Source organism: Pempheris klunzingeri, chromosome 11 (assembly GCF_042242105.1).
Source record: "Pempheris klunzingeri isolate RE-2024b chromosome 11, fPemKlu1.hap1, whole genome shotgun sequence".
NCBI classification, from domain to species: domain Eukaryota; kingdom Metazoa; phylum Chordata; class Actinopteri; order Acropomatiformes; family Pempheridae; genus Pempheris; species Pempheris klunzingeri.
Window position 1 is genome coordinate 9,394,700 of NC_092022.1, and position 72,089 is coordinate 9,466,788.

The 72,089-nt window shown below is 39.7% G+C and overlaps 1 protein-coding gene across 4 annotated transcripts; it reads right to left on the reverse strand.

The window, feature by feature from the left end:
* Positions 1 to 11,984: 11,984 nt before the first annotated feature.
* On the reverse strand, positions 11,985 to 47,662 carry chl1a (cell adhesion molecule L1-like a). Of its 4 annotated transcripts, none has more exons than XM_070839901.1 (27): positions 47,557 to 47,662; positions 45,115 to 45,287; positions 42,749 to 42,857; positions 42,379 to 42,566; positions 42,136 to 42,258; positions 40,375 to 40,545; positions 39,976 to 40,014; positions 39,665 to 39,776; positions 39,370 to 39,551; positions 39,112 to 39,246; positions 38,430 to 38,570; positions 37,003 to 37,114; positions 35,979 to 36,145; positions 34,994 to 35,159; positions 34,488 to 34,612; positions 34,195 to 34,299; positions 31,685 to 31,882; positions 31,278 to 31,348; positions 30,952 to 31,174; positions 29,892 to 30,007; positions 27,888 to 28,092; positions 26,869 to 26,991; positions 25,016 to 25,198; positions 18,619 to 18,780; positions 18,105 to 18,236; positions 16,788 to 16,860; positions 11,985 to 12,555 (listed from the first exon to the last, which is right to left on the reverse strand). In XM_070839901.1, the coding sequence occupies exons 2-27, from the start codon at positions 45,257 to 45,259 to the stop codon at positions 12,342 to 12,344; spliced, it is 3,720 nt and encodes a 1,239-aa protein (XP_070696002.1). In that variant the 5' UTR covers positions 45,260 to 45,287; positions 47,557 to 47,662; the 3' UTR covers positions 11,985 to 12,341. The 4 variants fall into 4 exon arrangements, with proteins under 4 accessions (XP_070696002.1, XP_070696000.1, XP_070696004.1 ...); XM_070839899.1 differs by having other exon boundaries at positions 18,057 to 18,236; XM_070839903.1 differs by lacking the exon at positions 18,619 to 18,780.
* Positions 47,663 to 72,089: the final 24,427 nt, after the last annotated feature.

Consider the following 72,089-nt stretch of genomic DNA (forward strand, 5'->3'; position numbering starts at 1 on the left):
CTTGAAATTACAGTTGCTCTGATAGCTGCCTCTGTTGTATCAGGGCATCCTCTCTCTTTCTCTCTCTCTCTCTTTCTCTCTCCGACTGATCACAGCCCATAATTCTCTCTGTCTAAAAAGTGGGATGTCACAGAGAGGACTCTGATAAGAGAATCTGCTTTGTCACCCTTTGAAAAAGGTCCCTCTATCTGTGGTCGCACTGCAAGCGGAAATTGCACACTCCACCAATCCAAGAGTGTGAGGTTTAGAAATAATGCCTTTGGAAAAGCCTGCAATAACCACTCAGAATACATACATACTGTTTCTGCAGGGAATTTCCTCTCTATTTAAACAACCTGCTTGCGTTGTTCACCATAGACTGATCAACCAGGTTTCTCTCCAGGTAATTCCACAACAACAATAGCCTACAGTAAATAACCCCAAACCCTAAAAATGAGGGCAGCTCAGTTTTAATGAGTTAGCAGCAAATAATTCTCTGTTAGCAGAATTAATATAAAAGCTAACCTGTACATAGCATTGACTCTTCAGCTGTAGCTATTTTATTTTAATTTCACTTTAATTTATTCTTCAAAAGTGAAAAAAATACACAATTAGTTTGGCTGATAGTATTTTACTATAATCAACAATAAGATTTCTCCAAATATTACATTTATAATTAATTGCTTTCCCAGCAGCCATGCTTGGAAAGCTACTCCCTTTGATATTATGAAACAGGACAAAAATATTTCTAACTAATTTTATTTGCATTATTATCTTCCATCTCAAAACTAGAAAGCACTTTTATATTTTTAGCAGCACAATTACGTAAGTCTGGCCTGTCTGTTTACAGAAGCAGGACAAACATAAACCTGCAAAGTTATAATCCTTAGGATCTGTTATGGATTTTTTTCATCAATGGCTATTCAATGTATTTACATCTTGTAATTTATTCCCTGTGTTTTAGTTAGTTAGTGACAAAGTCCTTCATTCCTTCCCTGGCTTCAAAATGTGTAGCGACTCATGAGGGATTTGGGAAACAACAGTTCCTACTGCCGCGCACGATGGCTTCTATTGTGAAGCACTCAGAGGACGAGCAATGTATTTATCACAGAGGTTAGCGCTGACAGCGACCGTTCATCAAATTCGCGTCCACAATACAAGACAATGGTCATATTTGGCAAATTCTTGACCACGGATCAGTTTTAAATATTGCAGGGAGTAATGACACAAGAAGAAACAGAAACACCTCCAACTCCTCGGCTAGGTAATCAACTCCTGTCACTGCTCTGCTGTTGTGTGAAAAACTACTCGTGCTATGTGCAAATTATTCAGTGTGTAGTTTTGAAACAGTTTTCGTTGGACAATTCACGTATGTTATTCTGAATACACAACTGTGATGCACTGCATAATGCCCCTGTGACAAAAGTAGTGATGAAGATTTATAATTGTGTTGAACGCCCTGGAAAGTTTTTCCTCTACTCGCAGCAGAGCACCACAGTGCACACAAAACATTTTTCTGTGATAGCACTGTGGTTTTTATGACCTGCTGTGTTGTTTTCTGATTATACTCCACTCAGTGGCATGGACACTTTCCAAAACTGTATATACCGCTGAGCTACCTACTGTCTGGAGAGAGAGAAACACATGGTCCCTCAATAAAAGATAATAGAAATGACAATAAGATTCACCATCTTCATTCATCTTCTTCATTACAATCTTCAAGATACTGGGAATAAGCCAACCCACAGGCCTCACTTGCCCACCAGGTCTACTAAAATACTGGTTATGTAAGGCAGCTGGTAATTCATTACATTTAACAGGATGCTACACTGCAGCTGTGCTTCAGGGCTACTATTTATTCAGTCTTTGATAAGAGTTATAAAATCTACTCTTTATGAGTTTCTCTGTGGAAAAAGTCTTATACAGCAAAATATCTGAAGAAGAAGCGCCTGTATAAGAAATATACCTGTTGTACAATAAATCCGATATATTGCATGCTTACACAATAAAACAAAAAAGAGTCACTTCCATATATTTTGAAAAGTGAGCTAATTTTTCTGTCTCGGTGTATGGTGCCAGAGAGCAATGCCACCACACTCCTTCTTGTTTCACACAGCACTCAGCAGCAGGCAGGAGAAAATTGGTCTCTGAGGATAAAAGCAGCATTAATGTACTGTAACCACAAAGAGGTGAAGAGTGCATCGAAGTTCTTCTCCGAAGACATGACCCTGTTGAGGTACTTTTCTCCTGGAGCTTTGTATGGTGTCTGAACATGCTCCCTCTTTCCAGAAATCATCACAAATTAATGATTACACCAGTTAGGTGTGAGAGTAGAGCTCTTAAATGGAGCAAGAAGAGCCCAGGGGGCAAGAGGTTAATAATACTGTATAAATGCCTCATTGGAGATTATTTTTCCTTCATTTTGATGCTGCAGTGTTTTATCAAGATCTGTTGGCTTAGCATTGGGGTTTATATGTGTCGTAACCAATTCAGAGCCACTGCCATTTTCATTAAATGTTTATACACACTCATCATTGTACTTTCAGTGCCCTTTTTTTCTATGGGCCTATGAATAAAGAGGGGGAAAAATTACTGAAAATTGCAGACACACAAACACATACATCCACATGCAGCAAATGACATAAAGAAATGACAGAATTTCACACTCCGCCTTCTATAGAGCAGAATTAGGCTCCATCACAGCTGAATAAGTATGATGGGAAAGGACAGTGAGAGGCTTTTTAGTAATCGCGCATGTCAGGGGAGATTTCTCTCTGGCAGAAAATATGGAGTTAAGAAGAAGAGTGAAGTGAAAAAAAAAAAACGATGTAGGCAGGACTTGATGGATTCCAGAGGAGGATGACTGACCACTAATTGAGGAAGAGGCACCCCTGTTGTGTCTCACTGCATGTTACTGAGACATTGGAGGGCAAATTGGGCTTTTTGAAGTCATACAGGAGATATATGGTGTGATGGAGTATAATAGAAGCAAATGAAATGAGGTGATTTAGACTGAAAGATACAGAGGACACAACTCCTTAGGGGAGCTTGCAACCACTGGAGTGTGAAAAGTTATAAGAACTTAGGTATTATGAGCTCAGACAAGTCAAACTCTGTGTCCCTAACTTCTTATCATCAACAGTAGAGATGTCAAATCCAACATTACAGGTAATGTTTGACATGGAACCCAGGTCCATCCAGTTCACGCAGTGTGAACAGAGGAGGGTGAGCCATGAATATGTCATTGAATGTGTTAGTGTGTGTGTGTGTGTGTTTGCATGCCTGTGCAGCGCATGTTAAAGTCAAGTCAAGTTCATTTCTATCGCCCCAAAACGACTCAGTGGGCTTTACAAGTTCAGACAGTAACAAATCCGGAGCCACATAAGAAAACTCAACAAACAATACAGAAAAAAAACTACACATGATGGGAAAAAAATTAGGAAACTTTGGAAAATGAAATTCAAAGACAGAAACTCCTTAAGAGCATTAGGTGGGAAAATGGCAATTATGCAAAATGAAGAGATAGTTGCATCAATTAGGTGAAATACAAAGAATAATGCTGTGATAATCACAGCAGGATTATAATAGTTCAAATGCCAATGTAGTAAAACTAATAAAAGTGTTATAGAGTGTGCAGCTTGGTGGAGAAGTGGACAGAGGGACATGAAAGACATCAGTCAAATTTGAATTCAAATTTAGTACATAGTTTTCAACCAAATATTAATAAAATCATCAAAAAAAAAAAAAGCAAATGCAAATCAAAGCACATTTCCAGCCATTACTGCAATGTGAATATTAGGAGTTGGGCTCATTGGGATAATGCTTTTTTGCTAATTCTCCAGTCGGGTGACATTGCAGCATTCAAAGAGGGTGTGACGAGACGACAGAATCAAAAGAGCAGCAGTAAAACTTCAAAAGAACCAAGAAGGTGTGACAGACAAGATTGAAACATGACTTTTATCTCTCATTCACGTATTTTTTTTGACAAAATTTGCCATTGTTTCATTGATCCGGACAAATCAGATGTTTTTGTCTACCGTTTTCATCTTTCCAGTGGAGCTGATGGTTAAGTGTACATTAAGACACATGCTTCATGAGAGTCATGATTTATTCGCTTAGTCTGTTTCTATTGCACTTTTTGTGATATTCCAGTCTTTTTTCTTCGTATACCTGGCATTTCCAGTTTTTTTATGTGCAAATGGAAAATGCTCAGAAAAGTAGGTGGTATAGATGTATAGATTTTCAACCACAGAGAAGAGCAGCAGAGACTCCTGGGAATAAAGAAAACACAACCGGTCTGAGGAGCGCCTACATATGCTGTAAATGTACTAATTGCAAGTGCTCACTTAAACACAACATGCTAATTTGAATTAAATAGATGATCAAAAATTGTAACAGAGCATTTTGACATTTTGACAACTTGGATCCCATATATCCCAAAGTACTTTGCTGAACAATAAACCCTTGATGAATCATTACAGACATCAGATGGTGTTTGCGCTCTAACTCCCTGTCAACTGTTGCTAGCCACTGCCATTTAGCTTGAGAGTTTAGTTAATTAAGCTTTTCTGTCAAAACATTGCAAATTATTTTTCACAAGTAGCAGCAGTGCAGCAGCATTTTACAGAGAAATCAACCAAAGACACACGTTTGCCTGAGCAATAACATCCATGCTGTAGTGCTGCAACATAACATTGTTCACTGCTACCATTATCAGCCTGAGCTTTTAACAGATACAACTAATTGAACTGTGCCTTGAGGGGGTGTCACATGAATATAATAAAGACTGCAATAAAGAAAGACACTGAGAGATAGAAAATCCCACTAAAAACATAATACCCATCTGTGCTTATTGCTCCAGTGAGTGAATGTGCTTGTGGGTGTGTGTGTGTGTGTGTGTGTGTGGGTGTGGGTGTGTGTGTGTGGGTGTGTGTGTGTGTGGGTGTGTGATTGTGTGTCAGTAGTAATAGTACATAGCATACAAAAGGATCAAGTATTTTCGTGGTTTAGCACAGGACAAAGCCATTACAACAATCTGTGTTGAGTGGAAATGAAAGAACCAAATATGCAGGCTTTCACGTTAGTGTTCCACCAGGATTTAAGAGTCGATTGTGTGATTATGTCTGGCCAAATTATGCCTTATGTACCAGTTTTACCCACCACTTTCATCCATTATGCTCTCTCTCCTTTTCACAACAAATTGCGATATAAAAAGAAAAACTAAATTATGGGGAAAGAAAAAAATCAAAACCTCACATTTGTGCTTTGGTTACTACCCCTAGCTAACCCCTAAAAGCCTAAGATCGACAGCTCAAGAGGGAATCATCAGTAAAGAAAATCCACTGGAAGGGACTGAGTAAGAAAGGCTTGAATATGGTCACGCAGCAGGTGAAAGTGGCCCAAGTCAGTCTCTTTAAAATTCAAATCTCAGTGTGATCAGAAAAGCATATTAACCTTAACATTTACAGCTCAGATTTGGTAAAGGTTTGGTCGGTCCATGTTTGGCTATGAGACCTCAGCCTTTTCAGAATTCATTTAACATTAAGCTTTTTGTCCTGTTTCTTGAAGACACATAACGAACAACTGTTGCGGAGGGGTTTAGCACAAGGACAGCGAGGTGTTGGACCGTCTCTGTGAGTGTGTGTGTGTGTAAGAAGAGATAACTGGGGCAACAGGTGAATTCATTGTGATATCAAAGGTAAAGGTCTTTGTTTAAGCTTTTTCATTATAAAATGTTATCTTGAAACTTATTTTACTTTTTTCGTTGTAGTTGACTATCAAATTATTTAGTTTGACCTTGCGACAACAAAATAGCTTCTTGTGATGGTGGACAGTTGCCTCGCATCCCCAGCCATAGTACTTCACAGTAAATGATGCATTCATTTTTAGCCATGTTAGAGACTGGCTCGAGGGTTGGCAATGTTGATTGGTTATTTTGGTCCAGACCGCAATACTCAACGACTATGGCCACAACAGACGTTGATTGCCTGACTTTTCCTCTGGCACCATGAGGTTCGCATTTGTGGTTTAAAGTCAAGTCAACACCTAGTGGATGGATGCCATAAATTTCAGTGCAGACATTTATGACTCCCTCAGGATTATTTAGAATATCTTTGCGGTTGCTTTAACTTTTTCTCAAGCACCATCATCAGGTCAACATTGCCATGCAGTCAAACCACATCAAGCCACCGTCTGACTGGAACTATTTAACAGATCTGGTTTCCTAATATCAGACAGTATTAAACCCTTGGAGATGTTTGAGTGCATAACGTATTAATTTGTGCTGTTAATCTGTTATCTGTTTATTTCACTATTTCACATTACTGTAACATCAAACGTGTTCTTGGCACAACGCTATCATGTTCTTATACGCCGATATGGACTTGCTACTTTTACGCTGCTAAGCATATCTCTCGCAAACAGGCATGAAGTTACACAGCCACCAGCAGCATTTACCTACTGAGAGAGGACATGAACCAATGAACCTGAACTAATGGATAAATGGCAGGTGGATTCAGTGCTGCATACTGTACAGACTGTTAGACACATGAAGATGAAAAATAGCCCTGCCTCAGAATATGGCCTTTTGTTTGTTTGTTTGTGTGTGTGTGAGTGTGTGTATAGCAGCTGCCAAGTGAATTCACACTTGACATGTCCCCAGTTGGAGCAACCAGTATTAATGAACTTCAGCTCTGACTGTGTTTTGGACACAAAGGCCTGTGGTTACACCTGTCTTTGCGATGCAGCTTTTATCATTCAATCTGTGCTCATTAGCAGGATTGCCGCAACCAGGGAGAAACAACCAGGGGAGCATTTCAGATATGAGGCATGTGCACAGTGTGTGAGGGGTTAGATTGTTGTAAGATTGTAAACTGGTGTGATTGAAATGAAAATATAACAAAATGTGTTCTGTCATTATAGACACATCTGGAAAACCACATTTGACGAACAGTTGTCTTTGCCTCCATCAAAATAGTCATTACAATAAACCACAACCCTGAAGCTTCTCCAGTGAAAACGAATATCCTCCAGAATCGTGACTCCTTTATCATTCTTTATTTACTTCTTCAAGTCGGTTACTGCTCTAAAGGGGTCCACTCTGACCCACTTACATCTCTGCATGATAATTTCTCATTTCAAAATTTAAGCCGAGCAAGGTTTATTATCAGTTTACTTTGAGACGTTCTTCCATGTTGCTGGGCTTTTTTGGCGGTCCAGTTCTGTGTTAAATTATTTGACATGTACACCAGGATCAAAAGCCCTAATGCATCTTATGCGGCCCTGTGTGTTATGCAAATGGAGGTGTTTTAATGAAGGCTGCATGAATAATTCAGGAGTGGTGTTCCAAGGGAAACACACCGCAGGAACAAATTCATAGAAAAAGAATTGCCTTGGAAAAATAAAATTTGACGTTAAAGTATCTCTGCCTTCTATTTGATATCCAGGGCTGCACATCAATTGCTTATTAACAAACGTCAGCAAACTGAAATAGCCCATTTAATTAGTTTGCAAGGTAGAGGCCATGTACTCTTTGTGGCCACTCAACTTCTCTCTTGCCACCATCAGCCTTTTATACTTTAATAAGACTAAAACCGAATATCAGGGTGAGGTTTCAAACTCAATTTGTCTTTCTTGGGAGGTTGTTTGTACAACAGCCGAGTCTGATTACTGCCTACAAAGAAAAAGAAAAAAAGGAACACACTCGGCTGCACTTTGTGTTCTGACATTTTTTAAAATAGACCAATTGAATCATTATTAACAAGGATTTTGATGCACTAAAAATAACATTAAAAACATCACTGTAGGTGAGCAGGTGGAGTGTTCAAAATGAACAAATAAGAAAGTCATTTTTGATTATGTTCCTTTTAGCTGTGCAAGTTAAGGATGCCATTTTTTACATGGCTCTGTCGCAGAGACTTTGAGCAGACGTACGTATTGTGTATGGATTGTAGTTTGTGCCAAGTTGTTTCTTTGTCAGCCCCGGGCTAAGAAAGGAAGGTGAGAATTATTCACCACCCACACGGCACTTACAAGCCTCTTATCTAAGTAGCCTAGATGAAATCCTTTGCTGGATCAAACTGAGGACATGAGGACCTAAAAGGGTACAGCCTTGCACACCTGAGTTGTCTTGAATCGTCATTCATCAAGCTACATTGTGTTGGTGTTATTCTCATCAGGTACAGGTACAGTAATGTAATGCAGACACAGTACAACTGAACATCCCAGTGTCCACTTTGTCCTGTGCAGATGTCTCTAAAGCGCCTCCCTGGTCTCTGACATAGCCAGGCGGACTTTGTAATCATATTACCAATGGATGTCTCATTAGTTTCTGCCATGGCTGAGTGTCTCTGCTTCCTCATGCTCCAGTCATAGCCCCTCTCTCTGTCTCTCTCTCTCTCTCTCTCTGTCTCTCTCACTCACACACACACACACACGCGCACACACACACACACACACACGAACAAACATCCACTCAATTGCTGGCTGGCATTTGAGAGTGTCTGGGCTTGCATCTAAAGCAGTTTACCAGGGAAATAATAGCCCTCTAAAAGGATTCTCTGTATGCAGAATCATCCCATTCCATTTGCATTCTAGTGAGACAAATTAAATTTTAGCAGAAGGTGAGTGTAGCTTCATGTTGAGATGACAAAAGAACGAGCAGAAATGGGAGGAAGACGTTTGAGACCTAAATTAGGTGGGAGTTCTTCCAAGTGTTTCTGTGACTGCACAACTTTTATTTGAGATATTGATGCATTTAGATTTTTTTTAAATGGATTCCGTAGAAGATGCAGGTTAGGAAGACTTAGTGATTTAGTGAACAACCTTTTGAACGCGTGTCTAGACGATGTTTTGCATGACAGCTGTGTCTTTTTCTTGTCTTTTCTTTCTTGTTTTTTTGAGTTCAATAAAAAGGTAAACACGGGCATTCATCCCAGATCCACTTTAAAGAATACAGACATAGAGTGAATGCCGTTGGAGGAATATGGAAGATAAAACACTGTCATTCTAATTGTGAGTCAAGGTCACAAGCCGGCTTTCTGAGCTCCTTTTCTTCATCTGCAATGTTGCTGAATAAAGAGTGTGCAGTCAAATACCCTCCAATACTCAACCTGGCTTTTCTCCACCCACCCTTAACCCCTTTTTCTGGTAAAGTGCTCACAGCTTGTCCTTGAGAGAGTTTGTGTGTGTTGCTCTCAATAGGCCTGACTGCCTGTTTGCCCCTTTAAAAAAGCTGTAGCCATGACATTGGTTTAACTCCTGATGCCTACTCTGCTGCAAATGTTTTAACTGCATTCCTTCGAAGAGAAGAAGGTCTTTCAGAGGAGCATCTCACGAAACACCTGTCACAATTCCCCTCCCTGTGAACTCTGAGGTGTTCATTATTGATGAGATCTTCATGGCCATCATGCTACCCCCTTCTTTACTGGGTAATGACAGCATATACTCAGTATATCGCACCCTTTCGCGCCGTGTCCTGTCCTTGCAGCGTCTCCAGTTGGTCTAGAGTTGATGAAACGCTGAGTGGTTACAGCCCATGGTTACTGGGCTGAACTCACAGCATGTGTGAGTATGCTATCGATTCCCTCCCACCAGGCAATTTCCAGGGCACTTAGCCTAAATATTAGCTCCGATCAAATCGACTGAAAGGGAGTGATCTGCTTTACTCCGATCTATGAGTTTTTGTGCGAGTGTGCAGCATCCACTGGTGATAACATGAGCAGAACATAATGCAACAAACAAGATTGTTCCATTCAACGTGGATTCAAGTGATTAATGTCCTTAGCTTTTCCCATTCCAAAATAGGACAATTATGACTTTTGAAAGGGTCACCTGCGCGTCCCCAAAAAAGGTTTAGTGGAGCAAAAAAGCTGCTTGTGTGACACTCAAGGGGGCTTTAACTAAAATAATCTTTTGTTGTTGTTTAGAGGTTTTAATGTTCCGCAGAGAAAGCAATTTTAAAACGGATGAGGGCGTAATCCCCAACAATACAGGGATTATCTCTTTAAATGACCTTTATCTTGCCATGAGGCATGGAGTGCTTTTCAACTCCACTATCCCAAGTCTGGTTTGATTACAGCTACAATACCTATTTATAATCACCAGTCTATAGACAGACTACGCGGCTTCAAGGAGGCTGTGTATTCAAAATAGAAGATAAGGGCCTCTAAGGCATTTTAAAGATATGCAAGAAGTCTAGTCCAGGGGCTATCCTTTCAATAAATTCCCATTTAAATTCAGTGACAGAGGTGAAAGGATTTGAAAAAGGAAAACTTAAATGAAATGAAATAAAAATGGTCGTCTTGTGATGGCTTGTCCTTTAATAGATGCTCAAACTGTGACTGAGGATATTTTGTAACTATGTGCATTCAAAGACAGGAAGTCTTTGAATTCATAGTAAGTGTTAAATTTTCATTTGATTTTCTTGTTGGTTCATCTTGAATTTTAGGGACAGACAAATGCAGTGAATTAGGATAAAATCTTCTCTCTAAACCTCAGAGCTTTTTTTTTTTCCCCTAAAAAAGGCTAAAAAATATTGGCATGTATCAGAGGGGTAGCTGGGCTGCTTTAGTGGGATTTTAAGAGACTCCCACCAAATGATGGATGAGTCGATCATCTCCCATCTTCGTTAGTTGGGATTTCTGCCTCATCAAAGGTGGTATATTTTCCCCTCAGAAATTGAAGGGGAGAGAGTCCACTGCTTAGATTCAGATAATTGGAGCCATGGGACTTGGCGCCAATTATCTGAACCAAGTAATGGGAAAGAGATTTCCCAGTAACAGGAAAGAGATTGACTACAATGTTGACTATATTTCATACCTAAATTTACTTCCATATGAAGACTTTATGGTTCAAAGTGAAAACGTATACTTACATCTCACTGGATGTGTTTGGTATTCAAGAATCTTCTTTGGTCTTAAAGAGTCTTCGTATCTTACAAGATCTCAGTGGTGAATGTAAAACATAAAAAACAAGCCTCTAGCCAATGAAACATTTATTGCTTTGTAGCCAGCACCACTTAATACATCTGTTTAAGTAAGATTGTTGAACAGGTCGAATGCCTACTTTATCCGAGTTATTTCCTTGATGAATATTTTATCCAAGTGTGTTTAACTTTTGACAATACTCAACTTAGTTTAGACATGTTTGTATCGCTCTAATGGCCCTTAGTGCTTAGTTTGACAACAAAATTTGTGGTATATTTTTAGGAATAGCTAAGCACAAAGGAAGGAATTTTTCTTTTAGTGTATTCACATTCCTTGTTCAGTGGAAGGACATCGCAACTTGAAAGTGAGCTCACCAGATAAGTGGATGCTTTTTAAAATACAGAAAAGAAGCAGCAAATAGAAAAGGATGAATAATTGCACCAAATATGTGATGGAAGTACCCACAATTTCAAAAATAATAAATAGCCCAGCTGCCTGGTAAATTTAAAGGGATGTAGACTGATTCACACTGTGATATCCAGCAGAGTAAAGGTACATGATTAAAAAAAAAAAAAAATTCAAAACTTCCTCGTGGGGATGCCCTTGAGTGAGAGCTTTCATGAATTAGAGTTTTGACAAGTCCCTTAATAAATATATTCATGATTACACTCCATAGATAAATGCAGCAATACACATATCACTTTAACCATTTTGCTTAACAACTTATGTATCCCAGCTGCACCCTTACAGGGGCATGGTTTCCTCCTCTTTGATATAAAAACTATGGAAAAAAGTTTGATATAATGATATAAAAGGTATCATTAGCAATTTGAGTATGAACAAATCATCAAATTTCACACATTTGCATCAACAAAAATCCAAAATATAAACATGAAATGTACAGTAATGGACACTTAAACATTTATGGCCACGTGCTGGCTCCTTTACAGGAAAGGGATTCTTTGATAAACAGGGCTGCACTTTGTAATAAATGAATGAATACACATTGTAGATGCATGTGTACGTTCACTGAATAAAGAAATACGTATGACATTTTCAGTGTTTTGTTTGTTTTTTTTTTTACTTGGGGGAAATAATTGATCTTCTGCCTGGTGTAAAAGAGCAAAATGTATGTAAACAGCTGAATGTTGTGGCTGATAGGTACAAAAACACTTTATTATCATAATTATTATCAAACACACAAAGATACAGGTCATTCTCTTACAGTATGTACAAAGACTCATATAGTATTCACACAAATGTCAATGGAGGATGTATTCTTTCTGGTCCCCAGGCAAAACGTCAGCCTGCTGTAAAAACTTCAGCATTTTATTCCCCCATATTTGGCTATTCATGATAGATTAAATGCCACGGAAGCTGAATTTAAAAAGTATCTTGAAAGGATTTGAAGTCGACCGTTTCAACTGGAGCCTGGCTTTATGCAGTGACTGGGTTGGGTCCACTGGGTTCGCTAACAGAGCTTCCATGCTTGCGTACGGAATATTCGCCGATAAATGAACCATCCTCACTGAATTCTCCATCACCGTCAGCGTAGTCAACCAGGCTGTCTCTGCTGACGCTGTCCCCCACCGCATCATCGCCATTCAGGGAACCCAGGCTACTGCCCTTCAGTGGCTTCTCTTCGCTGTCACTGCCATTAACAACAACAGAGAAGGATGGCCAGGGTCAGTGGTGCAGTGCATAAACAAACACATTGTGTAGTACATCACATGGATGTTGGGAAGCAACAGACAAGACTCTGAGAGGCTGTGTCTGACACACAAGCACACACACAATATCACATACAGCCAAATGCTACACACATACAGACACACATACAGAGGCCGTACAGCACATATAAACTATTGATGCTTGGATGCACTAACACACACATGCTCACACAGAGTTCTTATGGTTTCAATACATCACTACAGGCGGTAGGCAGGGGTAGATGCAGCGGCTGCACAGCGGGAGAGGGAGCACGAGGGAGGCGGGGAGGGCTTGCTACAATCACTTCACTAATTGCTAATTGCCAAGGCTTCAGGACCAAAGGCAATTTCAAATCTCTTTAGAACCAGCGATGGAAATTGCCAGAGTGCAGTGAGAAAGAGTGGGAGGTGTTTGTGTGTGTGTGTGTGTGTGTGTGTGTGTGTGTGTGTGTGTGTGTGTGTGTGGGATGGTGGTGGGCTTAGATTGAGAAAGGGAGAAGGAAGAAGGGGGAAGAGGTGGGGCATATGCAATCCCAGACAAACAGCCTGTCATTCCCGGCATTCCCGAGGGGCCCACACGCAGGCCGAGGAGATTAGATGCCAATTTAAGGCTGGGCAACTAGCCAACTTGCAGGTGTCTCACTACAAGACATGGGGTCACCTCAAAACACTGAGGATATTTTTCCTCCCTGTCCTCTTTTCTAATTCCCTAAACCTTCCATGTTTGGTAACACCTCTCTCTCTCCTTTGTTTTAGTATTCATAACACAGAGCGGCTGCGTTTTAGGACGGCGCTGAGGTGGCTGCAATATGATAGTGCCATTTGAGGCGTACTGTAGTTGACACCTGTGTCAAATACAGGCTCGACATTTTGAGCAGCATTTTAGCGCACAGACATGGTTCAAGCTACGATTACAAATCGGGCCTCCTTCACAGGATTTTTAATAACCAATCTTATCTCCAACATTTCATGGGGCCGTTTACCATGCAAGCCACATAAGGTCCGCATTTCAACCCTTATCAAACCTTCTTTCTCTGACGACTCTAGAGCGCTGAAGATAAGTGGCTCTTATCTAAGAGCAGTGGAATGCCGCAGCCACGGCTGCCCGCCCACAGAGGCTTTGAATACAATGATAAAATGGAGCTGAATGCTTTTTAGCCCCAGCTCTCATTTAGGACCTTGGTGGGGATCCAGCTCGGTCTCAGATGTAGCCGTGAAAAGGTTTCCTTTAGCCTCACAAACAGGTGAGAGATGGTGGCACATCACCTGGCAGAAGGTAATTAAATTTGTCTTACCATTGACCCATGCTGACTTGGTTTGGGGGCAACACAGAAACAGAAGCCCCCCCACAAACCTTGTGCACCTGTACGTGGAATTTATTTTAGTTTAAATGTGTCTGAAGGAAAGTTTCGCCACATCTGGTGCCAACTCCCAAGATGCACAAAAAGATGAGAATTAAAATGAGTAAAAAGGGACTGGGGGTAAAAAAAAACCAAAAAAAAAAACCAGATAAACTTGCTGAGGGAAAAATTGCATCACACAGTTGGCTAAGACTGGCTAAGCTATGACACCTGCTGTTCTTGCAGTGGACAGAGGGGCAAGGCAGCAGAGGGCTGTCTCCAAAGAGAAATCGTCTGAAACATAATTACCACTTGTCAGCTCTCCAGACACGTGGCATACCAGTGGGTGGTCTATTGCCTTCAGAGATTCAAAGGGCACAAGAGAGCCCTGAATCCAGCTCTAAAGCCAGGAAAACAACATCATAGCGAGGCTGAGGGCACTCTGGGGGGACAGTAGTCAGAACAGCCTCATGAAACCAACCATGAGATGCATTCTAAACAGCCAAACATCTGCAGAAACTCATATTACCATGGCTTCCTCTGCCTCAAAGTAAACTTCAACTAAAATCAATCACATCATTTAATGTTCTATATGTTTATGTCACAACATGACAAATCACACTGATGGTCACTACAATAAACCATGCTCCACTTTTATACTTTACACCAGAAAAAGTGTCATTGTAAAAAAAAAAAAAGGAAAACAAAAACCTCACTAACTAATTTTGATTACAACTTATTTTGTATAATTAATTACAATCTCACCAAAAGTCAACGTATGATAATTACATTTATTATCATCCAGCACTACTTGTTACGTTCCACCAGTGGGAAACCTCACTGAAAACAATTCTTTAAGTGTGATTGAAAGCTACCTCAGCATCTGCAGAGCAATCACTGGGTCATAGGTAATGATCAACAACCCTATCCATTCACACAAATATAGACATGTGGAGCTATGGGGCAGTAAAAATGCACCTAGCACATCTTTAAACTAATCTATAATAATCATCTATGGCCTGTAAACAGGATGGTAGATAATGCTTTCTTCCCTGTTTAACAGAATTTTAGTCTTGGCAAGAATCAGAGTGCAATTGGCATCAACTGCACAATTGTAAGTAATCATGTTCTGAATAATATGATGACGAGCAGAATCAAAGCAGTCAGAAGAGGCTATTTTAGGTGATTTCTGTTGCTTGTGCACAAACAAACACTGCTTTGTCAAACGGTTGCTTCAGCACTGTCAAGCAAAATAGGATTCCGTCAGTTTTCCTTAACTGTCACCGTAGCAGCTAAACAATGCAAACAATGGAAATTCAACAGCTATTATAAAATACAACAGCTGTCTGCTTCAGGCTTAAAGGCTCAGTTTTTACACCCATTTGGCATGCTTAGTTTATTCCTGTTTCATTGAATGTAACATATTTTTACATAAGCAATTACTGTATATCTAGAATCAGTCTGTGCATCTGCAGTGGAGGCTTTCTTCATTGCAACAAACATGTGGGCCTGTGTTGAAAATATTCCTCTAAACACACTTTAATTCTCAATGTGAATTAAGGTTTAAAAGTAAATCTACAGCTCTCCAACATTTCATGTTTCACTAATGTCAAGTTTTCTCATTGCTACATTAGAGGTGGCTAAAACACAACCTTGATAGGCTCAGTAGGCAGCTGATATGCGAGCTTAAATAATTAATAGCATTACAGCTGTTGTCTGAGAAATGTCTTGGTTGCAAAGTGGGGTCACACCACCACTGATCTTTTTAGCTCCATCCTACAATTCACTTAAAGTAAAGCCCGAGCAACTGCTGAATTTAAGATGAAGTTCCCTGTTTTGGTGTGCGCTCCAGCCATCCAGGAAACATAACGCATAATAGAAGACTAGAAAATTTGGTATTCAAAACATCAGATATTCTACATCAGATATTAACTCAAAATGATAAACTATATACTATTTACAAAGGATTCGGTATCTTCCACCGCAGCATTGCTCTCATGATCTGCTTACAGCCGGAGTCACCCTGCTTAGTGTTTATCTGAATGTTTATTACCCATAATGGATTTGTTGGATCTCATCCATTTACAGTGCAGAAAGCAAGGAAATCTTGATAGACCGAAGATGTGGACTGATGTGAAAATGTCTGTTGACATTCATTTACCACAGGTGAAACTACTTTCATGTGTTTTTCATCTTATTTGCTTTTGTTAGCCTGTTACTTTTTACTGACAGCCAATTTAGGTACAATTTTAAGGTAGAAATTCAGAATCTTGCTGTATAATAAGGTGTATGGAGTATGTTTTTTTGCTTTTTGACCTACGCAATGTAAGGCAGCTGAACTCATATTACAGAGAGCATACAGTGTACTTTTAGATCAAATGAGAAACACTATATACTACTACATTTCTACAAACATACACATACACACACAGACGCCTACAGGACTTAGCGGACTCACACACTCAGATCCGAAAATCTGACAACAAAGTAAAAGCACATAATTCCGACTAAAGGGGAGCAAAGCTCAAGTTTTTGTTACCCGCTACTCTTAACTACAGTTTGATTACCTAGCCCATTAAATGAAGAGAACAGTGGCTTCTAGGCTGATCCCGGTAAAGCTTATGAATGCATGGTTTGCTTTTGGAGGAGAAAAACATTACTGTGACACATGACAAATGACATCCAGACAATTTTAAACATATGGTTGACGGTGTAGACTAACATTGTTACAACATAGTGCATGGAGATATTCAAAGAGACAAAAGAAAAATGCTGTTTTCCTCAACACATTTTGGCACTGCAGCTTTCCTCTGCAGAGCAGCGGTACAGCTCACCTGTATTCACAGAAGGTGGCATCATTCATTCCTTGTGACTCCATGTCAGAGTGGAGGTCCTCCTTCTCTTTTACTGCAGGGAGGAGGGCAGGAGGGATATTTCAGCACCATTGTTGAAGAGCAGCACATTGCTCCGTAGATGTAAGTACACATTACTTGGACTGTCTGGACACATTTGTAGTGCTTTAAATTCAAATAACTTTATAGGATCTTGTCTTTAGCATTTACCAAAGAGATATAACTCAAACAGTAGCGTCAGCCACTGGCTAGTTCAAATCAGCCTCAGTGATTTTCTGTCAGATAATTCTTGGAAACTAAAGCAAAAGGTAAAGTCAACATTAATGCTTAGTCGGTGCAGAGTAATAAATGATTTGGATTTTTACATCACTTGAGTGTATGTTAGAGCTAAAATTAAAAAGTCATAAGACAAGCCTTTGAGTCCAACTAAATATGACTATGTAAACATTATATCAAGTGTGTCCACTGAAAGCCTCTCCTCTGTATGTCTGCACAAAGTGCTACACATCAGCTCTTTGTGTAAATATGCTTTCAGAAAATACCAGTTGCTTTTGAGAGAGACAAAAGAGGAATTCCATGAAAAGAGCTGGATGGGCAAAGGGGGAATCCAAAGGAGCTGATGAAATATTCAGTGCTTCATGTCAAACGCTACTGCAGGCAAAGAAGTGGAGTGGTAAGGAGAAGATGGGAAAGCAGGTGGAGAGGAAAGAAACTGAGTGAGGAGACACTTTGCAGGTAGGTACCATTGTGAGACTGAATTTGGCTCTGATATGAGGCAGCACCAAGGCGCAGGGAAAGAGCAAAGAAGGTCTGTGCAGGTGAGAGGTTTGGAGGTGTGGAACAAATCCAGCTGGTTCCCTCTCGCCTGGCTTTGACAAGGTGTCTAATAAAAAAATACCAGGCCAAACTAATAGGGCTACACAAATTATTTGACATGCAGTAAACCTTCACTTGCAGGGTTAGCATGCATAGGTGGCCATCATGCGTGCTTAATGCATATCCAAACAGGGTTGGGGTCAGGGTTGTGGGTCATTGCACATTTCCATTCTTTCAGGAGGTCAATCAAAATCACGTCAAAGTCAAATCAAAGCATCATCTTGAAAAATTGGTGAAATTTTAGAGACAATTAAATTTGCTAATAACTAAGCCAGAGTGGTGTTTTTCCCCATGTGGTGTACATTTCATGAATTTTGATTTACTTCCTGAAGCGAAATGACAAGGGGACCCAACCCTGTTCAAAGACTAACTGACCTTTTTCCATGGAGAACATGTCTTGTCGCTGGTGCGGCGATGGCGTACCTGCATACTTGCCACCTTTGTTTCTCCGCACAAAGCAGGCCACAAGTGCAACAAGGGTGAGGAGCGCCACGGCACACATGGTCCCAATGACCCAGCCCTGGGTCGAGAAGTCGCTCCGCTGACCTCCCAAGCCTGAGAACAAAAACAGCAAATACACACAGAGCTCAAGGATCAACTTTACACATCAGCCTATTTGAATATGACAGTTCCCTCAAGCACTCCCCAAATAACTTGATATTTGACTAAAACAGAAAAACATGGTGGATTCTAGTTTGAGAGGATGTTCTCACGCTGTAGTCGACTAACATTCCCTTCGGCTAAAACAATCAATCAATCTTTTCTGAAAGAATATTAGAGGGAAAAAACAAAACAAATGTACAAGGATTCAAGTAAAAATAAATACACTCAGACACTAACCACAGTCAATATCAATATGTCAATAATTTTTTTGTACTGTTACAGTACAGTCAAACTGCTAAACTCTAGTGACTATGACCCCTTTCTCTCCTCTCACCTTTGACTCGAGTCTGGATAACGTCTTCAAAAATGCTAGCGTTATCGAGCAGCCTCTTGGCCATGAGTCGTACGGTGTACACCATCCCCGGTTTGAGCCCATCAATTACGTGGAAACTTTGAGAACTGTTTACTGCCTCTGAAATCCGCCATTTACCATCACCTACACAGCCAAGCACAACAAGTGCATAAGCAGCAAGTCTGTATTGCTAATCATGTTATCGAAAAAGAAGACAGGATGTGCTGTTGCCAAGTAATAAATGCTTCTTAAGTTAAATGTATTTGTTGTACTATATATAACTTTACATACATCTTAATACATTTTGAGGCAATCCTGGAAATGTAGGAAGCAGCTACGCAGACATTAGGCTTAAAATATATTTTTAGATGTTTCTATAAAACCTTCCCAGTTGCACTTAAACATGATGCCGCCTAAAATTCCTATCAATGTTTAGCAAGGCGGGGACAGGAAAAGTAGCTTACGGTTATTCATATAAGCCACATAAAGCTGCAAGTCCTGCTGTTCTTCTCTGGCAGTCCAGCTGAGTTTGGCAAAGGTGTCACTCACATAAGAGCTTATATTCAACAGGACTGGAACTGATAAAGAGAGAAAAAATAGAAGGAGGAAAATAAGGAGGGAAGGAAAACACAGACAGGCACAGAGCAAAGGAGAAAGAAGGCAGGAAAAGAGGATTAGCAGAGGCAAATAGGTTCCCCCCGCAGCTTGAGAACAGTGCAGCAAGCAGAAACCCTTCAAGACGACAGTTCAAAAGGCAAGGCTGGGCCCCAGACTTAATTGAGTGGAGATGGATTTTGGCTGATAAAGGGTAGATATAGAGATCGTGGGCGTGAGTGACATCTACTCTTCTTCTAAGCAAAGCTGGAATTTCCTGAACCCCCCCCCACCCCCCCAGCACCCCACCCTCCACCCACCGTGAGCGGATATCAGAATAGATTGAAACAACTCCATGTCTCAAATCCCATTGTTAGCTGAAACTTGAGGTACATCAAGACAAGATCACAGTGACATGATTGGCTGTGCACATGTGAGTGTCAGCTATATACCTAAAGGAGGATAAGTTGAATTGTCTAGGTTGGAGCTGGGAAACGAGAGAGAGCAGTTGTGGCCTGAAATGAAAGAGAAGCCTCAGATGTTAGATTCCTGCTGCAATGCTGTCAGGTCTAATACTCTATATTGTGCAACAAGAGAGCTCTATAGACTACATGAAGGGGAGATTATTAGAGCAACCGGTGCAACTGGATTTATAGCAGCAAGTGTGAGTGCAGTGCAACTGATAGCAGACACACCGTAACTGTAGCATGGTATGTGTCTCCATAATGAATCTGAATTGCAAATTCAAACTGCAATTTTCCAAAAAAAAATTCTGTCTTTTCCTGAAATGGTATTACCGAAACTATATTTGTACAAGTGATAAAGGACAAACATTTGATGAGGCTTTGGCTAGTTACTTGCTACAGCAACACACCTACAACCACATCTAACTTCGCCACTACTTCTATGTTAGCAAGCTGCAGCGGCTGAAGGCAGCGATACATACTGCTCTGAACAGGGGCCACAGTTGGAGTCGGGGCCAAATCTTCAGAGGGATAAAAAGAAAATGAAATACAGCAGAAGATTACATATATATGGAAAGCCAGCTTTAGGGTTTATAGACCAAGCAGACACACACACACATACACACACACCAACAGACACACACATGCATGTACATCCACACAAACAAATGTTTGGGCAAAAATGACCACACACAGATGGATGCCTGCTTATTTTATTATTTGTTATTATTTCTTAATGGTGTTTTGGATTTGGTGACTGGTGGTGAGCTGCGCCGCCAGGCGGCACTGTGGAGGACAAAGATCATCCACTTTGTCCTTGATGACAAATGCAATCTACTTAATAGCTGTCAGTATGAATATATTTCCATGATTGTTGTGTTAATGAACAGTAATGTCCTACAGTTCGATGCACAAAACCAGACTGCTGAACAATGAGCTGAAACTTGCAATCAAAGCTCTGTAAAACTGAGAGTAGCTGCAGCGACACATTTCTCATTGTCACATGGTTTTCACATTGTCATTAAATACATTACTATAAGAGAACAATGACAATAACAGAACAATGGGATTCATACATTTGTGGTTTATAGTATTAATTGAGATCTGTTTTGGAACTGAAAAACAGGTGATTATTGTCAGTATGAACTTATTACTTATAAAGTATATAGTAGCTGCATGGTCATACCTGTAGGTATCACTTTTATTGATTTTGAGGAATTGTACTTCAGCACTTGACAACAGTAAAAACTGGTTTTGGTTATTGATTATCCTGAATTCAATAAGTGTATGTTAAATTACTATTTCTACTAATATTATAGGTTTTGGATTAGGTTATCAACAATTTGCCTCATAGTTAGATTTTTTAGTTTTCACTATGTTGGTATTGCTCTGGTGAACTGTGCTAGTAATCTCCATTGTTTCATTGAGTTTACGTGGACTGAATTTGCAATCACTGATATCACTCTTTTATCACCTGTGGCACACACAATTCGCACACTGTTGTCTGCATTACCTCTCACATTGTGTGCCCCAACATGAACTCACATTAAAAAATTAACACTGCTGTGCACTGACGCATCCTGTCCTGCTCCGATTGCTGAATCCTGAGCTGATTTGCAGTGAAGATGAACCAAACCCTTGATTATTAATTTTCTAACTAAGCTTTTTCAAACATTAAGAAGTTGTTAGCAAATATGTCAGCGATAGCAACTTGGGTGTTCAGATGCTGTGGCAGGGAGCAAATAATTTAATCTCTTGAGGAGCTGGTTGTTTTTGTGTGACTCTGTGCTTTTTTGTCATGTTTGTAGTCCGCTTTATCTCTGCTGCTTTGCTATCTCATGAGACCTGATGGAGAGAAAAAAGATATTTTTTCTCTGTCTTCCACACTCTTCTGCTATGGCTGTTAGTTGCTCTCTCTCAGTTTTTGCTGCTCTCTCTGTTTTTCCTGCTCTGCTTTTTCACAGATGATGCCCCCCCCCCCCCCATCCTTTAGTGTTTTTTTTTTTTTTTTTTACTCTCTTTGCATTACAAGCCTTTTAAACAAAGACCCGTGGACACACACAGACACATCTGTGGCTGTTTTTTGTTCTGGAATGTCTCACTGTAATCTGTCCAGACTATTTTGAAGCTACACAATAGTATCCTAACTAAATGGCGATAAGCATTAAAAGCTCGCTCAGTCACAAAGGTGAAGCCTAAAAGGAGCACTTTATTGCCCGCGCCTAACTCATATGCATTCATTTTTTTCATTGTCACTCCATCACTCCCCATCAGGATCTCGAAATTCATGGTGCCCCTGCTCCGTGCTATTGGCATCCATAAATCTACTCTGCCGCATTGTGACTAACATGCCCCGAGGAGAGCGCTCCAAAACAGAACCATTTTATCTCCCCACCGAGAGTCATGCTCAACCATATTTACAAACAATGCATCTAATGGCTCTCAGGCTGGACATCCACCTACAAGATGCAAAACGTCTCAAAGGAAATATAAAAGCTAGCAAAGAAAGTACAACTTTTAAACATTAAAAGATAAGCATTAAAATATTCAGAGATTGTGGAGAAACATTTCCTTATGCCTTCTTATTTTTTGGAGGCAGGGGCTTTGAACTGTCACGAAATTCTAGCAATTATTTACAGTGTTTATTGTGTACTAACGGCTGCCAAAGGCAGCAAAAATGGAATGGTGGAAGGTAACGTTGTCACTCTATTGATTTAAATTATAGGGATCAACAAACAACCAGTGTCAAGTGCTAAAGATGGAGTCAGCTATTCTAATCCAATAAACTTTCTGTCAAATTCAGCGGATATCTCCTCACGGTCCGCTAGCTTTCTGTTCTGTGTGTGTGCTGGAACACAGCCTTGGCTCTGTAATTGGCAGGTAGAGATAGTGAAATCTGGTACACGCTAGCTATCTGATTGTGTTAACTAGCAAAATATCAACAATCTTTCTCCAGAATCAATGACTTAACAGAGAGTAAAAGTAAAACACACAGAATCTGCATGGCTTCACTTTATGTAAGATAAAAACATAAAGCCATTATGTTTGTTATAACAGTAATTAATTTAAGATTTTCATTAGTTTTGCCAATGTTCAAGATCTACAAAGACCTATTTCTATGTACTGGCTCAAACCAGTGTAGCTGATGATGTTAACTATAGCTTTTTACAATTCAGTTAACCAGGACAAAAGATAAGATAGGATTGCTGCTATTTTTGCAAATCAAACTATCTGCTCTAAGGTTGATCTGGACATACTTTCATGTTTTGAAAGCGTTAGTTTGGAAGTGATACGTGGACCTGCAGTTCTCATACAGACCAACAAGGCAGTTGTCACAATGTATTCCTGAATTCTCTGATCCTGTCTCACTGGAATATCACCAGGTGTGACAGAATAATTTTAAAACGGGTTCTGCACATTTGTCATTGCATTAATGATACACATTGGTATCGCAACATGTGGTCTGGTAATATCAAAAGGGCTGTTTATGATTATTGTTGCTTATGTGTTCTACGCATTTTAACTACAAATATCAGAAAAATCACAGCCCAGAACAGGATCAAAGATGCTACAACAGAGGTTTTGTTCTCTGAACTTATCAGCTCATTAATTCCCCCAGTGAGACCGACTGTGGTTGAAATGGATGACATCCTGGACAACAACCTGATGAACACTCAAGGTCATTAAAGGGTTGTGTAACACAACATCACCGTGATTTATCAACTCTAGTCGATACAAAAAAGATCATATAAGGCCACTGGAGGGAAATGCAGAGAAGCTGAACTGGGGGTCCATGTTTCAGTTATAAAAAGCCTATAACTATACAATTTAACTTATAATAACTAACTTATAATAAGGCTGTATGCACTTAGTAGGAAGTTCCACAGTATTGCTCTATGATCAGCACTTAAAACTTATTTAATTTAATTTTATTTTTAACTCTTATTTTCACCCTTCTACAAAAAGTACCATTCACAAATATAGTTACCATCAAAGCAGATATAGCGAAAGATGACAATCCCTGTATTTACTCCTTCAAAGGGAATACTTGTTTTGTTCTTTTCTGCCTCAAAACGCTTTAAGTTTGAGAATAAATCCTCCATGTGCCATGTTGATTCACTCATAAAAAATTAAAAGTTACCCTTAAATAAACTGCTGTCTGAAAGTAAAGAAGAAGTTCGATTATAGGACAAACTAAAACACAACAATGTAAATGGATCTAAATGCAGAAACAGCTGGTTACAGCATTTGCATTGCTTTCAGAAGTGTCCTCCTGGTGATACTTTATTTAATGTCAGCTATTGAGGGTGTCTCGCTAACACACTTTTCACAACTATGCAGGTGACACATGATTATACATTTCAGTAGAGCCAACTTAACAAAATGCTTTAAGCTCACTCATATCCCATCTTTCTGCAATCAAAAACTAACAAAACAAAAAGTACAAAAAGCAACTACACTTGAACTAGGCCTCAAAGCCATAAAGATGCACCATACAAGAATCTCTGGTTCCAAAGATTATATCAGACAACATACTTTCAATTCAGACATCAACAAAGCTTCCAATTGTACGAATGCTGAGAGGCCAAAATAGCATTTTTATGTATAGGCTAACATCTCAGACAAAGTGCAAAACACTGGATATAGGCACTTCTAATCTAGCAAGTTGCCACACAACTAATTCCTACTTTCATCTCAAACAGACAATTCTCGCTGGTCTTCTTTAAAAGGGTATTTAAAGGGTAAAACTTTTTCACAATCCTGCTACTGGGCTTCAAAACAAAACGACAAAGAGGAATCACAGCACTCAAGTGTGCTCTGGAGGAGCTGCAATGGCTCCCTATATCTTTTAGAACATGTCTAAAGGAAAGTCCTTTTGTTTTTATATAAAGCTCTAAATGACTCAGGGCCAAACTCTTTTGACAAGTGAAAATCCAGAGAGGGAGGCATATGTAACAGAGAACTGGTGCAAGATCAAAATCTTTGCATCAGATGATAAAATGTCCTGACTTTTATTCAGTGTAGGCCGAGCTCCAAAAACACTGGATCCCACAGTTCCCACGATACAGAGGAAAGAGTTTCATTAGTCCATTCATGACTTGCAAACACCCACTTATTTTAAACTCAGTGGCACAAATGTGTGACATAGCCTTCGTTTAAAAGATATAGCTTCCAAACCCAGATAAACAATTACATTGCAACCACTATCTCTGTAGTGCACTGCTGTATGTTTCAAAAACACTGGTGGGCCAAACCAATGCAAATGATATCTTATTAACCACACAATTATGCTAGCTACGCTGATTTTTTTTTCAACTCACGTGTTTGAGTAATGGTGCTGCTCTCCTGGGCCAGCGGGGGTCCACAACCTGCTCGAGTGCAGGCGCTGAGGAGGAAGCGGTAGAGGCTGCCCTCCTCTAAGCTCTGAACCTGCCACTGGGTGGTGTCAGCCCTAGTGATGTTTATCTCCCGGGAATCAACCACCTCCAGTGCAGTCTCATTAACTATAGAGGAAGGAGAAGGATGTCAGGTCAGTTCCTGAGGCATGAGTGAGCCTACAACGGATAGGCGCAGAAAAAGTCATCACTGTTGGCTCATGTTGTATGTTAATGGAACAAAACTATAATGAGGGTCAATTATGGAGGGAAGGGGAAGATGAAGAGATGTCATGCTAGCTCATGCAGAAAGTGAATGTTGCAGATACACGTCGTGACAGGTGAGCTGAGGAGGAATACATTATGAAGAAAGGCGAGAGGAGATGAAAGGAGGAGATAGAGAGTTCAAGGGATGGCAGGGGGAGTATGTAAACAAGTGGCAATGGATGAAAAGAGGAGGAGGAGTGAAGGAAAAAGAAATCAGGAGGAGGAGGAAATGGAGGAGACATGATGAGGGAAGACCTGCACACTAGTGTAAAAGGAAGAAATACAAGAACAGGTGGAAAAGACAGAAGGAAGATAAAGGGACAAAAGAAAAAAAAATAAGCATAAGGCAGAAGCAGTGGAGGGAAATCAGAAGAATAGCAATCACAAGCAGCATAATGTATCACCAAACTTGCATTATAGATCAAAGTACAGAATGTGTGCAGACTGTAGAAAGCAACCGCCATCCCACCCTGTTGATGTCATTACTGTGCCAATGTTGAGTTGCAGGTGAGAAGTGACTATGTGCCAAGCCTGTGTGGAAAATTGATGTATGTTTGCAGCACAGAAAACTGGATACTTCATTAGCTTTGTGAACATCATCAGATTATTTACTGAGTGATTATACAGACACTCAACAGAGTGCAGACTGTGCCTATATACCACATTTATTGAATTATATTCATAGAATTAAGAGAAAACTACATTTGAGATACGCTTCAGTTACATAGTGAATCAGTTCAACCAGAAAAACCTCCAACACCCACAGATGGCATTGTGTAGTAATATCTGTCTAAATTCTGACATCTGATACGGGAAAAAGCAGAAAGAAGAGGGGGATGGACTGTATTGAAGAGCTGGCCAGACTCTGTGGGTGCTGGTGGAGGCGGCAAAGGTCTGTCTCTGCCTTCACATTTTACACAAAAGACTTCAGAAATGTCAGCCAACGCGAGTGTAGGCTTTGAAAACAGAGGAAGAGTGATGAAAGCCCCTCACTCACTTGTTCACTCTAACGGTTTTGGAGCATAAATGTGGAGAGTTTGCTTCTGAGTGATAAATGCCAAAGAAGAGGCACAAACAGCGCTGGCTTAAATTATCCTTTTGAAAGAAAACCTGCAATCCGAGAGGATACAAGATATGAAACACTGAGAAAACTGTCAAACCACAACCTGAAGTAGCCAGCACAATTGGGCTGTTGCAGTCCATTGTGGCATGTTCAGTGTTCAACAGTGCAACCTAGTGTTTGATGTGATAACACAGGAGAGGAGATGGAAGAGGGGTAAATTATAGTGCATGAAGTATGTTTTCCGGTTTATCAATTTGACATCAAACCTATAAATTCAAAGGTAAACTGTAGTATCCCAGACCCACCCACCCCTTCCACCCCCATATTTCCTTCCCTCTGAATTTTTTCTCCACTCCCTGCAATTCTCCTACAAAATACTGCACTACAGTAAAGAGAAATCTATTGAAGAAAAACCTCATATTAAGACAAAGGTATACATTGTGGAAGTCACCATTATATGTGTACATACTGAGGTGGTACTGCAGGAGATAACCAGTGAGGATGCCATTTGTCACCAGCGGTGGGCCCCACACCAGCAAAATGGAGTCTTTCTGGGCATTGGAAGCAGTCAGGATGGGCACTTGCTCAGGAACTATGAAAAGGAGCATAATGTTAATGCATCGACTGGGTAGATGTGTTTCTCTATTTTCTTAAAGTGTTCTAAACAGATGAAAAACACATTGATGTAACGTATAACAGTGTGACTGTTTAAAGCAGCTTTGTCATTTCACAAGGCTGCAACACTGTGCAGCCTTTAACAAGTGTTTTTATGAAAAATCTAGACTCGGGCTACCTTTGATGACTTCTTCTTTCTCTCCTGGCCTTAAGGCCAAACATTGTACTGTAGCTACTTAATTTAAAGATCCCCTCCAGACATCTTCTGTAAAAGTACTTATACTGAATTATTATTTGTGTCAGATACGGTTTTGCCACAAAAAGTTCAATTACCTGTTTTTTTTGTTTTTTTTCTTAAATCTATATCCTTCCTGTCCTCCCATTAGCAAAGCTATGAATATGCAAATGTTTTTTAATTACTGGATGCAAAAATGTCTCCTACTTCCCATGTGTAAATTGCTTTCTGGACTATGACAGACTTCCAGACTAGTTGTGATGTCACAAATCATGCTTGTGGCTACAGGCCCTAGATTCAGATTTAAGGTGAGTATAAAAATGTTTTGCTTTAAGCAGATGAATTTGAAAAAAAGAATAAAAATCATTAAACATTTTGTGCACAATGAAGCACAAACAACCAAGTGAAGAAACGATAAGCACTCAAACACATTTTAGAGTGGAGGGGATGTTCAATGTAAACAAAATCTGTGCTTTTGTTAAAATTGTTAAAATATCTCACTGCCTTTTAATGTCCACCATGCTGTTTATGTATTTTCTTACAAACGTGGCTATATTTTTTTAGTTTCTCTGTCCTTGTGTTCATAAGTGCGTGAGAAGCATCCATATGTTGTGTGTTGTATGTTTGCGTCACCTCACCTCCCTCTGGAGTAATGAAGGTGACCGGATCACTGTTGGGCCCATTGCCCTTCTTGTTGAAAACGTTGACAGCGAGTATATACTCGGAGAAAGGTTGGAGGCCCGGCACGATGGCATGCGTCCTCTTCCCGGGAAAAGACAGGGACTGGCGCTCATCTAAAATCTTGTTGGGATTATGCAGACTTTTTTTCCTCTGCCAGTGAACCTTTGAGAGAGAGGTAATAGAAAACAGTGAGGAATATGTCGGAACAGCGCATTGAGAGGAGGGAGAGGAGGAGAAAGACAGACAGAGTAAGGAAAAGCAGAGAAATAAAATACGTTGTGGAGCAGTAATTAATGCCTGGTTTCCCCTCTAATGAGGGAGATATGGTATGTGAAGTCACATATGAACTGTGAATCTGAGATGTAGAAATTTCACCTATTGCATTAAGGGATACAACAGCTATATCAAACACATTGTCATTGTCAACCACTGAGCCGCCTACAAATGTGAAAATAACACAAAATACAACAATTATAGAAGTGACAGAGTGAAGTGACGAAAAAATGTGCCAAAAAGCATAATTTTTTACGGGTATTTCACCGCATTCAACACATTCTTACTATTACAGAAATACAAATGATTTTATTTCATCATATTGTTATTTTGATTATACTCTACATCCATTACCTAACCAATTAGATATTAAAAGTCATACACTACTTAATGTAATCTGTGAAATTTATTTCTCGCTTAATTCACAAGCCTACTAGTACTGCTCTCAAAACTGAGATGTCTCTGTGAGCACATGCAGAAATCTTATTGTTGGCTTTCTCCTCCGGAGGTGGTGCACTGCTGTTTCGTAACACAAAAGGCACATCATTCAGAGAAGAGCCATTATAGGAGTCGAAATGTTGGAGGTGAAAACCATAGACTGTATAAGATAGGTGAAAATAAATTGGATTGGGCAAATGTAACAAATTCTTAAACCATTGCAATTTCAGGAAATAATCTTTCTCTACCTCCTCATTATTATAATGGAAATAAGAGATGCTCATGTGTCAAACGTCACCTGACACACAACTTCATTTTTAGAAAGATTTTTTGTGAGATTAATGCTTTACAAGCAATGTCAATGTGTCACTCACAACATCCTGTTCGAATGGATAATAAGCATTAAATAGATTTACTACTATGGGAGCTTTGCTATTGCTTCATAGTGTGAGACTTCTGGAATATGGCACCTAAAAAAAATAAGATTCACTGTTGTTAAATCACACAAGAAACGTTTTTTGTATTTTTTGCCTCAGCTGTATCCTGTTTGTTTGCACTTGCACTATTGGCTGAAAAAGGAAGTTACAAAAGACAAACTTGATTATGACACACTGAAGACAAGTGAGTGAGATAAAACAAGAAATATCTAGTATAATGAGTACAATAAATAATGCTACAATAAAGATTTGAACCAGTTAATCCAGGAAAAGGATTTTAACCTTACAAATTCCAAACTGACACTAATGTCATTAACCAACTTACTAGCCTGCTGTCTTTCCAGGATTTAAAAAATAATCATGATAGACATTAGTTAATGTTAGTTAGTTAGTTAATCATAAAAGAATCTAGTAAATATCAGGTATACTATTTCACAATGCAATTCTGCCCCTAAAATTTCTGATACTTATATATAGTAAGTGAAAGTTATATAATTATTCTGCTTTAACTGCAGTTTATTATCTTTTTCACAAATGCTATTTAAGTAACTAATGTCAAGTAACAACCCTTAAAACTGTAATTTCTGTGTCCGCCTGATTACCAAGTCAATATCAGGTCATTTCTATACTTTTTATTACATTCGTTCATGATGTTAAGTCTAATAACCTCTTTGAACTGATCTCATGTTACAACCAAAACTAATTATTGTATTGTAAAATATTTCTGTTTAGAGTTCCTCTGTTGCCACTGAAAGCCTACAGTTACATATTGCAGTCTGAAAGAAAACAGGCTGCAGGACCATGAAAACTTACATGGTAGCCCCCTAGATGACCTCTCACTGTGGCAGGCGGAGCCGGGGTCCAGCTAACTCTCAGAACAGTTGTGTTGATCACCTCCACGGCTACATCCCGTGGTGCTGCAGCCGGCACTGAAGAACACATAAAGGAAGGTCAGGAACCCAGACATGCTGCAAACAACAGGTCATCTTTGCAGAGACTTTTTAACACTGCCATAAAATATGTGTAAAGAAAACTCAGAGAAAAAAAAAGCTTGCAGGTACAATAAGAAAAACAATAAAAATGGACCCAGCTGAACATAAAGAGCCTAATTAGACACTCTGTGCTGTTATGTTAAAGGTATATAAAAACATTGATGCTGGAAGATCAGCATAAATGTGCACAAATACATACTAAGCTGGACACAAAATGAGGCACTTTCCAGTTGTTGTTTTTTTTCTTCTTTCAGCAGGGACAAATACAGCACCAAGCATACATAATGAAAATGCTCTCAATATTCTCTGCTCTACAGGTTACTGCACTGGTAGTGGGAAAGGAAGAAAAGAAGTACAGCAAACACTAGAGAAAGTAGCAGCCATTGTGCCTCAGTGGGCCTAAAACATAAGTGTGTTGTGACCTGTCAAATCTCCCACAGCTTCTGAGAGAGAGGTGGAAATTTGACATCCCTCTGCTCTACAAAAGTTATCTGCCACCTGCCGGATTTTGCAATGGTGTTTTTTTATTTGTTTTTTTTTTCTTTTTCAGAGGGGAGGAAAAATCACTACTGCACACCTGTACAGGGTTAAAACCAGGGGCAAAAGGAAAAAAGGAAAGAACTTAACCTGACACATTTTCCCGCAGACAATGCCAAAAGACGACTGAAAACAGGACGGGATACGATAACACAAAAAAAGTTCACAGTAAGTCACAAGCAAAACACCCACGTGTGCTAGTTCAGCCTAAGGGTGTGTTTTAATGAAACAGCAGAACAAAGGTGAATTGCATATAAACATACATAGTGAAATTCTGAATTAAATATACTTATGAAATATAAATGGATACATACAGTAGTGGAAGTATTAGCTCTGTGACTCACCGTCTTCTCCAGAGTAACCAGTAACAACTTTAGGAACTGGTCCCCAGCCGTGACTGTTCCTGCTCTGAATTTTGATCTCATAGGGGACAAAAGTTGACGTGTTCCTCACGACAAATGAGTGTCTTTTGACCAGATGCTTCGTCCAGTCATCTTCAATGTCCAGCCTTCTGTAGCTCACCTGGTACTCGAGCCCTGGGCCATTGTGTTCGATAGACAACAGCGGCTACAACAGGAGAGTGTGTCGATGACTGGGAAATCTTGAAAAAATGCTTCTATAAAGGTTTGCTGAGTGCAATACTATAAACGGGCATGCTTTTTCCTCTTACCTCCCAGCTAATGTCCATTTGATGAGGAAGATGTCCTTGAATTTTTATGTTTTCTGGATTCCTATCAGGAGCTTTGAAGAGAAGTTGTATAATCAGATATTTGCAAATTAAAAAATGAACGAGGGGAATTCATCTCATTTTTTTCTATCCATATTAGTCAGCTAAAACAGAATCAAGCAATTATAGTACAAGTATCTTTCTTTCATACATAAGCATATTTAAGTAAGATTTAACACTTGGCAACTTAAAGGAAAGAATATCCACTGCTAAAAAGTATGGCTGAAAACTGGTCTCCCCGCACAGCATCTCTCTGCACATTTCAGAAGAAAACTGTTAAAACTTTGCATGTTCTCACAATAGACCGTTAACCACAGCAGAAAACGTTAATTAAAGGGAGCAAGTCTCACCAGCAGGGGGTGTTTTGTAGCTCTCAGTGCTCTCACTGGGGGGTCCAGGTCCAACGGCATTAACAGCATACACTCTGAACTGGTAGTTAAGGTGTCCATGCAGTGCCAGCTCAGCTGTTGCCTGGTTACCAGGGACTTTCTGTAGCTCCTTCCACCTGCCAGGCGCCCATTGGCTCTCCTCATATTCCACAATGAATTCTGTGCTCATGGTGATACAGGAGACATACACAATCAGACATCACCATGCAACTGATCATCACAGCTGCTGAGAAAGCATGCATTACTCATTACTCACTGTAGTGGTTTTAATGGTTTACACTTTATGTTTAATTGCTGTCTTTCTGAAAGTTACATGAGACGATTGAGACCAATGTCATGTCTGTGTTGAGAGCAAAGATGGAGTCAGAGGCAAGTAGCTTTACCTTAGCATAAAACTTAAGGGGTGCTGGTAGGCAGAATTTTGAGGTCTGAAGAGGACAAGGCTAGCTGTTTCCTCCTGAGTCCAGTCTTTATGCTAAGCTATGCTAATTGCCTCCTGATTCCAGCGTTGTACTTCACACACAGACATAAAAGCAGCGTCAATCTCACCTAACTGTTTGATGCCTCATTTGATGAACTTTAAAAAAGGAATCTCACAACTTCCAACTACAGCATTGAAAATATTTCAGCTCATTGTTAATCTGTCCGGCCTGCAATTTTACTGATTTGGTTCACTCTCGCTGCTCTTATAGCACAGCTTTCGGCCACAGCAGGTAGTTGTGGTCAGTGAAAAAGCTCAGAAATCCCACTGTACACCACCTGCTCAGTGCAAAACAGCAGACAGACACCGTTAGGAACCAGCTGATGAACTCAGTGGAGCATTTAACAACTACATAGCCAGACATTCCTGACAGGAGTTAGTAGAGAGAAAAACAGAGATTAAAGTGGATGATGATGATGATGATGATGAATAAATAAGGAACTGATTAACAAATATGCACATAAACTTAATAGGTGATGATACAGCGTGTCAATGTTGTGCCCTTAACTTGTTTCCTCTGTCCCAAGTGGCCAAAAAATAATTAATAATTAATTTACCTTTTTGTCAAAAATCCCCTAATGCATCGCTACCTTGTTCTTGAAATGACAGATGCGCAAATTAGTTATGCAACACTAGACCTGTAAGTGTGTCGAAAATGATGATGATTCATAAATATCACAAATATCAGTTCAGTGTATCACAATACAAGAGTACCGAAGTGACTGTTTATCATGTAGGGAATAATAAATGAGTAAAGAAGAGAATGATTATAGCTTTTGGCAATTTCCATAGCAAATTAATCACATTAAATGAATATTTCTACACACATCCACTTGCTGAGCCAAAGTGTGTGATCCACAGATATCGTTAGTAACGAGCTGGCCTCACAACTGATGTCTGTTGCTACAAGATGTTTAATTAGACAACAAATTTCAGTCTGACAAAGGATATCTTTTCAGGCATGTCTGTTCTAATTTTTGATCATGAATAACACACATCAAAGCTAATAAACACAAAAGTGACATGTACAAGAGGGTACATTTATCAATGGATATAAATTCTTATCATCACTAACTTACAAAATAAATGACTCCCTCTTTTTTGAAGCATAAATAAGACACAAGCTTTCATGTCAGAACTCTCAGCTCTTCACAGCTATTTGCAGCAATCACTTGGCAGAAGTTGTGGAAGCTCTCATTAGTGATCACAGCAGCTGAATCTGTTACCCACCCTCCTTTTCACAAAGGAGGAGACATGACAGCATTTAGTCATGTACAGTAATTCAATAGGAGCTTGCATCAAACAGCAGCTCTAATCCAGTTTTCAACAACAGTCTGCAGACTTTATTTGACTCAGTTCAACCTATTTCTGAGAGATCTTTTATTCACACTGATCCCTTGGCAGTGAGTGTGCAACCAATGTAGGTATGCTGGTGTGTATGCGCTATTATCTATATACTATTATGTCATTTCTAGCTTCAGGATGATTCAAGAGAAGATTCCTTCATTTTGCAATAACAACCACCGCTCACTGAACATCATCCTGCTTATTACACAGCCTCATACTGAAGAAATCCACAAATTGATAGTTAATACTGACTTTTTATATACTGATGTTTTTTAACAATTTTATTGATATAAAGATATGGTGATTTATTGCAGATCAGAACTGCGTCCACAGCAACTGTCTGTTATAAAGAAATACATATAATACTGTGGATGTGTCTTAGGAATGGCCAGAGTTTACATGAGCTCACTCACCTAATTAACTAACTCTAATTATTTTGTAATTGTACAAATTACACAGAAATCATATCATTACATAGGCTGTAAACCAAAGTGTAACAAAATGATAGTCACAATATTATACTATAATATATAGTGTTCAAGTAACTTCATGCTCTCTATTTCTCCGCTCCATTATTTTGCACATCTACCACCCCCCAGCCCCTTCCAGACTTCAGATTTTCTACTTCTACATTAACTTCTACCTGTTACAGAGCTGTTGTGGTCACTTCCAGGTACCCAAGACAGGCGGACATTCCTCGGACTCTCAAGTTTAGACAACTCTAAATGTTTTGGAGCGTCGGGAACATCTGCAACACAAAATACATACAATATTAGATGTTCATTCAGTTTAAACATGATAATGATGTCCAAACCACAATGCAAAACCCTGTTTTAACTTATTTATGCCATTGTCTATATTCAAAGTCCTTTCAAAGAATGTGTAATCAATAATTAATGATATTCTATACTATATTATTTACGAAACCCATTTTACCGAGTACAGTGAGTAGTGCGGTGGCATTCCTCTCATCTAGGCTGGTTCTTGCTGTGCATGTGTACATTCCCTGATCACTCAGGTTCACATTCAGGATCTGCAGCATGCCATCGTCCATTAAGTATCTGAACATGTGAGGACATTCATCAGTATACAGCTACAATGTGCGCCGGAATGCACAGAGTGGTAAGTAATTATGGTTTATAGGTGGCGGAATTTTTTCATTCAAGCAAGTGCAGTAATTATGGTCAAACTTTAATAAAGTGAGTTTTTTTAGATACACACAAAGAAAAACAGAACATATTTGGCAGAGGTAATTATTTAATTCATCAAGCAGACAAGACCAGTAAAATCCCCTGTCTTTGACCCTCTACTGATCAGGCCAAGGAAAAAAAAACTTTGGGGACTTTTCATGAATTCTCTCTTCCCTAACATTAGCATAGCCATCTCAAACACAAGCACACCTGAAAACTAATGGATTCACTATGAAACCGCAGCCAACCTACCTGGAATTTTCCTCAAAGGAGAGCGGGATTTCCTCCTCGTCCTTCCTCCATACAACCTCAAAGGTGCCCTGCAGACCTTTATCATACTCTGCCCTGCACATCAACTGAGCTGTGGTCCCACTGATGATCTGCATGTCTCGAGGTGGATCTACTATTTTTGTAGAGTCTAAGGAAGAAAGAAAAAAAAAAACAAAGAAGCCACATACATTAAACAGATAAGATAGTGATGTTTGTCTTGTTAGGATGGAGCCAAAGAAAATAATTATTCATAATTCCTGCACACTTCAGATAAGATGTGAATATTTGAAGTTGAGCCAAACTATTTACTTTACAAATGAATCTTTCTCACAGTAACTGCCTCTTTGATTTGTGAAATGAGAAATCGAATGGAAATGTCTTGATACTGTGCAGTGCATTTCCATGGTAATTTGCATTTAAGAAACTCCCATGAAAAATATATTTCTAAATATGTTCCACCACATTATTATTTATGCTGCATCTTTTTATAACATCAATGAAAGATGAATTTCATTTCAGCCTAGTATCTAGGCTTGGCTTTTCAGCATGAGCATATTTCAAAGGACCTAGCAGATACAGACTACCTCGTTTTAACTACATGATCAGTCACTGCAGTGCATGCTTAAAAAAATAAATATAAAAAAGCTCTACCATCCAGATCTTAAGCTTCATGTAAAACCAAATAACACTGTTTTGCATGTATACAAAAGCCATTTACTGAACAATTTACCTTCAAAAGTCTATGTCTCAGTTATAAAAGCACAAGGTGGTTATTCCACAACCACACTGGCTTTAATTTTAAAGGGCTATCTGAGTAACAAAAAAAACATTTCCCCCATCCCCAGTCTAGCCAAGCAGATAGAAACATTTACAAACTGTCATTTGGGTGAACTGGCCCTTTACTCAATACTTGCATTATGTGACTAATGCTGCTCCTGTTTAGGCACTAATAATGTTGTTGAGATACCTTTCACATCCAGCACAGCAGTGACAAATGAGTGGCCCTCCGAGTTAAAGGCATGACACACATAATTCCCGCTGTCGTTTTTTTCTGCGCTGATGATTTGCAAAGATCCGTTCTGGAAAACAGAATATCGTCCCCCGCCGATGGTTCCCGGAGTCTCCCCTTTGGTCCTAGAAGAGAACGTTTTCACACCTCTTTTAGAGTGTCTGTACAACTTATACAACAGCAGAAGTGCAAAAACTGTTTGCCAGTTTTTCCTACAATTTCAGATGAATGAGTATTCAGTTAAGGTCAGACTTGAGCCAACTTAATCATGTCTATTTAATTGTCATCTCAGGAAAAGATTTTTCTTCCATACAGCGTGTCATCTTCAGTGTATTGTGTATCATTTTGCTGCAGTTTATTTTCTCTTTTGAAAAAATACTGAAGTAAAGCTTCTGGTTTTGGATGAGTCAAGCAGATTTGAGTTGCAGCGTAATCAAAAACAAAGCAAAACATGGTTATGGTTGCTGATTAGATTTAAGTGGAAATTCATCTAACAGAATCAGAACTATCCTAATACTGTGAGGGTCTTTGTAAAGTTAGGAGTATTTTGTTATGGTTTGTCTAAGATCCGATTTCTCCTTTGTAGAAGTGTAGCAGAGCTGCTGTGGTATTTAAAAGGATTTAATTAGCCCAATTTCAAGGAATGGAAGAGGATTATGTCATTAAACAGACATAAGTGACAACATCAGACAATGTCAAGCAGACACCTGGAGCAGTGTGGGATTAACATCAGAGCGGTGACACTGTTTGTGCTCTGGTTCGTTCTTCAGACTACAGCATCTAATGCAGTGATGTAAGTATTACAGCATACACAGATGAATAAAAGACTAAAAGCATAATCACCTTAAGAAATCAACACATCACACCGAAAGAAGGTGTGAAGTTCTTCTGTCTGAACAATATCTATCAAAAGGTTCTAAAAAAGCTTCTCATTGTCAGATGTTACCAAGACAAATACCAGGTCTCTATGGTGATCACTAACCATGTGATGTCGGCTGGTGGAGAGCTGAAAACACTGCAGTTCATGATGATGTCCCCACCTAATACTACAGCGTACTCATGGTAGTCTCTTGTCAGTATCCGGGGAGCCATATCTAAGAGCAAGGAGAAGGACGAGAGATTACAGCTGCTCAAATGTCAAGTTACGGCCCAAGAGAATTTTTAGCAAGATATAGGGGCAGAAGAACAGATGGCTGAAATTGCGGATATAATTCAAACACGGGCAGGAGCATCACAACCTCTCATAAGACTTCAAGTATAACATTTCTTATAGAGAGCCGAAGTGTCGACAAAAGGGACCCTCGTTCAAAATCCCATTGACAGTTGAAATAGTGCAAATTAAGAGTCTGTGAGCATAAGCATGCTCAACTGTTTATTCCATATTGTCCAGAAATAGAAACGATCAAATGTTATTTATTTAATGACGTGACTAAGTCAAATATAGCTTTAGAGCTGAAATTATTTAGTTAATCGACAGAAAATGAAAGGTGTATTTGTGTATTTCATTAAGTAATTTTTAAGCAAAAAAGACAAATATCAGACAAAACAGGCAATCTAATTAGACCATGTGAACTGGAGCTCTTTTTTTTTTTTTTACGACTTTCTGGCAATTTATAGACCAAACAATGAATTAGTTAATCAAGAAAATAATGAAATGATAAATGAACTCATACTGAAAGTAATAGCTGTAGTGCTGTGGTGTTTTAATAAGCACGGGACAGTTGATCCAGACAGTAGTGATTACACCTAAAATGTCAGATAAATTCCACAAGTAGAGACTGAAGAAAACGTTTGATGATGTGAAGTATGTGCACTGCTGCTTTAACAAAGTGTCATGGAAGCTGTACAGTAGTTTGTTTATATATTAACAAATAATCATCAATTGACTTTGTTAAGATCACAAATGTTCCAAATTCTCATATTTAACATTGTAGTAGATACTCATTTATGTTAACTGTTTTCAGAAATACAGATGAAATGAGAGATCACATTAAATTACAGAGGTTATTGGAACTGAGGCAATCTGGGAAGTTGTACTCCCTTTATGTAGGCCTCCTTATTAGATAAACCTCCACTGAAACGAGTTTAACATCTACTCCTCCAGACAGAGACTTGCATATTCATAAAACACACAGTAAGACATGGATTTTTCTTCAAGGTATACATGTGCGCACACACACACAGACAGACAGATAGACAGATACATTAGCCAATAAGTAGATGAATTTACTTGAAGGATGTGAGCACAAAACTGGGTGATTGACAGGTGAAAAAAATGACATGAAAGAATGAGACTGAACCATCTCAAAACCTGATGGCATTAAGCCCACATAAGCTACATTTCCCAGACCCAGGTGTAACTGTGTCCCCACTGCCTGTGCAGGCTTTCAGTCTCGCTTTAACACTCACTCATGACCATGATGTTAATGTTGGCCAGAACACTGCCGTGACTGTTGGAGGCGTCACACTGGTAGACGCCACTGTCCTCTGGTCTGGCGTTGCGGAGCACCACAGTGTCATCAAGCACTCGTCTGTTGTTCAGTGGGTCATCTGACAGCAACACACAGACATACAAACAATAACATCGACATTTTTTCCACAAGGATTACACTAAAGCACAACCACCATGGGCTTTTCTTAGGCTGACACTAGTGCCAATATTTAGAATTTAAAACATCTGCTAAAAGACGGCCAACAATTAGTAGACTAATTACTCAATCAGTCAATCAAGAGAAGATTTCCAACAGCTATCATTATCAAATCATTTTCAAGCAAAAATATATATCAGTGAACCTCTGAAGGAGAGGATTGTGTTGCATTCCTTGCTGAAAGATTTATGATTAAAACAAATCATTCTTACCCATTTGTTTTCACATTTCTTACAATTTTCTTAATGGTACCAGTGAATACTTCAGTTCAGTGTAGTCTGTATTATAAGCTCTGTCTCATGAGCTTTGAAGAACACCTGGCAGAACATCTACATTGTGGATTTGATTGTCCGGTTGAACTTTGGCGCAGCTGCTCGCTGCACTGTCCTCCTGCCCAGTGGCAGAAGATGCATAAACCCACAGCTAGAATTATTCCCACTCACCTCTGAAAATTTCTCCATTTTTCCTCCATGTTATGTCTGGTGGTGGTTTTCCACTGACCGAGCACTTGATGTGAACATCAGACCCGTTCACAGTCAGCTGGCTCTGAGGAGGCTCGGTCAGCCACTGTGGCGGCTCTGGAAGAGGTTAAGAGGGGCGAGTCAAAACAACTGCAACCCATTGTCAACATCTTTCTCTTTGAAACTAAAGCAAATGCACCCAGCAAACGCATGCATAATCATCTCCTGATGTTGACCTACCTTCCACTATTACATCAAAGTAGTGAATATCTTCTCCAGCAGAGTTAACGGCTTTACATGTGTATTTTCCCCCATCCCTCTCCTCTACAGCTGATATGGTCAACAGCTTCCCAAAGTTATCAAATTCTGCCCGTGGAGGCAGCTCGTCTCCCATTTTCATCCATCTTATCGTCGGAGTGGGACTGCAACATGAAACAATAACATTTTATGAGCCATTATGGCCGATAAATATGATAGCAGATTATTTACAGTGGTTACGTGGTTGCAGTTGTGATGATACAGCATGTATACATACTATCCCTGTGGCATACACTCCAGCTGCAGAGTCTCTCCCCTCATCAGCACCTTCTCCGTCTGAACACCAGAGGGCAGCAGCAGGCCAGGCTTTCTCACTGGGGGTGCTACAGCTGATGAATACAGAGAGTAGTCTTCCTCAATTATATGTATAATTTTAATCAATGGTTACATAATCTATACACAAGCTATTAGTCACTCTGTTATCTGCAGCTTTTTGTGACATGCAAAGTAGCTATGTTGCCCGTAGACATAACATAAAACGTGTTTTGATTTGTCCTGGTGAGGCTTTGATGTGTAAATATCACTCACTGGCGTTGCCGCTGTCATCAGATTCGTTGTCAGCTTTCACTGGAACGAAAACAAAATGCAGTGAGAATAATAGCGGTAGGGGTAGTGATGGTTTGTCTTCACAGCCATGTATTGCTCAATCCAGTGCCATAGCAGAGCTTCTTAGAGCAGAAACATGACAAGGCAAGCCTCACTTCTTGGTATGTGGTAGAGAAACGTCTTAAATGCAACAGCTAAAATACCCGGGAATACGTGCTTTCCTTTCACACTTTTGAAAAAAGCCAAAATGGACAGTGATGTTTTGTATCATTTGTTTGTATTTTACCTTCTCGGGGAACTGTCCTTTATGTCATGATAAACAAGTGGGCTACATTAGTGATGCAGAATGTATTTTGATGTAAGACTATGTTGTAAACCTACAGCTGTTGACCACGACAGCCAAGGCAGTTTTCTGGACGATGGTGCGTATTCTGGAGAAGGACGCAAAGCAACAGTAGTCCTGTCGACTGTCTTTCTGTAAGGCATTAGAGAAGTACAGGTTGCCATCAATGCCCATGGAAACCCTCTCATCCTGCTCAATGTGCTGCAGACCTGGAAAAGAGCATATTTGTATCAATGATATGTTATCGATGTAGATAGTGTCTGTGTATGATGTAAACCTTTGTTTGTTTTTTTATTAATTTTGGCTGGTAAGAAAGCTCAAATTGGACAGAATTTCTCAAACCTCGTAATGAAATTCTGGTCGCATGATGACAAATTGCAACACAGCGTAGCCTCGTACACTCTAGACCCTAATGGAAATGCCCAAAAGATGCTCCTTGTATAGAGCCAGTGAAGTATACTGTGGCAGCCTATTGGGTTTACATAGAGCCATTATCTACTTCACGGGTCAGTGGCGCTCTGTGTCATAGTACTTAACAGCTTCATTTAAGACACAGCCTTAAGTCATTGGTTGTTTCGTCAATGTTCAAGCCAAACTCATAAGAGAAAGATGGGTCATTAATAAAAAGCGAACAATATTTGTATTTTTATAACTTGTGTGCATGGACTGTATACTGTAATGTCTTTGTTTTTTCAGACAAGCTTCTGTATATATTAGAATATCCTTTTTTTTGCGTTTGATGTTTATTGTGACAATCGCTGGGAATATAAATGTGTGAATCTAAGAGTAAAAAAACTTTAAAGCAGGAACTGCGCACGAGTATTTTCATTCTCTCTGTCCCATGCCTCCAGGCCCCGTCCTGCTGAGCACCTTAAGCTCGTATATTTTTCTTCCTGACATCAGTCAGGTTTGTTGGAGGCACTTGAGAAGCTCTCAAGGGGGTGGACAGAAAACTCAGTCCCTATTGACAAAGCACTCCAGACAGAACTGAGGTGACTTTTACACAGTAAATCACTTTCTTTGGCAGTAGTGGGGAAAAACGGCCCTGATGTGAGGTAAAAATGTTCCTCTTCAAGTGTGTTCCTTGCCTTAGCTGTCCCTCTTAATTGTCACTACTGACTTCACTGATGGCCAGTGGAAGGTGTGAACAACCATCTCCTACAGCACATGAGCTATAGCTACTTTTTTCATCTGTGAGGAACTTCAGGAAGGTGTGACACAGAGTATACTTCAAACTAAGTACTTGACCGTCTAACGGCATCTGAAAAACCCTATTCTGTGTTCAACAAGTTTTCTCATTTTCAATACTAGTTAATCACACCCATGTTGTCCTGCAGTTGACCAGGTATGCGGAAGAGTGAAAGAAGCCAGGATCTGGACTTTTATCTTGTGCTCTCTTTTTTCTTTTTATTACTTTCCATGTGTATAACGAAGCTCAACACCATGAATACCTTTGAGGAGACACCATCAAAAAGTTTATGACACTTAAGACTCATTTGAGGGTGGTCATTCGAAACAGATATACACACTTCTGACTGTAAACATGGCCGACGACATGTTGTACAACTACATTTCAAGCCAACTTGTCTTCATTGGAGTACACGATCAAGCCAGATGACTAACCAGGTATCAGCAGTGTTTTACCACATCCACCACTCAACATAACAGAAGTGAAACACAAGTGTGACAAATTGACTTTATAGTGAAGAACATTAACTGTTATTTTGAGGGGAGTCAACCAACCAACCACCATATCTACCGTATAAGTTACAAGCATGAGGAGTTGCTTCTTGGCTCACCAATAGACATCCAGTAGATCTGACGTGGGGCCACACCTTCAGGAGGGTTACAGTGCAAGATGATTGGGTCTCCCTCCTCAACAGCAATGGGAGGAATATTCTCCTTTGGAAACTTGGGGACACCTTATCATGAAACAGACATTAAAAAAATGAAAACTTAAAATGAACTTGTACAGCCACTTTGACAAGCATTAAACAGCTATTTCACATAGTAGATGAATTTCTTAAATAATGGTTACTCACTGGAAACTATCAGCTCAATCTCCTCCGTCATGGCAGTTCCGAGCATGTTGGAAGCATAGCATCTGTATTTACCCTGAAACTGGACGAGGTGCCTTTTGTGAAGCTCAAACGTGCCTGCTGTGTGGGTTGTTTTGTTTGTTGTGATGTGGGGAGGGATAAAGTCTTTGCCATCTTTTGTCCATCTGTATCTGTTGGAGCAAAACATACAGCAGGTTTCCATCACTGATGTACTGATTTACAGATGTTGTTCTGTGCAACTGATTAAAATTATGATAAATAGTCACAGTTCAACATAATCAGTGATTTCTGCTTGGTTTTTTTTTTTGTTTGTTTGGTTTTACATACCAGAAATCATGTTGATGTCACTTACTTTGGTGGCGGGTTGCCCTTGGCTTCACACCTGATAGTGATAGTTTGGTCAAAAGGGAGGGCAACAATGGGACCTGATGTGTGAGTTACTATGGTTGGAAGCTGTTCCACTATAACATGAAGACAAATACACAGAAAATGATCACAAAAATGTTAAACGTTAACATTGGTGATTACGTTTTTGTTAGAAGATTACACTGCAAACAGGAAAACACAATTTTTTTTGTATTGTCTGCCGCTTCCTATTCTTTCATGGAGCCCTGCATGAAGCCAACAACACTGCGTAATGTGGAAAATTAGGTGCCTTAGATAGACACTAAAATAAGACAGCACGCCAGGACTTGATTGCACAGCAGTCAGCAGCCCTAAACAAAGACCTCTGCTGCAACAATTTACTTTAAGTTATTTGTTAGTCATGATTGTAAGTAAAAAACTGCTAACATTTATACTCAGCCAGAATGGAGAACAAAACAGAGAGAGGAAATTAAATGATATGCATTGCACAACTAGTTCATTTTATAAAATTATAAGATAACAAAGTTTTTGCCTTCCAAGTCAATCAAACCATTTTAATTGGCTCTACATTTTTACTGGAGAGATTTTTTATTATTATTTATCAGCAATTTATTTTCTGGCATCATTCAGCATATTTCAATTCAAGTGGTCTGGGAGAGAAGACTTCTGCACCTCTTCTTGGCCCTGTTTTAGGCTTCAGAACATTTAGCCTGTGACAGGAGACTTTGGCCAATCACAGGTTCTTTCAGACAGAGTTCATTCCTATTGGCTGTTCCACATGTGCAGATGATCGTGCGCATCTCTTCAGATGCTGGTGAAAGCTTGATTCAACGGGGAAACATCCTGCAGAAAAAGTTGCTATTCAAGTACTGGCAACAAGTATCTACACTGCACTGCACTAACCCTAACCCTAACCCTAACCCAAAACAGAGGATAGACTTGTTAAAAAGAGAGTCTGAAGAGAGTCTAACAAGTAACACAAAAGAGGCAGGAGTCAATATCAGCGAAGCATTTCAAACAAGGACAGAACTTAATCATAAAGCTGCAAATTTGTGCAGCAGGCAATGAACAATGAATGTTGAATGTCGCCAGTGTTGCCTGGTGGGAAATGTAGAATTATCGTACCACAGACTAGAAATTATCGTATTTTCGTACACCCGTCATAACCAAAATAACAAGCTTACCGTTGCGCGATAGTCAAATATAGTGGTTCTATATGTGTTTAAAAGCGTCCTCGTCCACTGCTGCGTGACTTCAGCACGGAATGGATCATTCATGGCACCGCAGCAGCTCCAACTTCGTTGTGTTACACTAATGTGTCCCCCATAAACAAATGGCAGGTGGGAACTAATGAGCTAAATCACGAGGCCTCCCACCGTTAGGGAATTGACACAGCAGGTGAACTTTTTTGAGCCAATCATGCTCGTTATTCCGAGACCAACGTCACTTGTATCCAGGTGCTCGTATCTCACGCTAAACCACTTACGATTGGTTGGAACTGTCACGTGATAAGAGATGCCTTCAGAGTTCACAAAAACTGTATGGAAGATTTGAGCTGATTGGAACCACACGTTCACGAAAACTGTAAAATTATCGTACTTTTGGCCTTTTTTTGGATTACTGATCGTACAGAGGGCAAAATTATCGTACAAATATGATAATTATCGTACACCTGGCAACACTGAATGTCGCTTATAGTTTAGCCTTCTGCTAACAGTAGCATTAGCTGCAGCTAATTCAAGTTTGCAATGTAACATAAGAGCATCATGATCGTGATCGCGATTGGGATGACTGAAGCTGCTAACTTCATTTTCCTGTAATATCTAAATGTGTTGCAGTAGTTTACCATGAAACCTGACCATGAGTGATGAATGCTGAATGTTTCTAATAGTTTAGCCTTCTGCTAACCATAGCCAAACTATAACTAACAGCTAATCCCAGTTCATGTTTATGTAGCTAGCTAAAGTTAGAGCCTCAAAGCTGCAGTATATCATCTCAAAGTGCTTTACAGGCCCAAAGATTTGAAAGGAAATCAGGATGGTGATTCTCATAGAATTGTCGCTGTATAACAGCATTGGGATCACAATCACAATTGGGATGATTGTTAACTTCATGTCATTGTGCATATGAAGCGCTGCTCGTCAGGTGTGGTGGCCTTAGGACAGAGAGGGGAGAGAGCTGTGTTTTTCCAATTCTGGCTTTTTCCTTTTCCAAAGAACTACATTCCCCAGCTGTGAATGCTAATTAAGCAAGCATGACCTTAATAACCAATAGGAATTGCCCCTCTGGGCCAAATAAAGTTTTCTGAATTGAACTGAAGTGAATTAAATTGAGTTGAATTGACACTCCTACCTTCCATTGGGATATTGAGGCCTGCGGACCAGGAGGTCAAGGCCAACAGCAGAACAAGCTGCAGGCTCCGCACCCACCTCATCACCCTCCACTGGTTAATGGAGACAGAGTTCAGGAGGCCGTGTAGATACAGATCAACTGGCATCACTTGGAGTTCATAAGGCACAAAAGACCTGGAAGAGTCAGAATAAAAACAAAACTGTAGTCTTAGATGGACTAATTCAACTTGGAAAAAACAATTTGACCAACACTGGTGAAATAATGGTGAGCCATACAAGCATCTGTTCTAATCACAGAAACACAGAACTGACTGAACATCACAGAGGGAGAGTTGTTTTGCTCTAAGTGGGCTGCAAATAATCACACTTTAGGAAGCAGTGTTGAAAACGGGTGATTCATACTACCACTGCCAAGTGGAAGTAAAGAAAACCACAGGATATAGGCCTATACATAAAGAGGATCTGACAACAAACCCACATACATTGCAGTGTTTTTATTACAATCCCAATTGAATGATATAAAAATATTCTGATAATTTCATTTTAAATATGCTGTGCTATGGGGTAAAACAGATTACCTACGGGACGTTTATTGAATTAATCTGAGGTCTTGGTGCTGAAAAGCAGAACGGTCACAAAGTAGTGGAGAGTATCAGCAGTGGACAAAATAATTTCTATTTAAATATTTAATATCCTTAATCTTTACTTTAATAAGAGTAATGAAATTTCAGCCATGTGTCCATTAAATATCTTTTTATATAAAATATAAAAATATATAAAATATAATTTTAAATATTAAATATCTAACATCTATCATGAATAAAAAAAGAAGAAATTTAAAGTTCTCTAATACGGCCCATTTAAAGAACCTGTGCTTAATTAATGCAAAATTTCCCATTGAGGACTCCAGCCATTTAAAGGCAGTTGTACCTCATTGTTGTAGTGTCGTAGCACAACACAGAAGAGCACTTGTCTGGAGATTACCCTTTGAACTATAAAGCCTGGCTGGTGGCATCGCATGGCATGCTTACAGTAAACCCGACTGGCACAAAGCTGCTGTCTGCTAGGATTGCTAGATCCAAGATGGCAGACTATAAATTGGTCTAAGCCCGTCAGTATTTCACGGCTTAGTTCTCACAGTGCTGAGACTGTGGCGGCAGCACTGGCGATGCCAAATGGGTTCACCCTCCAGCTAATCCTGCTATCAGGAGAATGAAGGAGGGGAGCTCCAGCAGTCATACAGTACGCTGCTTAACAATGCCTGAGTTCTACTCAGAGTTCTTCTAAGGACACAAAGCTGCATGCGTTGTCCCTTCTTAGTGAGAAAGGTTAATGTAGTAATTGTTGTAGACTAGATGCAGGATTAAGCTGCTTGAATTTAGAATCAATTAAACAAATTGAGAGATTGTGGTAGAGTATTATTTGCAATAAGGACTTTTTGTGATTATCTTCTGCCGGATTGAATTGTTAACAAAGCTGGTTAGATGTTTGTTCCAGTGGAGTAAACATACATTTTCATGATGTAATAAAGCTGTAAGCCACTGTCATCCTTAGTCTGGTGCTATTGTTTACTGTACTGCACACACAGAGACACACACACACATTCATGTGCACATTTACACGCCTGCACGCACAGATACAGCTTTGCATTAGAGACCACCTACGGCACTATTGTACAGGCACAAGTTAAACCTTTAGTGTTAGTGTTGTGATTTAAATCACAGGCAGAAAACCACATCAGCCCAGCAGAGCATGCAAAGTCCTTGTTAGGAATGAGGCCCACGATCCACCAGTGACACGAGAAGTGGGACCTTTTATCCAGATTTGTGTTGATCCTGGCAACACGGCAACAACCAAACAGGCAACTTTCATTCATGCGCAGCAAATTGACTGCCGGGTGCACACCCAAGTAACTTTGTGGGTTAGGCAAATTACTAAGATTTATATGGAGGTGGAGCTCTGCAAACATGTCACTTCAATGATAACCCCAACAAAGCTGACGCAGTCCAGTTAAAAGGCAAAATCCTTTGAGTGTAAAATGGGGTGGAGTTCCAATGTCAACAGATAACAAAGCATTTGTTTTGGGAGCAAAGGATCTATTACCTGAACACATGGCAGATCATAGCCACAAATCCGCAGGGATTGTGTTTCTTAAACCAACAGTTGGCCAGAGCACGAAGAGTGTGACTACTACAAGGCTAATCCCTGCCAACACACACTGTATACAATTACCCGCCCCTCTCTTTCTTTAAACTCAAACTTTTTACAACCTCCCTCAGACAGTCCAGCTCCTCTACATGTACGTGTTTTATGTACGTATAATTGCAAAGTGCTGAAATGATCTGTAACCACATTATTCTCTTGTAATGCATATACAAGAAGTACAGAAAGAAATAATTTCTCTGGGACTGATAACAGCAGACTTCTCATGAAGAATACTCACTAGCTTTTGAGTAGTTCCACATCTTGCTTCTAGCAGAGGCCCAAGACAGCTGCACTGCAAACCCATAGAAAAAGTACTGGACAGGACCATCAAGGGATCATTCCAACAACTCTCTCTGAATCAACATCTCTGACATGTCCTTCCTCCTCCACCTCACGTTGAACCTCTCCTGGTGCACAGACACGCCTCCCAGCCCGCCCCTTCACTCAAGCAGCTAAAGGAGCTACAGGAGACTCACTGAAGTGACATATGTCGCCAAAGCCTCTCACTTGGCAAAGAGGCTCTCTAAGCCTGTGACAATGATTGGGACAAAGCCTGCACTGCGGGGCTACTCAGTGAGCATTAAAGAATGGGCGGAGAGGAAGTAGAGGCATGTTTCTCTCTCTCTCCCTCACTCTCTCTCACTCTCTCCCTTTTTCCTGAATCCATCCCACCTTCCATCTATGTACACCCATTTACACCCCGGATCCATCTCAATGATTTTAATGCAATGTGTCTTAGCTCCATTGAAAAGGGAAGGGAGTCATCTTCTCTCAGAGGACCAGGGCTTTTGTGGAAGTGTACTTTCATTTCAATGCAGTGCTCCAGGGGTATAGATAGATGAAGGCACGGGTGAACGTGCCTGCAACAGACATGGTGTTGTTGATAGCAGGCTATTAGGACATTTAGCTACATGAATTGGCTTTTCCTTTCCAAATTCTTATTCTTATCAAGAAACCATAGTTTCTTATCTCAAGATATGTAAAGAAATGATTTAGTTCAATCAGTGTCTCTCCTGGAGCTATTGAAGTCCTTTCAAGCAGAGGTCTTTTGATATCATCTACCACTGACTCTTTCAATAGGCCCCATTTATATTCCACAGAGAAAAGCAGGTATTTGAGATACAGGTACCATAACAGTGAGCAGATGAGGGAGGATGTTATGGCCCTTGTTAGCAAAATGACCCAAATGCATTCCCCTTGTTAGTGGTATGTCTTCTGCGTGCACAAATTCATTACTTTCAATGGAAATGTGCTTCAAGCACACTGTTTTGTTTAGTGTTTTCCAATTTGTTTCCAGATCTGCATTGTATTACTACTGCACTACTATATTGCTGTACTGTATTAGTTATGATGGAGGTTGTATCTACAACATATAAGAGTAATGTAGACATAATGGCGGCACCAATTGGGCAAGCAATGATCACACTGCTCTGCAGGATCATCCAGCCAGCAGGAAAAAGAGTTTCACAACCCCACTGTATTGGAGCCTGAAATTACGTAAACCGAACTCTGCTATTCTCCCCCTGAGACGATCAATTCTTTTTACTCTGCCTACTAAAGAAATAAGAAATGCCTTTCAAAATTCTATTTTAGTTTTGTGCTTATTTTTGGATAAATGGATTCACTATGAAGCTACATTTTTTAATACTGTCCACTGAAGCAGTGACTGATTCAGACTTGGCTGCAATTCAACTTAAAGTCACTGTCGGTGCAGAATGTGTGGACATAATTATGCAGTCCATTTAAGCCATTTGTCATCACCTCAAATGGACCTCTTCCATGCTTAAAAGAGCATGGCTTCTGTAAACATAGAGAAAAAACCTTAGAGGCAAAGCCTCACAGACTTGTTCACTCAAAGCTTAACATGCTGTATAGAAATGAGAACATGTGCACATAAGATTAATGTAAATAAAAAGATAGAAGCTGTAGCATGGCCAAACATACATTGTCTGGTCTAAGTAAATATATACAGTCTGGCAACAGACTGGCAACCAGCTGACTGACATCTAGACACTCACACAATGAAATAAACAAGAATCCACAGGAATTTACAAAGTGTTTTCAGGATCTCTGCTCGTGACCAGTTGAGCTTGTTAAATTAACGTGAAAGTTTAAACAAATGAGAGAGGACCTCATTTGTGAATTCCAACTTCACGTCTCCAACATCTCAGTCCCATGGGGTCACTAACAGGTGACCAAAAAGTTGCCCTGCCCCATGCCTTTGTAATCATGCATTTCCTCCCTGCCCTGCCCGTGGATCTTTCTGGTAATTACAAGTCTTTTGCTTCTGTCTTTAAGCAAAGCTCACAAATGCATAGTAATTACAAAATACCTTCCAAACTACCTTAAGAAAAGCTTAACATACTGCAACAAGCGATGACTGGGTTAAAATAACTGTAAAAATATATGTGTGCGTGTGTGTAATGAGTATAATCAAAGATAGGACGGAAGGCCACGAGGACACACCTAAGCATGTGTTGTGATTCTTAAACCAGCAGCTAAGGTCGTGCCCCATTCATGATTCTATTACATTCTCAAACATTGTTAGAAATCACAATAGAAAATATTTCAGTGAATGTTGCTGTAACCCATGCAACACTATGTGCTGACACCTCACAAAAGCAGACATAGAAGTGTACGCACAACAAGAACGCAATATGACAAGCTTTTCTGTCAACACAGACAACCACAGCAATGACAGAAGAGGTTTCAGACGTCCACAAACATCTGCTGGAACTGACGGAGAGGTAGACAGCTGTCAAACAAACCCCAATCATGAAGAAATACTAGAGTGTTTTTGCAGACAAAATCATTCCCATGTGTACTTTGTTTTTTTGTAATGTACACATATACACAGACTGACTTAAACCCAAAGAGTTGAGCTTCTTAATATCCGATTTGTAAAAATTCAGGATGTTGAACACAAGTGTAAAAGTAAAGAATGTGTAACTAGGCAAATTATCTGGCTGCTCCTCAAAACTTCCACAACTGGCTCCTAAAGCAAGCGTCATACGGTTCAAATTGTTTATTGGTTTGATGTACAGAGTTGTGGACAGAAGAGCAAAAGCTAAAAGCCACATAAATGTGTGTTACTGGTACTGGTACAACTCGCTACCATCCAGTCTAGTTGCTGGAATGTGTGTGATACAAATTGTTGTAAGTCTGTAAATGTTGACTGATTAATTGTTGTTATTATATGCTGTTAACGCTTTATTATCTAGGCTTCTTTTATAACACAGATCAAAGCAACAGAGGGTAGTGTGATCTACTGTATATCTCAATGAATATTTCAAATACATTTTTAAGTGTCAGCTCCAGTAGCCTACTTATTCAAGACTGAAATACGCTTTTATCAGTTGTGGTAAAGTGCAGAGAAACCAGAAAATAAAAAGATCTTTAAAGTATAAATATACTATATATGGCTGTGTTTCCCTCTAAACACGTCAAGATTTTAAGCTAGTTAAGGTCATAAAATAGCAACTCCCCTTACCTCTAAGACCAGTGCGTCTTTTCGTCATTATTTGTCAGTGCAGTAACGTGGGCCTTCTCTCCATTTAAGTCCCCCGAGCACTTTAACAAGCCAGTAATCATGTATGTCTGGAATTCACACAAACAACTCTCTGACTCACATCAAACACATCCACATAAAAACCTGTGCATCCAGTATTATGTAAAGAGACATTGCATTGTCTACAAGCATAACAGGTTTAAAGCAAAAGCGTGTGGCTACTCAAAACCTTAATACACCCCAACAAAAACAATGCAAAGCACATGCACATGGAAAGTTAGAGGTTAAATCATTATAGATTAGTATTAGAATTCAGTATTATATCAGTATTTGATTAAATATCCTGCTGTAACTTTATTCATTTCATACTCCCCATTGCTATCACAGTAATTTCATTCCTCCATCCTTAAATGTAAGTGTGTACGTTTTGCAGAGCACATGTGCTGTGCGGTGGTTTTCGGAGGTTTGTAGCTCATTTAAGTGCCATCAAGCTTTGAGTGATTGCTGCAGTGTAGTGCTTTGTGGAATGTCATGTGAAGACTTTCCTCTATAAACAGGAGCTATCGTGTCACGCAAACAGTTGGCACGCTATTACAAGTGTAAATTCCTGATACCAGAGCACAGATCTTGAGGTTGGGTATTTCCTGAAAAAACAACAGATTCTCCCTTCCTCCGATCATTTAGCATTTAAAAAGAAAAAAATGGCCTCCTTATGTCCTCCTCACATAATATGTGGATACGATAAAGAATTATTGCTGGATTTGAAAAATGTAAGTCTGTTGAGTGACACAGGCTAGGAAACAACATGAATCACCATAGAAACATGCCTATTGCAGAACTGAGGAGTGACAAAGAGTGGCATTCAGGAGCCTAATCAGTTTTCCACAGCTAGCAGCGCAGGGAGAGACAGTGTGGAGACAAGCAGTCACACTCAACTTCCTCCCTTCAAACACTGAGGCCACGAGAAGACCTCTTCACACCTTCCTTCACCCTGACACATTGTTCATCACTGTTGCAGAGAGGCGGATAAGGGAGCAGTGTTGTGCTCTATGGTCTGAACTAAGCTGGTAATTAGTTTATGGGATAATCTTGAAGGCCTAAAGTGGTATTTAGTTGGGTATTTCTTAAGAACTCCAACAAATGGAAGAAATTTGCTTTAAAATTGCCTCTTGTATAGAACTAAGCCTTCAATATTTTGACTTTACTTAAACAAAAAGATTTTGTGGGATTATAGTGCTGTGTTTTCGAATATTACGGAATATAATAATGCTATAATTTTGTTAATGGAAATCATAATGAAATAGTAACTTAACAATGACCTAAATATTTCTTTCTGTAGTGTAGCTCCATGTATTAAAAATGGTCAGTTTTACAGTGGGTACCATTTCTGTGTTGAATGTTGGTGGTGCTGAGACTATTTTGTTTATATGCACATCAAGAACTATGTCTTTGATTTGATTAACAATTATTTCTGTATGTTTAGTCGCCCAGAGCAGACAGCCTATAAATACAGTGCTGGCACAAGTGTGTGTGTCTATTTATGTGCAGGATTAGTTCTAATCAGACACGAGACACTAGAAGTTCACTTTGAGTTTAACACAGTGCATCCCTCATAGAGAAAGCAAAATATAGGGGAACTTGTGTACATGATTTGCAATGTACATGCTTTTTGTTTCTATATACATTCATGTTTTGTTAACTGGATCAAGTGGGTTGTAATGGGTCTACTTTTCTCACGTAGTTCAGTTTGTGTGCAATTATATAAAGTAATTCTTGTGTTTTTATTAATCAAATAAACTACCTGCTCTCCAGTTTTTGATTTAGCTCAGAAACAACTGACAATAATGGCCACCCATAAAGCATGTACTTTGTGACAAGTTGTGATAAATGCCATTTTATGATGTTTAGAAATAACAGCTGTTGTTCAATCCTGGGGATTAACATTCATCTCCAAGGGGCTCAGACACAGAAAGTAATGAAGCCTCAAAACCTGCCTGGTCTTGTAGCATGCCCACACCATTGTGAACATTCTCACTCTCCCACGTGTCCTCTCCCACCCTTCCTTTTAAACACCAAAAACATGGTTTGTGGATGTCATTACTCAAGCCTTAGGCAGACTGAAAGAAAGACAAAAGAAAAAGTGTTTTACCTGTCACTTTAGAGAAACATATTTGGGTCTTTCTTCAAATGGCTTGCACCTGCAGCCTAGTTTCTTCTCAAACAAAACAGAAAAGGATAAGTAGCAATATTTCTACCATAACATCTTTTTGTCTAGATGATAACAGTCTGAGCCAGGGTTCCAATCCCATAGGTGTGCGTGACATTAAAAGGTATCATGCATAATCTGCAGATTAACGAATATGTCCTTTAATCACTGGCATATGGGGCAACAATACACAGCTAAATGCATAATAGCATTCTACAAAAAATGAACAAAGGTGAAATGTTTCTGAAGGATACTAGGTGGAGTGAATAGGAATAATGTGGAATGAAGTGTTGACAGTTAATTGCTGAAATTCTCTACATTATCAACATGCATTTGGGAGAGAAAGAACCCGCAAAGGCAATTTATCTGGCATCTACAGCATTCACAAAATCCTCACACACTCATCAGAAATAAACAACATATCCGCCTACACATGATGAGCTGGCAGTCAATGAGTTTTGACACATCTGCAGCAACATGTCGAGAGACTAAGGCTCATGAGTCACTTCAAAGTGCACCCTCAAAGCTTTTCCTCAAACATCATTATATGTGAAGCAAACTCTGACAAGGGCTTAAAAACACAAAGTCAATCAAGTAAGTCAATTTTTTTAAATTGACCCTGGCTTTTAAAACAACAATATGTAACGGAAACAATAGACTGCTGATGCTTGATATGAGAGTCATATTGTCTCAATCATTGAGAAAAGTCAACTAAAACACGATTAGAGTCAAGCTAATATAAATGTGACTAGTGGTGATTTACTAGTGGTGCTACTACTACAGCAATAAAGGCATCTGAGCCATTTAATGAGTGGTTTCTAGAAACGTACTCCAAATTCCTAGATTTTTTTTACCTGCTTTGCCTATAATCTGTTGCCCAAATCTATGGCACAGAGCCAACAGTGCTTGAGGAGACTCATCAGCTTGGTAGATCTAAATTACTCTCAGGACAGAAAACATAGGAGTTGTACCTTGCATTACCCTGTGTGAGTGATAGCCTCACTGCTGTCTAACACAGGCCCATGACAGGGGTACCCCTGTGAAAGTGTCAGAGCCTTGCTTCATTAGCATTTTTGGATCACCATGAATGAAAGTGTTTGTTCTGGTCTGCACGCCCAATTGAAAGGGTCTATTAAAGAGTGTTTTAGAGGTTTCACTGTGTTGGGTCGGAAGTTTGGGAGCTGGTGTATGGGTGAAAGTGCCAGAGCAAAATAAAAGTTCTGAAGGACACGGTGGCCTGGATCAATCTGTATGCAGATGACACACTGCTTGACATCTTTCAGCATGTGAACAGGTGGGCCACATAACAAGTGACAACATCAATCACATTAATAAATGTTTCAACACAGGCACTGAACATGTTGGCAAGCTGTGATTAAACTCAGGGTGGCTGGTCTCACATTCAAAGCCAAGTATCGGCTGGAGCCTGTTTACTGTAAGTCAGAGATTGCAACATCCCCCCTGGCAACTCTGCTGACTAACAGTTATCAAGTTCTTCCTTTTTTCATGCAAAGGTACTGCAAAGAACACAGACAAAATTTGGTTATTACAACACAGCAATAAAATTTAACAATGAACAAGAATTATGGTTGTGGTTGTATGCTGCCGCCAAACCTACAGCTTGCACTTTACATCCATGTCTGTCTAGACTTATAAAATATATGTAAGTGAAAGCACAAATTACATTTTTTTTTTAATTAACTGTATTTTTTGGAGAAATGGAAGATATCGCTATATTAACATTTATGGTTCCAGTGAATAATTTACAGTGAGAAACATCCTTTTCAGTCTTCATTTAGACATTACTTTTTAAAGCGGAAGACCACTAACACAATGAAGGAGCTTGTGGTGGACTGCCGGAGGAACAGGAGGCCCCTTTTCCTGGTTGTCATCCAAGTAAAGGAAGTGAAGAGGGTGAACACAAGTACAAGTACCTTTGAGTCCAAATCAATAACAAACAGGACTGGACTCACCACACAACAATTCTTTGTATGTGTTTACATGCTTTGCCAATAAAGCTGATTCTGACAGAACACAAACTTGTAGCCATGACGATGCTTCAAAATGTGGGTGCTGCTGCGTATAAGATACAAATTCTAAGATGTGGATGATTCACACACATCTTCAACCTTGCAGCAGAGAAAAACTCACAACAGTTTCAAGGCGGGCTTTGCAATAATTTCTACCTTTACAAAGTTAATAATATTCATTTTACTCAGTCATCATGGTTTAGTTCATTTCACTGATAAGAATTAACAACTTTCTTAGAAGGAAGCAAAAGTGTCTGTTACCTGCAGTTACCTCAAAAACAGATTAATGACAATGGTTTAACTGTTTTACTAGAATAATGGTCACAAAGTCCTTGTCTACAATTTAAACAGACCCCTACAAGCCAGTCAGAAAACATATCTTCTGGGGCTAAGGTATAATCATACTCCATTATTTTAAGGTAATAAAAATACATTATTTTGCACTTTGTTGTGACGAATCTTTCCACAAGAAAGCCAGAAAATCAAGTCAACTAAAAACCCATGTTTAGCTGAGGGATTTTTTAATCTGCCGCATCTTTATCTGTTCATTGGAAAGAAGCATTTAAGACAAGCAGGGAAATGCATGCCGATTTGTCTGAACCCCTACATGGGCTGATGGCAAAGCAGATACATATCAAAAGAGGTACCACATAAGTAATGTACAAGATTACTGTGAGCAAGGTTGTGACCCAGAGAGAGCATGAAAGTTAGAGAACACAACAGGGACAAAAACTGATAGAAAGCGAGAGGGGGGAGAAAGAGAGTTTTGGGGGTGATATCTACGGCACAGGAGAGAGAAATCCATGGGAATTCAGTTCATTAGCATATGAATCAAATTCCAACAGCAGGAAAAGACAGACATTCAGTTCAGAGCCCGTTGTTAGGAATACCAGCAGTAGATGAGCAAAATCAGTGTGCTTGGAGTGCAAGGGTCAAAGTTAATCCTCCCATGGTGTGCTATAAAAGTAATGCTTAGGATTTCAGAGGCCTGGGGAAAATACGACACAGATAAAACAACATAGATTACCATGACACACTGTAGAAATTTTAAAAAGCTAGTAAAAACACAACACAGTGTGCTCACCACAGGGGTGAAACTCTGAGCACTAAAAAGTCTGGTGCTTCTAATGGGTGTAAAAGAAGCCATTAGGATAATATTTTCAACGTATGTGTTAATCAAATCACAATTCTGCTCTTTACTATGATGTTTCAAGCAGAGTTGCAAAGCTTAGTCAGCCTCCAAAATAAGACGGTTTTAGCCTTACATGATTGTAAAGCTGAATATGTTCTGTTGGACAAAACAAGATATTTGAAGAAATCACCCTTATAGTGGGTATATTCACTATTTTCTTACATTTTATAGACAAAACAGTTAATCAGCAGATTAATCAATAATGAAAATAGTCATTAGTCACCGGCCTTGATTGATCAACTGTGTACTTAATAATCCAAATCTGCATCAACAGATAATGAACAACTTTTCTTGGCTGTAACCAAATACAGTCATTTAAATACTGTACTTGATCTAATGTATATTTCTCTAATATAATGCATGTTGTAATTTATTAATAATGATTTCTCAAACGACAATGTGAAAACAACGTGACAGTGTACAAGATGTTTGCTCATAATGCTGAAATAAATTATCACCCTTGAATTGGACTAACATTCGTCTGATGGCCAGACACACAACTCCAAATGAATGATTAAGTTTCTCCAAATCTGTGAGATGCATAAATATGCAGCTGTTTGCTGACAAGTTTGTCATATCAACTTAAAAGATTGTGTTCCACAGGACATTTTGCTGATTATCCAGTTTAACCGAAATAAGATTTTGAATGCAGGGCATTGTCTTGTAATTCAGCACTTTTCTCATGATGGTAGTTCTACTTTCACTTAAGTAAAAGATGTAAATGCATAACTGCACGACTGTCCACTACACTGGAGATGCCCCACAGCAGAAAACTAAAACAGACATGTTTTAAGCCGACTTTTAGGGGTGGGGACCGACTGTGGCTCATGTAAATCATCCAAGCCTTACAGCAGGTGAACATGTATGAACATGGAAACTTTGCATCATAGCAAAATTCCTCACTCCTTTCAAACACAGAACAAACTTATCCACACGCGTGTCTGCAGTACAGTCAGATTAAGTGCTGATTATATCATGTGATCTGACTTTGAACAGGCCTATCTAAAGATGGCCCTGTCTACAGCTTCCGGGACCAAAACAAAACAGAGATTGCAAGGATCCATTGAAAAACCTGCAGGAGGGAACCACACGTGGAGAAGATGTTTTCTTCAGAGTCTAGCATCTAGGACATTCTGTCACTGTCGACAAAGCAATATGCTGTGTGTGTCACAACTTATTTCTGTATTTCTGTCTCAAAGTGAGCGTTTGTCCAGAAAGAGTGGTCTTAACAGTGATGCCACTGTTCAAAAGCAAGAGTCCAGATGAATGCCATGAAGAGCATTTCAAGTGCCAGCAAACCATGTTCCTCATTCACTATGTGGAATTCAGCCTATTGTTAACTGAACTTGTGCAAAAGCTCCTGAAAGTGCAGCACTAGGGGGTGGATGGAGCCTGAGGGCAGCATACGTGATCGCCCTCCAAGCAAGCTCATCCCATTCCACTTGCACTCGCTGTGGGAGAGTCAGTTCCTCCAATTCAGACAGGGTGCAAAGTTATTTGTGCCCCCTGTGTGGGGTGTTTATTTCACCAAAAAGTTGCCGGCTGGAGCGGTCATGACCTTTGCTCTTGGTTGTTAGGAACTGCCGGAGCTGAGAGGCAGAAAGCCAGACTCCATGGCAACAAAACTGCTGGTATGTATGCAGGAAAGATTTCTTGGGAATTTGAAAGATATTTCCACGGGATACAAGCTTAATCTCTTGATGGGTGACGCTAACAAATCTGTCACCAAATGTAAAAAAGCAGCAGTGACAAACAGGCTGAGGACACAATCATTTGCCTTTATTTTAAACCACAGCGTTGACGGCGGTGAGTTCTTGTCTCAGTGACTCCTGTAAATATTTCACAAGCATTCCAAATGTGGACTGGCTGTCCTCGGAAGAGAGCAATAAATTCCCTAACCAACTACACACATCAGTGCTCAACGCGTTTAGTTTCTCTTTCATGGTCATCTTCTGATCAAAGCCGACCAAGCATCATTAAATTATTGAGCGAGAAGTGGGGAAAGGATTCCTGCATGTCCTTTTATGGCACATAAGCAGGGAGTTACTCCACAAACTAAGACTCACAGCAGGAAAGACCATGGGAACGACACAGCAGAACCACCTGCCATTCTTTATCAAACATAGAAATTCTCCTTTAGATTCTTTTAATCTATTAGTTATGTATTGGGAACTGATTGCAGATGATGGATGGCACTTGGGTGCTGATGACTGTCGTAACTGTCGTTGGGCCAATTTCAGTTTCAATGAAATATAAAGATGCTGCGATCAATAATGACTCCATGTTTCTGACAGCTGTTATCTTACATTCTCAAGTACACAGACTGCTCAATTTATTCATGTATGCACTATTCTCAGATTATCTTCTTAAACACTACTTAAACAGTTAATCCACGCGAATGCTTTCTCCGAGTCTATTGATATGTAAAATATGTGATTACTGTGCTTCTCTGGAAAAGCAAACACAATCACATTTTTTCAAATACATTCTTTGCTTCGGGAATAAGAGATCGTTTGCAGTCTTTGCCGTCTACTCTGCATTTTGTTTCCCACAGACAATTTCTTGAAATGATTATAATAAAATACAAATGAGTGTGTCATTTATCAGAGTCTCATTCAGAATATGTTCATTTACATTTAGTTGTTGCTCCCACTTTGCATGTGAAATAATTTAAACATCTTGTGCAAGTTAAACAATATATATATATTGTTGCTCTGAGAATTTGCACGCATTTAACCGCCTGAACTCCCTCTGGAAGTGACAGAAGAATAAAGTTATTTGCCATCTAGGCAATTCATTCTAGCTCTCAATCAGATTATCAGGTAATGTTATATTCTTTCATGCAGTAGCTGCATGTTGATAGCATAATGTGGTCGGCTATAAGTGACTGGTGTGGAGTTTTACTCTTCCCAGGGTGTCACTGATTAAGTGGCTGAGAATCTCACCCCCTGCCTGGTAAGGCTCTTTGCTGCACTAGCTGCTCCTAATGGATAACAATGAGCTGCTCATTTGCTGACAGCAGCTAAATATACTCTGTTCTGTCACGACATATTTGGCAGCATTTCAAACCCATTCAATGCATTATACAGTAACAGAATGTTCAATACACATGTTGAGTACAATATCTTAAAATAATAGAGTACAATATTGTATTTATTTCACAATAATTCAATTTTTGAAGTGTTTTTTTTTGTCAGTTTACCACTTCTGTTAAGCCAAGGTTAACCAGCAACTGCAGTAAAACTCCTCTGACAGGCTCCAATTATACAATTACACAGGTTGCTAAGATACTATTATCTCTTTTTTCTGTCGAAGGGGAAGTAGTTAGGTGGAGATAACATGCCTGGCATGTGGCAACACATGCTGGATATACCTGTCAGATAAACCTGTCGCAGGGTGACGATACGTAAACTGCAACCTCTGGAATAGTGGTATGAAGTGAGTTACTGGGACACTTGTAAAAGTATGTTGTCTCATTGTGGCCACTGGGGAGCTATTTGCCTTGGAAAGTTTTGATTTCCATTTCACGCTGTCAAAGCATTATGACATTTCCAGTGTGAATCCACCATCAGTTTGCATTCAGGCACTTGCTTCATAAAAGTGCACTCAGACAAACCACTCATCATCTGACATTTTGAATTTATCATCCTCTCTCTGCCTCTAATAAGCCAGAAAATGCCAGTGAGCCATGGATTTGAAAGGTTTAATTCATTTTAGTGGGGAGGACTTTAGTCAAAACAAACTGCATGAGATAGAAAGATTTAAATCTTTACACTGAAGAAGGCAGAGACTGAAATGTCTGTGTCTTGTAAGTGGACAATTGAATCCAAGTACAACTGCAGCGATCAACAGAAGATTAATCAGCAGCTACAAGGTTCCAGCTTCTCAGATGTTTGGATGTGATGCTTTTCTTTGTCATAAATGACAGTAAACTGAATACTGAAAACGACACGCAGATTAATCAAAACTGCAAACAATCCTTAGTTGCAGCCCTAGAAGCAGAATATCATCATGTGTACAGTGAGCATGTTAGCATGCTAAAGTTTACTGTTAATTCCAAGGTGCAGCTGAGGAATGCTGGTTTTGGTTTAACAGGAATCCTGTCACGGCGTGTAACAATCCAAATCATCCACCGCTGACAATGAATGTCTTCACCACATTTCATGGCACACTATCTAATGTTTGCTACTGTACGATATACAGTAGGTCAACAACGATTCATTCAAGACAAAAGTACTGGCCCAACAGTCCAACTACCAGAGAGAGCACAGCACGCCTGAATGAGCACATAACCGGGCGTTTTTCAAAGTTTAAATTAAAAGCTGACCTGTTTCTCATGTAACAACTTGTTGTACTGTAAATGAATTTATTGAAAGCTTGGCCCAAACATCACCACGGGGAGTGAGGATCCCAGCATTTCCCAATTACCGCATTTCACTCAACTTGGGTCACACAAAGAAGGAGACTCAACCCATTTCACTATGACAAAGCAGCAGAGCCTTGAATAGGCCGGCTTCACAGGACTGAGCGTGGCCAATGCTCTGGGCAACTCACCGGCCACCGGCCACCACTCTTCCTCACCCTCTGAGTGAACAGAGAGAGAAATGGGATCTCACTATAAACCACTTGTATTCATGTGAGGAATTCTGACTTTTGAAAGCGTTAGAAAGCACGTGAGTGTAACATGACTGTGCAGCAAAATCACATCTGTATAAATCTGAAAATCTGCAACAGTCACAAAATCCAACATGCTGTGAAAACTCAAAATAACACTAATTAAATCTGCCGTTGGAAATGTATTGAGAAATGATGCTCAGCATGAGGGATGGGAATGAGACAGAACATGCCAACTCTAATTAGCGAAGCCTGCCACAAGACCAAAAAGTGGTACAGACGCTGCAATGTTCCTGAGAGATGCCTCATTTTCAGACCCCTTTACAAACCATGGGTCCAATAATCCCTGAACCACTGACTGAGGGGTGAAAATGTGAAAATTAAATATAAATAGGAGATACTAATATCAAAATGGAAAAAAACATGAACAGAAACAAGTTCTGACTTTATGCTGATATCAAAGTTTGTCACAATATGCCTCTGTGTAAAAACTACTTTACGTTAAATAACATTGGCTGGTTTAAAGGCAGATTTTGCTGGACATCTTACCCATAAGAAGGAGCAACTGGAGGGACAACAAGTCTTCTACTTATCGGGGTCTCGTCCTCACTTCCCCCAGGAGAAACTCGCCGTGTCCGAAATGTAAAGGTGACAACTTCAACTCCGCGATATGATTCACTGCTGATGAAACTCCCACAGGGTTTTTGTTTAATTCACACGCCCAACGTGTGAAAGTTTTTGACTGGCAGCCAAAACTGCGCACTCAACAACTGCAAGTATGACTCAAGTCCCCACAAGGTCGTTTCTCTATTTTAGAAGCGACAGAGGTCAAAGGACAGACGGTGACTCTGCGGAATGACTGCTGTCATGTACTATAAGCGGCACGCTCCCATAGGCTTTGAGGTAAATAACGTGGGGAAATAGTTCGCTCCGCGTGTGCGTATTTGCGCGCGCATGACGCACGTCAATCAAGGAGAAACCAAGAGTATGTTCGCGCAGTGCTGCTAGTGATATGCAAAAAGGAAAAAAAAAAAGTTGAGCCTCCCTTCAAACGTCAGTTATATCTGCTATTGGTGCTTTCAGAGTTCAATATTTGTTCATTCATGCCCATAATTGACCTTTCTAAAGAGGATGAGTGGCTGCTGTGAGTGGACTTTCCCTCCTTTTACTGTATTTTCCTTCTGAAATTTAAAGATGAGCTTATGATTTCAACTGCTACCGTACAATGTCACTGGCATGCACACTTAGAAAGGATAGGTGAAAACACTTAAAAGTATGCCAGTTTCTGTAGAGTGATGCACCCATCTGGGTTCACTGAGAGTAACAATCCAGCAGCAGCAGAGTCATGTCAGAGCAATGAGTGAACATGACACACATGTGTCCCAGAGCATCCTGTCACCTGAAAAGTATTTGTTCAAGTGTATGAAGGAGTGTGAAGTGCAGGTGTGGTGTGTTCTTCCAGGCAGTTTCCATATAATGATACGAGCCAAGATCATCTAAGCCCATCGACAGCTTTAATGATCTGTAAGCTAAACTAAGACTATACCCAGATGATGTAGAAGAGTTTGAAAGTGAGAGTAGACCTGAAACAAATATTGAAATGAATCACCTAAGTCATTTTTTATGGAAAAAAGAGAAAAAAAAAACTCTGGTTCTGGCTTCTAATAGATGATTCCTTATCTTCTATGATAAACTGAATAATTTTTGTACGTGGGCTATAGGAAAAGGTGACAGGCCCTTTTCCACAATTATCTCACATTTTATAGACGATTCATTGATTTGTCAAGAAAATAAGAGCCAGATTAACCACTACTGAAAATAATCATTTATCACAGGCTTATCTCAGAAGGCTTTGGCACTAAACATGAAAAGAAATATTGTATTGAAGCTGAATAATATCTACAGATATTACATATTAGCTACAGAGCAGATGTATTAGACACAGATTTTGTATAAAAGTGGCATCACAAACACAGCTCTGTCATCAGAGGAATTCAACACCTCAATTCACACTCATTCACACAATTATCCATGTTTTGCTCCTGATTCAGATTCACCAGACTCTAGATTAAGTGTTTCATGTGCAGTATGTCTTTGTTTTACTCACTATGTAATCAGAAGATCACATTGTGAATGATGCTCTCCCTTTCTTGCAAACTCAAATCTACAGATAGATTTTTGTTGATAAATAGTCTTAGCTGGACTATAAATTTGAGATTTTAATTTCAAGGCATACTTTGGCTTGGTTAGGCTTTTAAATACGCTCATGTGTGAAGGATAATATAATAGTAATATCCTAATAATAATAATAATAATTAAAAAAAACTGGTGCTTTGTGTGCAGCACAACTGCTACAAAACATAAATGCAACACATATATACACACCCCAGAAAGAAAAAAGGTTTACATTAGTTTATTCAAATAGTTATAATGTAGTCAGTCCTCATAATATTTGCTTTTTATGGATTGAAAATACACAAAACTGTCATTCAACACATATAGACCATAAATAAAACCCTTAACTGTCAAGTTGTCCATGCCATGCTCCATTCCCACAAGGTTTAAACTTAATTGTGAGGCTGTAGAGGAGAAGCTTACATTCCAATTACCACTCAGAGAAGCACTGAACACTGTGTCCTGAACCTTGACATTACCCTCAACAGAGAGCGACACCAGAGCACAGCTTGGAGATCACACATTTTCACCCATTATAAGGCCATTGTGCTGCACTGACCTGTAATCTTGACCTCAAGTTGTGTTTCTCTTTGGCTCGAAGCACTTCACCACTGATAACTGAGTTTTGTAGATTCCTCTCCACATGTCAGTATTGAAGTAATTCTACAGCAGGCCTATATATGAAAAAAAAAGATTTCCCCCAAATTGAAATGTCTTTATTCAAGTGTTGAGTCTGACTCTTTATAGCAATTTATTCTTATCAGTACGTGCAGTCCCAGTGGTAGTTCACGCTGACCTCTGCCCTATGTGTTTGAGCCACAGGGAAACCACACAAAACATATACCACAGAGGAGGGAGTATGGAAGATGTAGTTGCCATAATAATTTATCTCTTTTTATTGGTGGCAAGTCTTTTCCTCCTGTGGTATAACAATGCCCCCTAGTGACATCTCAGTTGGCCGTGCACACCAGGGAAGCACAAACACAAGCCAGAAATATTTTCACATCTTTACTCCAGCAAACTCAGAAAGTTTATTTCACCAGACTTTCATTTTGATTTCGGTATTTATTGGGCATATTATATAAACAGAATTTGTTGATATCATTTAGAGAAGCTGAGGCACGTGAGTTGACTGACTAAGCCAAATGAGTTTGACAGTTCAGATTTATGTCCATTTATATGTATATATTTGTATGTGCACCATGTGATGTCTATATCACTATGTAATTTCTAAGGCGCATTTGAGCATGGAACCTAATTTTGCACCGGCTACAGACACACTGCACCACAACTGCTTCTTCCAGCATTTTCTTCTTGGTCAAATGTGGGAGACCTGTGTGGATTTTTGAGGCAGTTAAGCGAGAAATATTCTTGTGGTGTTTCTACTGCTGGGTCTCTTGTGGACATATTTTATTTATTGGAGTTAAACACTAGAGGGAGCGTCTGAGCACATTGCTGTGTGGTTTTTCATACTGCTGTCTGGGTAGTTTATTTTAGCCACCCAGGTAGTGATTTTACATGAAATAAAATATTACATTAAAATCACCAAATCTTGCAGTTAAATATTTCACAGTTCATCCAAAGAAGTCTTCACTGTGGTCTTGCGCGTCGTGAGTGGCTGTCAAAAGTTTTAAAAGACTGCAACTCCCTGGTGGTCTAAGACACTTAAAATGCATCATCTTATCAAACTCAAGACACCCAAGTGAAAAAACTGTACTCTGGTAACCTTCAATCATCACAGTTTTTTCTGTGTTATGTCATACAGTGAGCAGAAAACACTATGGTACTTCATTTGAAATCTTTGACAAAAAGGTGCCAGTCTTCCCCAAGCTGTATCGGTGACCTTCAGATACCTTTTAGGGAGGGTGACTGAGGCTAAATGAGAGCAACAGAAAGAGAAAAGTGGAGAAAATACTAAAGAAAAGATCATTCTTCTTTGGCAAATTGAATGGCAGTGCTTTTAAAAGCATCTCTTTGAAAATCATTTTGATTCTATCAATATTGGTGCAGTAAAAATGTTAACAAAGTGAGTGCAAGATTTGATTGGTGTGGGTACTGGCTGAAATGCAACTTGGTAAAAAATTTTGTTCAGATGACATTTAAATTATAGACCATAAGGTTGACTCTTATGGAGCTCTACAGTCATTTACGCAACATTTCAGTTGAATTCTGCACTGCCATCTGCTTTTGACTGATAGTCCTTTTACCAGTGCAAGGCTATCATTCAGACAGTGAGTATTAGCAGCACATCAAGGATTATCCATAGTACTGACTGTATGACATCATCCAATTATGAGCACCTTTGAATTGAGACCCAGCATGTGGGCGCATTGACCTGAAGATGTCAGGGACCTTTCTCTGCATCCTTTAGTGCAATTTTCAATATTTGTGCAAATACAGATGTTCTTTGTAGTGTCTGATTTAACCAACCATACCTTTAAGTGTCATGTTTACAAAGGAGTGCCAGAGTAGAAGAAAGAAGTGTGGAAAGAAAATAGATGATGCTGCACTGAGCAACCCTCTCTCTGAAGAAGAATGCCTCAGAGAATACAGAACGATGTGTCTCGGCAAATTCTTATGCTGTATGCATTTCTTTTTAATGGCTGATTGTATTGTGCAGACTACACTGGGAACATCAAACGCCTCATTCAAAGTTTCAGTAGCACTGGCAATGGATTATCTCACATTTGCTGCCCAACAAGATAACAGCATTGCGATGGGCGCTAATGGAGATGGACTAGGAGTAAAATGTTGACTGATAAGTGCAATCAAAGCCAGCTGCCCTCATTTATTGACTCAAGACCCAGGGGTGTGAGTGTGTGAGAGAATGTGTGTAATATCAGTGTTGCAGTGGAATATGAGAAGTTACATCACCACTTAACAGTATTACAGAGGCTAGACTATTGGTGCCCAAGGGAAAAATTGAAATTGAAATGTTAAATGACTTTAATACACGTGCACACTGGGAATATGTGACTAAGGGTTGCGTTTATGCTTTGTTGCGTTGTTCTGTGCTGTGCTTTGGATGTGTGTGTGTGTGCTTGCGTGCGTGTCTGTGTGTGTGTGTATGTTGTTTCAGTTTCTTTATCCCACTGACCCAAGTCCTTGTACAGCAAGAGTTGTGAGAGATACAGAATTAATTATTTGTTATTTATAAAAAAGACATCAGAAAAGCTTAACATAAAAGTTGAAATACTAATGTAGGACGCTGGGGTTATTGCAAGTGCATTCAAAGTAACAATTTGTATATAATGAATCTCAATGAACACAGGAAATCACATCATTTAAAGTTTGGTTTTCTTTAGTTTACAGTAATATAAATTTATAATGAAACAAGTAGAGTGCTAAATAAAAGCAGTGCATGGTAATAATAAAAGGACACAATTACCATTACCATTAGTTGCGTTTTAGTGCACCAACAAAGTTTTATCTTCATACAGTTGTAACATAGATTTTCTGTTTCATGTAGACTAATAAGTCAGCATGTTGACCATTAAAAGATCCTTTATGTTAATCACCATGCTTGAATAATTCATGTCTTTGACATCTGAAATGCTAAGCCAGACAAAGGCACTGGGAAACAGATGCATTCACCCTAAACCAGCTAATGATCATCCATGAAAATCTGAGAGCCAAGCAGATCGACTGCTGTTCATGCTGGCTATAATGAGAAAACGTTGCCTTTTCACACTATTTCTGCATCATTTGTCACCAAAAAAAGTGCAAGTTAACACTTGGGAACTGCAGAGTAGTCGCTCATTACCAGCTGTTTTAGGTTGATTGTGTTTTTGCATTTTCTTAAGTGTGCTGATGAGACCGTTTTGTGTACGGCATGTTGTGTGTTGATGTTGGTGTATAATTGCAACTATAGCACATCTTTAAAAGTCAACCAATCATCAGAGATAACTGTTGTTTTTCTACACAAGCTAATATGGTTGCAGCTTTTAATGTATGCAACATGCAGGGGATCGTTGTGTCATTGACAAGTAGAGAGTGAAAACATTCATTAGGAAGAGACTATTGAAAATCCATATAGCAGTCTGCACCTTGGACCTATATATATATATATATCACCTAGGATAGATCTTTCCATTGAATACAGGAGAACAATGCGTGAAAGCAAATGCCAGCAGCACGTGAGGGCTGCATGTGAGCTGAACTTCCATGATGTCATTTTATGTGCGGGAGCCCGATCTGAAGAAGAAAAGTACGAGAGAGAACCCACTTGGATGACATCCCCATTGTTTGTTTCATTATTCTGCAGGGGTCACTTATGTATAAGCCTCTAATGCTCTCAAAATGAAAGCAAACACAACTTCCAACTGCTTTGTGTTCTCATGAAGGAGGTAAACATTTCATTTAAGGAGACACACTGCAGAGCCAGACAGCACTTGTTGGGTTAAGTCAAGTTGGGCGAGGCTGTAGAATTTTCCACAATTTTTCCACTAATAATAGATTGTATTTGTTCACCCATGGATATATTTTAATGGTTACTAGGACTGTGTGTTTGATTTAGATAAGCAATAGCCTTTACTGACCCATATTTGAAACATATCAGCATATACTCAAATTAATAATATGCATGTAAACTGATACTGAATAATGCATACCAATGCATTATCTTCCCTTGAGTAGATGAAGTGGATATTACCTATTGTATCTTTATTTTCTGCTCATATCTGGTCTCTGGAAATGTTTAAGAGAAGAAAAGAGATCCTGCAGTGAACCAAAGACCGTGTGTGATTGTGCAAATTCATGCAGCTTCTTATCAGAGAAAAATTGCTAATCTCATGTGAGGTAGGTCGACCTTGTAGCGTCTGTAGCTTTATTGATTGTAGATGTCAGACAACCTAATACTGGACAGCAAAATTGAACCCTGAAAACAACTTATAGTACTCACATGTATGCACAAAGAAACACACACACACACACACACACAAAATGAATCAATGGAAAGCTGGTGAAATGAGAGCTAAAATATTTATAGGTAATGAATATTCAGCTGATACTACTTTTGTATCATCCCCCATAACAGTTTTACAGTTGAAATATTTATAGCTGCTTAAATAAATGGAACAGCCACACAACCTAAACACTGGGGATGTCTAGGTAAGTATAAACAAATGGTACATGAGGCTGGTGAGTTTCAGCTGTCTAAAAGCACGATTTAAATCTGTACGCCTCCTTAGTGTTGTCAAACAAAGTCTCCCTGAATATGACGGCAGAAAGACTTCGCAACACATACTTATCGCCTCCCCTCCTCCTGTCCTGACTGACACGAGAGCATTAAAGCAATTTTGATACAGTTATCACTTCATGTGTTGCCATTGGCAGAATTTATAACCAAATGAGCGGCACTGAAAATGTCTGTTCAGATTGGCATGAGGACGTGGGCTGTAATGTCTGCTGCCACCTGCTCCTCTCCCAATGTTTTCAGCTCAGCAGTGGAAGGCTACAGGCAGTGAGTCTAATTCTGTCTGCAGTGCGAGTTCAGGATTTAGGGACCTTTTACCACGGCCATAAAGGCATCAGGAGGTGATGATGTCAGTGCAATTTAATCTTGTCAAAACTTCAAGGTTGGCCTCGAGGTGAAGATACTGACTATCAACAAGATACTGTAAGAAACTCTGTCGGGTGGATATCTGGCACTAGGTGAGGAGTGTGGGCCATTTAATTCACACACTATCAACTGCAAGGTGGCTGTTGTTACAGACCACAAACACCGCTCAAGAACCCTAGAGTAAGACACTAAACCCCAAATTACTGCGAGGGGGATGTGCCACCGCTAAGAGGAAGAGACTTTCTGGCCTTTTTGTGCCTCTTCAAGTTGCCTTATGTAGCTTTGAAAGCTCAACACGGTTACAGTAATGCTGGCACATGCTGCTGGTTCAACACATCACGACTCACTCGTGTGAAGCTGCCTCTTTGTTTTAGCAGTTGTCGCTGCTAAAATTGCTCTTGTTTCAGTGGCAAACGCTGTGAAATTATATAATGCAGCAAATGTACCTTCTCAATAAACACATTCCACACGCAGGAAAGCTGCTTTAGCTAAGAGAATCAGTGGTCACAAGTAGACTCTCACCAACACTGACTAAAAAACACTTAACCAGTCATTTGCTCAATAACACTACAAAATCCAGCCTCTGAATGACCATCGAGTTGAATCAACACCTCTGACAGTCTCTAGCACAACTGACCATTGTGAGCTTCACCAAATCTGTCTTTCCTTTGTTATTTTGCCAGGTGCTTGTAAATGGAGAGCAAAATGTCCTTTAAAGCTGCTACTGTACAGTATGTGTGGCATTTTAATCGATGTATCATTGTGTAGCATTTTGTTGCAGTCAATATATATAATTTTTAAAATAAATTACTTGAGGTATCTTCATATAATTAATGAAACTCTGGAAGGGATAATTAGTAATAGCCTCTGCTGCACAGCAGAGGTATTGTAAGTGCTGGTAAATTATGATCCTAATGATGACCACATTTCCAATAAGCCATATTGCTTCCTGTTGCAAAGAAGAAGGGTACTGTTTACTCCCCTGGGCATCACTCTGCATGAGTTTGTTTAATAGAGTAAGAAGGATAAGAGCTAATAATGGACGGATTCAGTCTTTTATTCACACCACCATCTGTTCTTGGAAGAAAGCTTTAGTTCAATTTGTGCTGTGTGAATACTGTTCTGCCCACCCTTTCAGCTGCTGCAACCTCTTTGTGCCATTAATGTAGTGTAATACAGATAGTACAGCCTGTGATGGATGTATTGTTGCCTGTGCATTTCCATAGAGAGAGAGAGAGAGAGACAGACAGACAGACAGACAGACAGACAGACAGACAGACAGACAGACAGACAGACAGACAGACAGACAGACAGACAGACAGAGCATCTCTCTGCTGAATATACAGGACTCCCTTGGCCAGATCTCACAAGCTAGTTTCTACTTGCAGGTCTTTTCTGTAGCCAAGTGAATTTATTATTGACCTACAGGAGGATTTATCTCAAAGTGGATCTTTCCCTTCATTAGCCACTAGCAAGGCCTCCCTATCAGCCGCAGTAGAGAGTAAATTCTTGATCCTCCAAAGTAATGGATCTCCACAGCCACGGGACTGCAGTATGCAATAAAAGGTATGCTGGCCCATTAGTCTTCAATGCAAGGATGTTGAAAACAGCCCGGCTAATGAACTAAGGCTACCAGAAACGTTTAAAAAAACAACAACTAGGGAAGCTTACTGAGTCAAAATGAGAGAGCAAAAGAGAGAGCACCATTAAATGTAAGTGAAAGTCTGTGTGATATATTTAAGTAAACTGCAGACAAATCACTTTAGATTGACAAGCGTGTAGATGAGAGATGTTTTTTTGTTTTATGTTCAAATGTATTATTAAATAGAGCAAAGGGGTATGAGAGAAGGGAGAGAATTTTGAGAAAAATGATTACAATGAAAGTCCAAGTGATGTACTGTAAGTTAACATATTTGAAGCAAAAGCTGTTAAATGTTTCATGAAATAATAAAGTATGCTATATAGTGTTTCCTCCTGTCCTGACAAACTGACAAATTGTCAAATTACTTTCCATTTACAAGTGACAAATTGCCTTCCATTTCTACCTCTGTGTGTGTGTTTGTGTGTGTGTGTGTGTGTGTGTGTGTCTGTGTGTCTGTGTGTGCCCATTTCATATAACAGCATCCTTGTCCCAGTCTTTAAATGCACGCATTTTCCCCTACATAGCCTGACGAATTTCTGTCAGGTGTGCAGTCAGGAGTTGAGCAATGTTCCATGATCAAGAAACATCATAATTAAGATCTTAAATCCCATTTGAAGCACGTGCATTTGCGATTTCCTCCGCTACTTTGTGGGAAACTGCTGTGTTTCGCTGTCTGTTAACCGACCTGCAGAGTGAGCAAATTAAGCGGTGATGTTTTCCTCTGCAAAACTGGGTTAAACATGGGGGTTGCTGCATTGTGCGATAAGCACAGATCTTGCAACCATTTGCACTTTTCTTTGTGCTCTCCCAAAATTAGACAAGCTAGTAATACAGGAGAATTTACATTCAGAGTCCTCTGAATGGTTGAGAAATAAGACCTAATGACTTTTGCAGCTTAACACACGCATTCAAGGCACAATGCTCAGTGCCATCGCACACACACACACACACACCACCGGTGCACACATGCACACACACATACGCAGGCAGACACACTCGCACACAGTGGAGGAAGTAATACCTTCAGGGGTTTGCTATTAAGATGGTTAATCCTTGGGCCTTGAGAGGAGCAGGATAAAATATTCCTGGAGGAAGCTTTTCACAACAAGCTCCTAGGATCAAGTACATGAATAAATTACAGGCGTAATTAAAGGAAATGTCAAATGGCTGCTGTATGGAGCATTATTAACGATGGTCTGGCCATGTTAAAGGAACCAGGGCCTGAAATGAGGATGATCAATGTAGGTTTAATGGGGTTCCTGGTAGACTTGGGGACTATGGGACCTATACTAACACGGTTCGTCTTCAATGATGCCCAGCACACATATTGACCTGGTGGTAATGTGCACAAGAGACGATGGCTGTTGTAGTAAAGAAGAGGGATAAAGTGTTTGTGTTCAACAGAGAAAGAGACAGATGGACAGAAAGAGATAGAGAGACAGACGGTAATGAAGGGCAGCTGTGAATGTGAGAGTGTGCGAAGAAAGAAAGAGCGAGGGAGGAAGAGAGTTGGAAGAGAAAGCAGTTTCTTTCCTGTCTTGTCATGGGAAATACTTCCTTTCACCATGAACCAAAGCTGTCAGCGGATGCTTATCAAAAACAGTGAAACGTCAGCCTTCTGCAACTCAGTACTGACAGCAACCCAATTTATTTCAAATGGCGAATGCAGTTTTGAATCATAGTCAAGTCAAGTGGGCTAAATTTTCTTTATACAGCCCAAAACCACAAATTTCAGGAGAAAGAGGAAACGTCAGGGAGAGCAACAGTGGAAGAGAGCCTCTTCCAGGATGGACAGACATGCGATAGTATATACAGAGTAGACAAAAGTGGCAGTTTTAGAATTG

Bases quoted from the DNA above. Each gene is read 5' to 3' on its own strand.
- chl1a (XM_070839899.1), bottom strand. From the start codon at position 45,259: ATGCCAGTTGATCTGTATCTACACGGCCTCCTGAACTCTGTCTCCATT. The intron at 42,858-45,114 runs GTAGGAGTGTCA...TTCATGTTATAG, and splicing joins CCTCAATATCCCAATGGAAG to TGGAACAGCTTCCAACCATA. The intron at 16,861-18,056 runs GTCAGTTAGTCT...TCCTCCCTGCAG, and splicing joins CATGTTCTCCATGGAAAAAG to TAAAAGAGAAGGAGGACCTC.